The sequence below is a fragment of the Corvus moneduloides genome, chromosome 3 (assembly GCF_009650955.1).
Source record: "Corvus moneduloides isolate bCorMon1 chromosome 3, bCorMon1.pri, whole genome shotgun sequence".
In the NCBI taxonomy this organism is placed as follows: Eukaryota; Metazoa; Chordata; class Aves; order Passeriformes; family Corvidae; genus Corvus; species Corvus moneduloides.
In genome coordinates this window covers 119,523,394-119,595,482 of record NC_045478.1, presented here as the reverse complement: position 1 = coordinate 119,595,482, position 72,089 = coordinate 119,523,394, and the positions used below count along the sequence as shown (strand labels likewise).

At 40.4% G+C, this 72,089-nt stretch overlaps 1 long non-coding RNA gene across 1 annotated transcript; it reads right to left on the bottom strand.

Moving 5' to 3' along the window:
• Window positions 1-18,870: 18,870 nt before the first annotated feature.
• Window positions 18,871-61,935, bottom strand: LOC116441646. The gene is made up of 3 exons (XR_004239202.1): window positions 61,520-61,935; window positions 43,170-47,269; window positions 18,871-24,054 (listed from the first exon to the last, which is right to left on the bottom strand). It is a non-coding gene; the product is annotated as an uncharacterized LOC116441646 (long non-coding RNA).
• Between the last annotated feature and the right edge of the window lie 10,154 nt (window positions 61,936-72,089).

Below are 72,089 nucleotides of genomic sequence, written 5' to 3'. Positions count from 1 at the left end.
ACAGAGGCTTTAAACTGCTCCCTTTTGACTTCTCATACGGGTTTTATTAGTAGTGATCTGGGCAGATTTGAACAAAACCCTGCTGATGCTTTTTATGCATTTTCCTGTGTTTGTAGAATTGGTTTGAGTTATGTTATAGAGTCTGGAGTGTAAAGTTCCCTGGCTTTCGTGGGTTTCTGTGTTATCTTTTAAAATACCTGCATGCTGAGATATCCAGTAATATGTTTTTTCAATAGGAGTTTGGGGAGAAAACTCAGCATTTTGAACACGTGCTGTAAATTCTTAATTTGGCTTGCCCTGGAATTTTCAAGGAGTATTTGTGGGTTCCTGTACGTGTTGTCAGCCTGTTGTTGGGGAGGGGATTCAGTGCATGTGCGATGGCTGTGAACAGGTCCATGAAAAGCAGCCACAGAAACTTCCATGAGCCTTTGTGAGGTGAAGTCTAACATCATCACTGGATATCTGCACAGATGTTAAATGGCTGTCACAAAAAAAAAATCAGAAACGTTCAGGTGTCGAAAATTTTTCGAATTATGTAAATATTCAGATGTTTTATATAAAAATAAGAAGATGCCACCTTGTGGTAAGAAAGATGCTTTAGTGTATCCAGGAACCCTTTGGGTGAGCAGGGTACACATCTGAAAGCTGGCAGGGATTTTAAAATTCTTTTTTTAAGCAATAGTTTAACAAATAAAAATAAATTTTGAGTCGAGAAGTACATGGCTAAACTTCCCCTGCTCCATGTGTTTTCCCCCTCTTCTTGTACTCAGGGTCTTCGCAGGAATGCTGAAGCAAAGGCTGAATATTTCCCAGGTTTCTATTCCTGTGTCTTTTTGAAACTGTTTGCTGTTATCCCAGGAAACTGGGGCTGGGAGGAGGGACCCCCTTTCCCCTGGGTAGAGCTTTGGGGGCTGAGACTGGTTTTGGTGGTTGTTGCTTTGGGGTTAATTGTGTGGCCAGGCTGAGGTAGCAAAGTCTTGTCTCTCTTTTATACTCAGCACTTCGAGCAACTGTGATTTGATTTGTGGCCAAATCTGGAAAAATATAGAAAAATAATGGTTTTAAAAGATGGATAAGTTCTCTAAATTTACCTAACAGTCAGGCAGGGCTAATACCTATGGTATTGTAATGGATAGCTGTTCTTTATAATGGATTATATAAAGTTTGTCTCTGCCTTTGCACTTACTCAAACTCCATTAACAATTAAAAGGCGAATTGTGTAACCTAACAACATCCTGTCCTCACCAGGATGCTCTTCTTTAAATGTTCATTTAGATTAAAAAAAGAAAACTAAACCCACCCCCCCACCCCCACCCCCCCCCCAACCTCATGCTTTCTCTTTATTTTATTATTCTGTATTCTTGGGTGATTTGAATAATCTGCTTTATGATCCACACACTTAGTGAGACCACGGCACAACTGCTGTCATGTGCATGGCAACAAACTGCTGTTGTCTGACTCTTTGGGTCTCTTTATTTTACACATTGATGGTCAGGAAAAATCTACAGGAAAGAGAAGAACTGGAAAATGTTGCACTCCTAAATTTTGTGCTTGTGCACACACAGGCTCCTTAATGGCAGGGGATGTGCAGGCACCTCTGTGCATATTGAGGCTAAATTTATATACTAATACTAATACTAATACTAATAATAATAATAATAGGGTTAGCAATTTTTCCCCAATTTGAAGAAGTATTGTGCTCGTAATTAAAACATACTTTCTCTTAACATAATTTATTTCCTTGCATAATGTAATTTGACAGAGCATTATAAATGTATATCTCTATGCTTCATGACCCCATTATGAGGACAATTTTTCCATAGTAATTCATTTGTGTTGTGTTTCTTCTTGCTTTCTGATTACACAATCAGTATTGAATTGTGCAACCAACATCCTGATTAAAATGAGACAAAAACCTATACAGCTCAGCTCCCTGAAAATCCCCTCTTGTTCCCCTAAAGACAATGGCAAAATTCTTATTTGTTGGAGAAGACAAAGTTATTAAAATGGATTGCAAATGGGAAGAGGAGAAGGTGGAGCTCCAGCTCCCCATGGGAGGAAGGCAGGGTAGGAAGTATCAGCCACAGACACAATTTGGAGAAGTATTGCAGGAAAAAAGGAAAACCATTAAAAAAGCCGGGATTGACAAGAGGGATTTGGGAGAATGTTTCTCATTTTTTTCCAGATTTTAAGATCACACTAAGGTACTTTTTTTTTTTCACAGCAACAATTTATTTATTTAGAAAATAACTTCAAAATGAAACAAAAAGTGATTTTTAGTTAGGAATGCTATTTCTTCTAAATGCACAAATAATTTTATTTTTAATTTTATTTTTAATTCTGTCCCATCACCAGGCCAAGGAATGTGGTGCTGCTGTGGGCTTTGCCTACCCCATTTACAGCTGCTGTGTTTCCACCCAAAATGTGCTTGGGAAATCATTCGAGCCAACCGGCTCAAAATCATTAGGCTGGACTAATTTTTGTGCTTAAAATTAAACACACATTCTGGAAACTAGTAGGATTAAAGTCTGAATTGTGCATATTTTTCTCTGGGGTTCAATTTCCTTTGTTTCTTTCATGCTCATTTTTTCAACTCTTTGTAAATAGTAGAGTATTTGATTATTGATTGGCTAGCAGTTAGAAAAGCCAAATTTTGATTAATTTCTTGAGAATATGAACAATATGAATGCCAACTGTATAAGCATATTTGCAGTGCTGTGTTGATCTTGGAAATAATCAACTAAAAAATTAGATCTTAGTCCTTGAGACTTGAACATATCCAGAAAAATGGAGAAAGGGAGTTGCAGCTTTTCCCTGTGGACTCTGGCACCCCAATTTATTGATTCGTTTGGTCATTTGAGAATGGGTTTAGATGGAGCATGGGCTGCCCACAAGCAACAACAGCAAATTAGTCATAGGTATTAGAAAATGGGGCCACAAATCTTAGCAGTGGGCCAAGTTCAGCAAAATGATCATTAAGATAAATTATTGATTTAAAAAAAATCATTCGAGCAGAAGTTTGGTCTCATGGTCCATACGTAAATTTGGGAACTGTGAATTCCTAATTTTAATACCCTAGTTTTTTCTCATAGCACACATGGTTTTATATTATCCCCTCTTGCTCCCCATAGAATTAACACTATTTACTCCAGTGCTGCTACTCGAGATGTCATTACTCCAAGTAGTTATAGTTAGAACTGGTTGAGAAATAGGAAACATCTTACGGAACATTTCCGACCAATTCTAATTATTGCCCTTAATGTATCGTTGCAAAATTTGAAACAGGATTTCTTTGGAAGGTGTGACCTCCTCTCTGAAAGTGGGGGAAAATACTTGTTTTTAATCACCTTCATCTCAAGAGCTGTAATTGAGGTTATGAAGTTACAGTGGATTAACAGGTTAGTGATTTTTTTTCAATATGGAGAAAAAAATTAAGCAAGTTTCTTACAAAAACTTTACCAAGTGCTCAACCTTTGAACACAAATGCAAAATCAAATGTTTTAAGTTCGGGCCATAAGCTTCGCATTAGAAATTAATCATGAGATGTTTTGGTGATAAAATCTCTCTCATTTGAAAATGTAATTTATTAACCAGCACAATATCTATTTCAGGGCATTATTCAAGCTGCAATAGAGATTTTCATAATATTAGAATAATGTGCCGATATTAAGCCCTGCGTGAAAGGCGAGCGCTTTTCTCTGGTTCGCAGTCGTCCCTCTGGGATGCAAACCCAGAAGCCCCGGGATGGGGTGCAGCAGAGGGGTCACCGGGAATCTTGGAGGGGCTGGGAGATCCCGGTTCTTGGAGCTGCTCCCATTGGCCACAGTCCCTTCTCCCAGCTCCATAGGCGTTCAGGAGAGGTGGACACTGATGGCTGAAATGCTTCCCAAAGCCTCTCCCATGGGCACAGCAAGGGCTGTGCTTCCTGCAGGGATCTCCCTGGCGGTGAAGGGTGTTGGGGAGGCTTGGAGTCCCATCTCCTGCGCTTCCATCTCATTCCTGCCTCTCCTCCCTCCTGTCCAGCTCCGCACTGCAGAATACACGGCGCGTGTTTGAGCCAAAGGGACCGGAACAGATGGAAGGCTCGGGATTGTACTCTGTTGTCTCTTCCTGTGCTTGGTGAAGGAATAGTCAGGAAAATGATAGCAAAGTATTAATTCCAGGGAAAAAAAAGATCCTTGCAATTCTTCTTACATTTGCATAATTTTCTTTACGTTGTAAAAATAATTTAATGTGACTGCAACGTCTGGTTGTGGGAAGCCTCGTGGAAAGGCAAGCAGTACCTGACAGCACTTGAACTGTGCTATTTTGCCTGTGCTGTAATTATTTTCATTTATGAAATTCTAAATTCGAAATTCTGTTTTAAATATTGAATATTTCTGGTGAAATGACAGCTTGTGCTAGCTTTAGGATATGCCTGCTTGGTAATTATTCATGAGAAGAACAGCTGAAAACAAACTCGTTATACACCTTGGCAAGTCACTGTGATTTGAATTCTGTGAAATTTCCCTATGGCCATGTGACTTTATTCTAAAGTACTCTAACAGTGCAGATGTCCAGAATGCCGTAGTTGTTACAAATGTTATTTCTGTAGTCAAAGTTTGGAATCATCAGTGCTTCAGGAGAAGTGGAGGAAAAGAAAAAAAAAAAAAAGAAGAAGAAAAAAGAGAAGAGGAGAAAAGACTGATGATAGAGGGTGTGTTTTGAGTGTTTGTCACATACTTCATTATGTGCAGCTCTCATACATTACCAGATATATATCATAGGGGATACATCTCAGTGCATGTTCAGGGCATATAATGGAATTTACAATGCCTGCAAGAACACCCCACTGAAATGCACTAAGTGTTTTAAATATCTTGTTTAAGCCATGATACAATAAGCATCATCACTGACATTTTTGGAAGTTTAAAAGTAAGATAATTTCTGTGTAACATTGGATGAAGAATCGAAATGCTTCAGATTTAGCTAAAAATAAAACATTTCTCTACTTTCGCCTTTTCTTTTTCTTCTCCATATGGCTCCTGAAGCATTCCTTCATTTAAATAGGTTTTAGAGCTCTTTCCTTATAGTTCCTGAAGCATTCATTGCTTTTGAGAAAAAAAACATTTTAGCATGTGCTATTCTTGTTATTCTAATTAGAAAAAAACAGCTGGTCCTGTGCAGCTCTGACTGGAGTCTTTTTCAACACATTGTTCAGATTTTTTTTCTCTTTTTCTGTCAAGCCACAGGCTACCACCTCTCCTCATCCCACACAAGCCAGCCCCCAAACACCTGCATGTGCAGCTTGAACCCGCACATCTGCCAGCGAACACAAAGAAAATACTTTCTTTGCCACAGGACATGTACATCAGATTATACGTATTAGGAATATCCGTATTCCCAAGGAACTGGAAGTGACACCGGGCTAATGGCCAGTGGCTTCCTTTGCCATCCAGAGGTATTTTTTAGTGCCTTTACCTTGCACTCCTGAGTGTACATATAAACCAACTGAACTGCTTTCATTTTAAAAAGAAAAAAAAAGGGTAATCAGCCTTCAGTTAGAATTTTGATATCTGTAAACGTGTGTGCCTACAAATAATCATTGGAGCTGATCAAAGTCCCACTCGCTGTTGCTATGGAAATGAATCCCCATTTTGTTTACGGATGGGTATGCGCCACATGACAAGGAATGATGTCAGGTGGAAAGCTGAGATAAATTAAATTTGGGGTCTGAAGTTATTAACATATGTTTTGTGTGAGGGTGTGCATGTGTATTAACTAAGAAAGGGAAGATCCAGAAAATTCTGTTCCTTTAAAATGACAGAGAAACAGCGCCTACAACATAAATCATGGCATGATTTCTTCCAGTGGGATGAAAGAGACACAGAGAGGTTGGGGCAAGGATGTTTCTGTGGCATGTCCAAATCCATGGAGCTGTTCTTTAATAGTCCTACTCATTGTTTAATTTCTTTCTCCATTGTTTCCTCCTGGGTGAGTTCCATTTGTTGGTCAGATTGTTCTCACAACTGTCCTGAACTTTGCATCTGTGTGTCTTGCCTGAATGGAAAGTCAGAATTTATTTCTAGCTCTGAGTAAAAAAAGCCATTACGTTTATTTACAAATAAAATGAAATAACTCGTGCATCTGAGGAATAAATTGCATTAATCCTTTTGTGGAGTGTATATGGATTAGTTAAGAGACACATCAGAAATGTGAAATAAAAAGCACTTGTCCCATGGTAACACTGGATACAGCAGAGAAGAGGAACTACTGACAAAGTCAGCCAAAGCTTCGGGGTCCAAGCAGCCCAAAACAATGCCAGTTTTTTCTTTTCCAGAGTTGGACTTGTGGAACATAGAATATTAGACCAGAAATGCAGAATGTTAGACAAGTACCAGAGACAGCAGCAGTTCTGTTGCTCCGCAAAACATCTCGATTTAAAAAATGCCCTGAAGAAGCGCTGGTATTTCCGTACATTGATATGTTGTTATTTAATACAGGATCAACACTGAATTTGTTACTTTGAAGGCCACAGAGCATTTTTCCTGTTTCTTTAGAAACACAATAATCTCTCTAATTCGCCTGCCACGTGGTGCTGTACCACCTAGCAATAGGTGTGTAATTGAGGGCAGAATTTGACCCTTTGATTCTGTAAATCACATATGATCATTACAGAAGGGCTCAGATCTTTAGACGTTGTATGATTGCCAGCTCACCAGCCACCCTTCCTTTGTCACATTATTTTTTTAGAGGCTGACACTCTAATGAAAGCAATACAAAAGGCTGCCAGAGCCCAGCTCAGAATGCCCAATTTGCTTTGACTGCCATTTTCGAGAGCAAAAGTGTGTTCCATTATTTGTATCGATATTAGGGTGAACTTTGAACAGCTGATCTTCTGGACAGGGGCTACACCTTTCCACATTTGTGCACCTTTGTGGTATCATGTAAATAATAATTAAACTGTGGGAAAATGAATGCAGGGCTGAAGCTGGGCTAATTGACTTCTGTTGGCTGTGTGGAGCAGTAGGATTTAAGCATTACTCAGTTTTCGGCCCATACACTTAAGCAATAAGATTTCAGAAGATTCAGTGTGTGTGTCTTTGTGTGTAAAAGCTGAGCAAACCCCATTTTCTTTGGCCCAGGCTTCTAGAATAATCCCTGGTCAATCCATTTGTACTCATTACCAGGTGTCTGCAGCAAGGAAAGAAAGTCTGCTTTTTGGCCCTGTTTTGAAAATCTTGAATTCCTTTTCTCTTCTGTCCTCCTCTGCCGCAAACTTTTTCTGTCCTCTTCATCTGAGCTACTTGGGGAGAATGAGCATTAAAGCAAGCTTGTCAAATGTTAACCTGGCAAAGAAAAGGCTTGGAAATGCATCTTGTTCCCTGGAGAGAGGCTGTATTATTCCGAGGTGCCCTCTGCTGTGTCAAGAGCTAAAGATGCTTCACGAACCACACCTTGGCAGAGATGAGTGAGACCCTCCCTTCGAAAGGCACAGACCTGTTGAGCATCCTTTTCATCATTACAACATTGGAGCGTCTCGGATTAATCATCTCTTCCCACAAGCAGAATCTCCTTTTGTTAAGACCTTAGGGAAGCTAAACTTTTCAAAATACACGCCGGATGGGACTGAAGGGGTTTTTTTCCTTTGCTTTGGAACCCCATTCACAGGAGCAAACCTCCATGTTTAAACTTAAAAAACAGAGGCAGCAAGGGTTTCAATTCAGAGGAAGAAAGATGCGCTGGTCCCGAGATTCTGTGAAGATCGAGCATTCTCCTGAGCACCGGAGAAATTTGTGAAACTCATTATCTCCCAGCCCAGCATTTTCAAGAAATCCCTGACTATATCAAATTTAGCCTTGGCACAAATGGGTGTAACTAATATTAGAACCCTAAAAAGGATCTCATTAATCATCATTAAAAAACAATGCTTAGATATTCTTAGAGGTGGGATTTGGTATTTTTTTGTGGAGTCAATTGAGGCTTAATTTTCTGTGTGGGTATTACATGCACAGATCTTGAGCCCCAAGGGATTTCTTCTGAGACATGACAGTGAGAACATATTGTTGCATGTGAAAAATACTTCTGCCAGTGGTGCTCAACAGAAAGAGAATTTTCTTGCTTCAGAACATGCTAAAAAAATTAAAATTAACAATCCCCCCTAAAGCCTCACCGCTTTATTACTTTTCAGTGTGTTACAACAGAATCTGAAATTTAGGGTTTGAAAATGAACTCATTTTTAGGCAGGCAGGTGTGTTGAGCCTATAAAGAAGTTGGACGCACAGAGTAAATTCAGATACACAGTACAAAGTTAGGCTTCCATGTGATTTACTGGGTTCATTTGCTTCCTTTTCTACTTTTATTCTGGATCTTTCTATTGTTATCCTTCCAAAAGGAATACAGTGCAGCAGATTCATCAGAGGCCATTATTTACTGATTCTGTATATTGTTTTCATAACGGTTGAACTCAGCAAATCATGAACTGATTACTGAGTTTTAGCAAGTGGCTAATGAATCATTGATGCTGGCTCAGGGAGACAGAGATTCCTCTTGTTTCTGCTATTCTGCAGGTTTCCAACAGATTTCACAACTTCTTCCATTCATTCCTTTTATTTCATCCTTATCTTTTTCTCTTGGAGTGTTACCTTCAAAAAACCCAAAGCCAGTGACCACTTCAATTGTGTCAGGTGTTTTTCATGGTACCTTAGTGATGTCTACTGACTAAAAGCACATTTAAGAAAGAGCCAACATTATTTGCAAATTTCATGAGGTCTCAGGCGAATGAGAAACTATCAATAAACTTTCAGTCACTATAAATCAGCTACGAGATGGCACTAAAATAATATGCAATTTCAAATGAATGATTTTAATAAGTTAGCAAAACAGAATTGTTGATTAATACAGCATAACATATTCCATGTGTATTACGGAAATGTAATGAATTATTATCAAAGATGCTATTTTATAGCTGCAATGTAGCAGTGTGAAAACTTTAATAGAGGCCTGCAAAAATGCTCTTTTCCTTCTCATTTTTATCTTTCAGCTTTTTGAAATGCCTGTCCCTACAGAATTGTTACAAGATAATAGAACTCAAAGATTTATTTCTGATAAAAGGTTTAAATTGCAACAGCAAAATATAATAGCCCAATAACAAAACAGAATAGATATTAAAATAAAGAGGAAAGAAATAGGCGTAGACTTTTTGCTTACCTGTCTATCCTTGGGAATGGATCCATCATGTTGCAACTTTATAGTAGCTCCCTATAACCTGTATGTTGGAATTCAGGAGGGGAAGAGACTCACAGGAATTATTAGAATCATAAAATGGTTTGGGCTGGGAGGGACCTTAAAGATCATCCAGTTCCACTCCTGCCATGGCAGGGACGCCTTCCACTATCCCAGGTTGCTCCAAGCCCTGTCCAACCTGGCCTTGGACACTTCCAGGGATGGGGCAGCCACAGCTTCTCTGGGCACCCTGTGCCAGGGCCTCCCCACCCTCCCAGCCAGGAATTCCTTCCCAATATCCCATCCACCTCTGCCTCCGGCAGTTTGGATCCATTGCCACTTGTCCTGTCACTGTCCGCCCGTATAAAAAGTCCCTCTCCCTCCCTTTTGTATGCTCCCTTCAGGCACTGGAAGGGGCTCTAAGGTCTCTCTGGAGCCTTCCCTTCTCCCAGCCTGGCTGCAGAGCAGAGGGGCTTCAGCCCTTGGAGCATCTTCATGGCCTCCTCTGGACTCTCTCCAACAGCTCCACAGCTTTCCTGTGTCCAGAGCCGGACACAGGACTCCAGGTGGGGTCTCGGGAGGGCAGGGAAGAAGGGGGGAGGTCACTGGTTGCATCATGGTGTGTCTGTTTGAACTCCACAGAAACAGATCTTCCTGAAAGTAATTTCTCTGTGGATTAAGTCTTATTTGTCCCTTTCACCTTTCCCTAGAAGAAAATTACCTTTGTCATAATCTGCCCAATTTAGTTTGTTTTCATTTCTACTCAACTGATATTGAGAATAGTAGAATTTTTTTCCTTGTGGAGAAGGTGAATAGTGTTTGTGAAATAAGAGATTCCAGTATTATACATTAAAGATCCCCCACAAGTTTTTAGGGCTTGTGTAGAGCGGCCTGATGTAAAATCAGAGTCCTGGTGTCTTGTGTGCCACTCCTACACTGGGGAAACAGTGGTCTGGATATTTGGTTAGGGCAATATCCCAGTTTTTACCTTGAGAAAAGATGTAGGTTTGGATATTTCTTTTGTCCTTTTTCCTGCTTTTCTAGGTAGAGATGGGCAGTTTCAGCATGGGAGGTTGACTCTTATCAGAGAAAATCTGTAGAAAAGATGAGAAATGGGGGTGGGAGGAGTGAACCAGAACTACTCTTATGTATAAATTTTCAGGCTGGAATATCTATAGTTTTGATAATACTTTATTTCCAGTCTTGCTCATAAAACCAGTTCATCATCAAAACCAAGCTAATTGAGTTGAAAAAGTCCATTTTCTATAGTTGCTGTAGAAACTTTCCAAGCAGCTCTTGCAGTTCCCCAGGAAACTCGTGGGTTTGTGGTTCTTCAGCACCAATGGCCGTTTTCATCTTAATGTAAAATGAGGATTGCCAGGGGCTGATGCAAAGAAATCTTCTGCCTTTTGCAAATCTCTCCTCTGGAAAGAGAGTCCTGGTCCCATTTCAAACCCCAATGAACAACCCCCTGATTTTCTGAAGTCTGAAATGATCCCGCTTTCCTGGTGCAGGAATCGCAGGTACCCATAGCTGGCCTGAACTCTTTCCTCTCGTCTGTTTTTTCTCTTCGTATTTCACAGAGAATTTCTGCCATGTACGGAATTGAACTACAGCTAATAAGGTCTGATTGGAATTTTCATGAGCAGCATCTTTGTCAGATTTGCTCAAAAAACTGAGAAGATACTTCAGATATTTTATATATTCTCTTTCAAAGATTAATGAGAAACCCTCTTTAAAATTAGGAAGTAAATATTTTTCAGTGTTAAAGTCATTGTCTTTTGCAGTATGATACATCATTAAAATTAGTTACATCCCTGATGTACACACATTTTCTAGGACAAAGACTGTGGAAACTTTTGGGAACTTTCTTTCAAGAGCTGAGGCAGATGAAATACCTGGATATTTTTTCAGGTGTACTAAACCCTGCTGAGGAGTTAAGTTGAAGTGTTTGATCAATTGTATTTAAAAGAAGATTTTTTAAAAAAAATTTTATTTCTTTTAGAATAATGAGATTTAAAAAAGACATCTGTGAACTGGAATCCCACATTTTGTACTCTCTGTTCCAGGCTCATCCAGGCCAAAGCTTGAGCGTGTGCTGGATTTGATAAACAAGGCGGACAATTTACAGATCTGGTGCTTGTTACCTTCTCCCTCTTTTTTACAGAGCTGCTTGTGTGAAGCCTTTTGGCTGCAGGAGGTTGGGATAATGCAAATAAACCTCCCAGCCTTCCATGCCAATATTCCCTCCTTCCTGCTCCTGTCCAGCCTGGGCTGTGTACCCAGAGGTGAGCTATTAATATTGCCTTTTTACAGCTAAATTATCCGACTCCAGAATTGTTCACAGATTCTATTAAAGACCCCTATGGAGGATTGCTTCTACAAATAGGCATTTTAATTCATCCGGGTACACTAAGGTGTTACCTTCCTTTCATTAATAAAATGGAAACTCATAAAGAAAACCAGATTATCCTGAATTTATGATCAAGTAATTTTGTTTCTCTTAGCTCTGGTAATAATTGTGGAACATTATTTCCTTGCTTCTTTTCCTTTCTCCTTCACCTACCTAGACAATCTTAATTTCTCATGTTTATTTATCTTTTTTTTCTGTTTTAATTTGACAGGAAAAGCTATCTAGGACCCCAGGAGGCAAACACTGAGAGTTAGGAATTGGTCCTTCCCATCTCCACTTTAATGAAATAATAAGTAATTGGTTCATATTTACCCATGCTTTAGAAATTCTAGGTTATTCTTTGTGTCCTTTCTTAAAAATTCTTAAAAGTGTTGTTTCTGACTTTGGTTTTAACACATATTTTGCTTGGGGTTTTTTTTTTCATTTGTCATCTGCACTGTAAGATGATTCATCTCTCTCATCGTGACTCTGAATATTCAACTTTGTACCTGCATTTTCCTGTTTCCCCCCTTGAAACAAAGCCATCAGCTCCAGGTGAATGAAATTTCCTTACGCTTGGGGTCCTCAGCAGGGATGAATCCCCACAGTTTTCCTGACTGCAGCCTCTCTCTGTGCCACTTGCCCTCAATGGCAGGGCTTTCCCTTTATTGACACCTGCCTTTTTGGGGGGAAAACTCCTGAATCCAGTTCTTCCGAAGGGGGATCGTGGTATGGATCATGTTCTGCCTGATCACTTCCCTGCTGCAGGGCCCTTCTGAAGCACCTCTGCAGAGACCACTTGAGCTGAGTGACTACTTCATGAACTTCAAATGAAGTGTGCAGGGCTAAATTATCCCTGGAGATGCTTTGGCTCAACCTCCAGTAGCAGGCTGTGCTTCTGGATGTCTTAGGGAGCAACCGCAGGAAACACCCAGTGCATTTCCAGGAACATGAACAAGGGCAATGCCATCACTCCCCAGCTGCATTTCAAAGTAGCTAGGATACCACCAAAATTTAAAGCATCTTTGTTTCTTGTACCTTTTCATTCAGAGGTTGTTAATCTCTTCTAACAAAGCGTAAATGAGATTTGAAGTTTAATTTTGAAGCCCACACACACATTAAAAGTGAAATGTATTAGTCAGATTTTAATCATGCTCTATTAAAACTGGCAACAAAAGTGGAAGAGACAGATCTCCATTCCTGTCACAGAAAGAAAATCTTCCTCAAACTACCCTTTTTTTCCCAGTCCCTGGCAGTTCTGCCATGTGCAGAGCGTGACCTAAAGGCCACCTGCTCTAGAGCAAGTGGTGGTCAATGCCTGTTTTGGTACAACAGTGTAAAAACTGTTTTGCTGCTTGTCATCCAGTTTTATCCCCATGAACTGTTACTGCCTTAAAAATGAATTTTCTTTATTTCAAAAATTGTTTTCTTTAATGAGTGGCATTCATTATTTTTATAATCTAGTAGCCGAAAAGTAGTTTATGAAGATGGCCTAATCTCTCTTAATGTCTCTGTTGGTATCATGGACATTGCACTTCTCTTTCTAAATGAAATCTTTCTTGCTTACACATTCTTAACCTGCTCAAGCATTGAAAGCCAATAAAGTACACATTTTCTTAATTTAGAGCTGCTGAAGTTGCTGAACAGAAATATTTTCAATTTGATATTACTTTCATGATACAGGAAGCAATAGCACGGAACCCCAGACAAAGCATTCCTGAAACATGGACTGAATTGTTTATTTCTTTTTCTCCTCCTTTATTAAGAATGTAAAAGAGTTAGGGATGATATTCCAACAGGTCAAATCCTGGAGAAAGAAATAAAATTAATTAAATTTTTGCATTTCATCTATATTATCTCAAGAACAGGAATAGAAAACTCTTAATTTTAGACAGCCTCTCCCTGACTCTTCCAAATGGAGTCAAGGTGAAAGTTCTGACTTAATAGCGAATTAGGGCCAAACAGGAATAGGCCAGTTGACAGGAACAGGATCCTCCATCCTCACGTGGTAAGGAGGAAGGTGAGTCTCACCCACTTTTCCTTCAGCATGAAGTAACCCCACTGCAGGTTTTGTTTATCAAGGAAAGCAGGGTAAAAAGATAACACACTTCTCAAAAAGAAAATAAAAATGTAAGGCTTGACTCAAGTTCCTCTCCCAGAATGGGCTTGGTTTATCCTAGCTCCATCTTTTGCTGTTAATAATTTACTGTGAGTATATCATGTACAGTGATATCTACAGAAGTGATCTCAAATAGAGTAAATTTGGCTTGGCATGTTTAATAAAAGCTAAAATATTGCTGGCAGTGGAAAAACACAGGACTAGAGACTTTCAGATAGTTTTGAAATTTTTTTTGTTCTTTATTATTGCTTTCAGACTGCATTAAGTTCTGAAAATAGTCTAAAAAAATAATTGTGCAAAATGCCAGGTGAATATTCCATGAATTTTCCTAATGTGATACAAAACAGGGAGCCGCAGGTAAAGCAGCTCTCCTGCCTCAGTCTGCGCACTGCAGAAAGTGCAACTTCCTGCAGAATGACTTCACCTGCACAGAGCGCAGAATTTCTGCTGCGTGTACCATGGACTTCATGGCAGAAAAGCAAAAATAATTTCCCTAATGACTGGTTGAAAACCCTGAGATCTGCAGAGCATCCCCTTTTCATCTCTGCAAGAGCATCCGCCATCTCTCCCTGCCTGTTTGTGCCACTGCAGCGTGTGACAAAGGCTCCTGCACCGGGCAGTGCTGAAACAAAAAGCACATGTCAAAACTCAGGCAGGGAGCTTTGAAAGGTCTCCTGAGGAAGGATTGTTCGGTTTTGTAACACAACCTTGCCCTGAAAATGTCTCTTTAAAGCGTGTCCAAAGGACTTATAACACTTTTTGCAGCCCAAGGGCCCTCACATTTATTCTCAAATGCATTGAAGTGCATGGAAGCTTTTGAATTGCAGGTATGATGGTGTGCAGCCACCAAAATCCCACATGTTAAAATCTATCCAACACAGTTTGATTATCACAACTCCCTCACTGTCATGTCTCCCGTTGGGCTTTCCCTGCCCTCCTTTCCCTTTTCCCTTTGCCGTTTCATCTGTGTGTGCCCACTGAGGGCTTTGCAATGCTGAACTAGGCCACAAAGGTGACAGCTCTGGTTTGGGGCAAATAATTTCTGTGCTGTGTCATGGGCAGGGCAGTGCTTGTCCAAGGGGGCAGGAAGAAGGGCTGTCCCTGTGTGCCAGCCCCATTCAGTGATGGGGACCCAGTGCAGGTCACTGCACTGAGCTTTGGGGGACATTGGGAGAGCCTGTGCCAGGTCCTATCGATGCCGCTGCAAAAGCTGCCTTTAATTTACTTTTGTTAATGAGCAGGTCCCTGCCTGTGTTTAGAAAGTGTGTAGCAGGTAACTGCCTCTAAAGGAGCATCTCTGCTTGTCTACAATATTGTTTAATACATCTTTGTAAGAGCAGTGCTTCAGAAGTTTCTTCTTCCTTTGTTGTTAGAAGGCCAGGTTTAAAAGGTGCATCCACAGTGTTACATCTTCTCCATGGGTTGTTTATCGTCTCTTTTTATGCCTGAATCTAAACCAATAGTTGTTATTTCCAGGGCGTGTGCAAGACAAGAAATAGCTGTGTATGCTCTCATCATGTTTCTCTGAATCACAAGTTAATTACTTCAAAGTTTAAGTTTATCCTAGAAATTATTGCTCTTCTATTCTCAGAAATACATTATCATAGTTTATCACCAGCGTTGTCATTGACAATCTCCCTGTTCTGACTGTGATACTGATGGTCTTAAACACGTGTCAGATTCTTTGTGTGTGGGGTGGCTGAGAGCAAAGCTGATTTCTACAACATTTTACTGTATTATCCATGTTTAACCTCATTAGTTTATAGATTGCTGTGGAATACTTTGTGTGTGGAAGGAGCAGAGCAGCACCAATTAAATTCTCTGTGCTGCCTACACAAGTCATCAGTCCCTCTTGGTGCTTCTGGAAAGTATCTGTAAATGTTATTTTCAATAAACATTTAGCTGGTTCATTATTAAATCTTTCTATAAATTTCATCCTCTGTAAGATGATAAAAAATCTTTAGAATTCATCAGCATGTCTTAATACTTGTGCTTGGCTAATGTTTTACATTTATAGGAGTTTTAAAAGGCAGGTGCAATGTGACATATCACAAGAAGCAAATTAAACTCTTGTAAAGCACAGCTGGAATGCTAAAAATGTGTATTTGTAATTTAAATATGTGACACCATCACACTGTAAAATCAGTTCATAATTAGAAAACATCTGTTTTTTTCCAATATGGTGTCTAATAGTATATTTAAATAATTTAGAATGCAATAAGGGGGGAAAAAAAAGTCAAGCTCTAGTAAGTGATTCAGGCCTTTTTTTTTTTTTTTCTTTTCTTTTGTTTAAATGTCCTCTTCCAGGTCTTTAAGTAACCCATCATTTTGAAGCTAATTCTTGGTTCACATTATAATCACCATTGATGAAATACATATGCCAAACATATGTGCTGTTATGACCTTATTGTCAGTCAAGAAACAGGTTTTGTGGGTGCTATTGTTGAGAAGGATTTACACACTGTCATGTTGCTGGTTTTTTTCTTTTTTGATTATTGGAGAACCGTGAGTCAAATAAAAGTTGATTATTTTAACAGGGAAATTTACATGAATACATATATTTATATATAGTAAACACAATGATGTCTGAAGAGTTTATGATATCTGGAAACATACTTAAAGTAGAATAAATACTGACTTAAAATGTAGTGGGATCAATTCGAGTTTAACTAATAAAGTTTGAACAAAACCACAACTTCTCAAATGAAGTTAACATGGTAGATTAGCCACACATCTGTCAGCGGTGCTCACGTAGGAGGGTATTTATATGGGTGTGATGAAATTCCTAATGGATGTTTTTATCCTGCCTGAAGTGTGCAAGAAGACCATTCCCCCAGTTTATTGGCAGTAAACTCTGTAACCTTTCTCCTGCCATTGCCTAAGCATCTATTGAAGAGAAATAGAGGCCGTACATTCCTGAAGAGGTTTTGGGCTCTTTTTTCCATGGCCATACATGGATAACTGCTTGAAAGTCTTCCCACATCCAGGATAATGCCCCACAAGCACACTGGGCACAGCAGTGCTGCTCAGAGGGATTTTTCAGCTCAGTAGCTGGGCAGTGGTGTTGGTCAATACCATGAGGTCCATCTATCACCTCCCCTCTGGGATGTGAGTGTTCTGGAGGAAAAAAATATGCTCAGTTTATGTGCTTTCTCTTTTAAACGAAAATAATTTTTGCCCTGGAAATGAGGAAAAAAATCTAAAAGTAACTTTTTGAGGGCTCGAGTACATAAAGTTAATGTGCTGCAGTTTACATGCAGCTCTGTCTTGATCGTCTTTTATCAACCTTTGCTGCTGCAGCCCACCACCGGCTTTTCATCAGTTTATGCATTGTGTGCCAGGGCAAATAATGACAGAATATCTAGCTAAAGAAGGGGTACTTAATCAGCAATCAAGATTCAATTTGTTTTAATTTTAGCAGGTGTTTGTGAGGTACATTGATGGGAGAGATAATATGTACTGCTTTCATTAGCTCTCTTGTTTTTGTGCTTGAACATTTAAGAGCCAGATGTTCGGAGGTGAGCTGATCAGAATATTAAGTCTCCAGAGGTTGGTTTCCATAGTGTTTTACATTCCTTTCTTTATCTCCCTCAGTTCACCCTGAGCTATGAGGTGCAAGTGCTCACAATGACAGACTGCATCTCTGCTTCCTATTCAACTAAAGCTTTAAATTAGTCTAAATATTTTTTCTTTTTTTTAAAACAACACAAAACCTAAAAAAGTTAAACCCACAGAAAACAACTTTATTCTAATAATCTGCAATTAATTCCTGGTCCTTGGGTCAGACTAATTCCTCACTCAGAACTAGTTTAGTTGGTAAAGCTCTTATGGAAATTATTTGTTTAGGAAGCTGTGTATTGCCAGGAGATTTTACCTCAGTAAATAACATGGAACTACCTTCACTCAGTAAGCCACTGATTCCACCATCATCACCTTAAATTCAAAATATAATCTAAATAATTCTGGGGAAAAAAGCAGCAGCTTTGATATCAGAATGCCCCCATGAGAGGGGCCTCCAAAATGGCCCTTGAGAGTGGCTGCAGTTGAGATGTTCTTTAACAGAAGACGCACAGGCTACGTTTGAAAATCACAGGGGTTGAATGACATGAGGTCACTGAAAGAATGAGTTGGAGTGGACAATAGGATTGCAAAAGAAAGGCAGCTTAACCTTTTGGGCCACGTTTTCAGCCCGAGAGGTAACACCCAGCAGCCCTGGCTTGGTGGCTGCTGCAGTAATAAGTCAGTGTTCTCATCTATAACAAACTCTCCCAGTGTTGTGATTATGGTTTCTTTTAGTAAGGAAAAAAACCCCAGAAATGAAGAGTGAACCAGCACTGCCATTGGCAAATGCTGTAATGTTTCCCCTCACTATTAATTGTTCTCTGTTTACTTTGATGCTCAAAGATTGCCCTGTTTTACAAGCATATTTTCTTAATTTGTGTCACCTTGTACTGTAAGTGTGTCAGAGGGGAAACATTTGCAAGTGATTAGATATGGACCTTTGTGTCACCAAATGTATGAGGTACATACCCTTATAGGATATAATTGTGATCTTTTAATATGCGGCCATTGACCCGGACTTGTTATTATCTATTATAGTTTATAATAATGTATCTCTTTATGATTAAATGATGATGCCTGGCAGAACACTATGATTAGCATTTCAGTTATTTATAGATTATGTCAGAGCAGTAATAAACATAAAATGCTGTTAATGTGTGGCTAATGAAATCTGGACATGAACAAGTTTATGAATTGATATAATTCATTTGAGTGTTCTAACTGAGCTGCTGGTTCTCGTCATAATTCAAAAGCTTAGCAGGGTTCACCGATTAGGAGGTAGACTAATTTGCTACAAAAAGTCAATGGGTTTTCATCGTCTTGGGCTATCATACACAGCATGGCTGATTGCATAAGGACTATACAAAGTAATTCTCATAAATATATTTATTAAGCTTAATATGTTTTGTGAGGTTAGGATGGAATCAGCCAGTGCACAACATATGTGGAACAAAATCACAGTGTGTTAGATACTAAAAAGATATGTTCAGTAAAATCATTCAGGAGCGGATCGATGAGGGAGTTATTTGAATTTTAAAAAGTGAGCAATTCAATATCAAATATAAATGAGAGCCATAAAGAATGATACAGATGATTGACTGAGTTTGCTCGACGTTTATTTTACTTTGGCATCATAATTTCATTTCATGCTACAAATACCATTTTAAACTTAGGTTACGTAGCGCTGAACTAGGCGGGTGTATTCATGGAGCTTATGGCAGCACTGCGTCCTTGTGCCTGGAAAAGCTCAGGAACCTCTCCGAGCAGAGTGTGTGTTCTCCTCTTCAACAGCGGGGTCTAGGGACTGCTGAACATCCTTTCCTGGCACTGCCCTTTGGTTCCTACATGTGCCAAGTCCTGGTCATCAGAAAAGATGTCCCCAACCTTTACGGGATTTTTTCAATTTTAAACAGTACATGACTAGGGTATTGGATGTGATTTCCTCTTTGGGTTCTTTATTTTTCCATCAGTCTGTCAATTTGTTGGTTTCTTCCTCCCTTTCCCTGTGACAGCATCCTTTGCTTACTCCCATTCTTTCCTTCCTTGTACCAGATCCACCATTGGTTTAACCAGGGTTGAATTCCTGAGCAGAATCCTTTGTGCTACCCAGAAATGCTAATCTTTGGAAGTACTAGACTAATGTATATCCTCTGTCTAATTCTGTCTTTTCCAGTATCTTTATCGCCTCCAAAATGCATTATTTTAGAACCTTTTGTTTGAACATTATGCATAAACTGACTGGGCTCCTTTATGAAGAAAGGAAATCTGCTATGGGCTTACATAGAACCTCAAATACATTAGAAAAACACTTAGGTAAGATAAATAGCTGAACCCTTCATTTATTTTAAATACTGACAAAAAGTATTAATAGATCTTAAAATATTACAAAGAAACAAAACCAAAGAATCAGAAATTATTTACTTCTCGTGCTGCTTATTTAAGAAACTAACAGGATTAGTCATGAGATTATGGCCCTGGGACAATCTCATTAATAGTAACATTAATCACAAAATTCTCAAGTTTTTCTTCTTCCCTTTAGAAAGCCCCAACTCTGTACTTATTACCAGGAGAGAGGAAAGTGCTGCTGGAGGACATGGCTGTACAGTTGTATAATAGTTTCTTGTATAACAAGAGTCCAAACAGAACCCTTGATATTCTCCCCTCACATTTGTTTCTTGACCCAACACGTGATCCACATGATCCCTGCACTTTTAATCTCCACTACCAGGATTTGCTCTGTTCCTTCCCCGTATCATTCACTACATGCATTCCTCCCTTGCCTTACATAAATCTTTGTGTAATCATATGTAATCTTTATGTAATCATAAACCACACACCCCACTCGCTCCTCCCCTCCCTCCAAGCAGTTGCTTTCAAGTTCTTGGAGAGATTTAGAAACAGATTCATACATTTTTCTAAAGATGTTTTAAAAGACAAGATTAAGGATGTAACTTCCATAAGACTTGGGTGAAGAGACAAAAAGCTTTGTAGAGGTAGTGAGTTGAAAACCATCGGAAACATTTCTAGGTCAGAGAAGTCCTTCTTAGCAAAGCATCCTTCATGCAAGGTCTACAAAGGGAACCTCTATCACATCTGTTTGCTATCTGCAATATCATGTCTTGTATTCTGTTTATTTTAAATTTCTGCTTACTTAATTAAAAATGTGGCTGATATTTTTTCCTGCGTCACAAATGAGAACGCCAGCATTTCATTTATAAACTGATACCTGGCTCAGCTTCTGCTCTTGATATTTTCAAGAGGCCAGTGATTAAAAATCCTATGTGGAATATGCTCTGTTATTGCCCTCTCTAGGCATTGTTGCATAAAACCTTAAAGGTTCTGGTGCTAAATCCCCACGGCAGCGTTTTGATACATGCCAGATGTTCACTCATGGGAGAGATAAATGTTTAATAATTTTTGCTATTGTTACTGTTTTTACAACGTGTTATACTGCCGTGGCTTGCTAAGGCTAAAGCTCTGTTTTGCTGAAGGAACAAGCATATAATAAGTCAGATGTTTACATTTCCATCAGCTTGGTTTTGCATAACAACATGGGAGATTTCACCTGGAGCACAAGTAGCCCAACTCTCTCTGAGCTGACAAAAGGGTTAAAGTGCAATCCGAAATCCCATTCCAGGGAAGAAAGGCTGCTAAAACCTCCAGTTGGTTTTAAAAGTCTCAACCTTCATTTGGCTCCAAGTAACAACTTAAAACCTATTTACACAGGCTTGACCTGCTGTGTTTCCTTACCTGAGATGAGAAGCATTAATCCCATTTGCCTGTGGCATTTGCTCCCTGGATCTCTGCTGTAATGGAGCAATATTCATCTTCTAAAATTAGAGAAGTGCCAAAATGTTTAAAATTAATATTATATACTGGAGTGGAATGGATCCCTGTCAAAACACTGGTAATGTCACAAGATTACTCTGTTTTTTGGAGCTAGTGGGAGCTAACAGTAATGGGATTAATTTTCCCTCCAAAATGGTGTCACAGCGTGAGGGAACAGACTGCAGCCGGTCTGGACAAAGTCTGGATTTTCCAGTATCTCCTGTGCAGCTGTGAGGGGCTCCATTCACCAGTCTGTGACAACAGAAATCCGCTCCTTCTTTGGCACCCCAAGAGTCTGTCACTGAGTGGTGCCTGCAACAGTGGAGGGTGTGTTTTTCCTTGTGTGTCCCACAACAGGTAGGAGGAGGGGAAGAGCAAAGGAAAATTTGTGAGTCTCAATGCTGAGACATGAGTGTGGCCTAGTTAGACTGTGCATGATCACTGCTCATCTCAGAGAACAGTCATTGAGAAATGACCTTCCTTTACCAGCCAGGAACATCCACAAAAGAACAACTTTCTAAAATAAATAAATAAAATAAAAAAATCCTCCTTTGCCTTTCTGCTTGTCCTGAAGGGCAAACAAGGTAACAGAGAACTGAGAAGCCATCTAATTTAAGAAGGATGTTTGCTGAGCTCTTTCTCTCATGCACATGCACTCTTTCACTTATTCACCTTTCCCACTGCATTATCTTAATGAAATGAAGTAACCCCCCTCCATCTTTCCAGTTCACCCTGTCTAGAACTTGTAATTGCTTATTGCAGATTCCCTACGCTCTAGATCTCCACTGTTAAGGCACTGCAGACCTGACTCTGCCGGCCTGAGTGAGGATGGCAGAATTGGATCCACATCAAAATCAGAAAAGAGTGTAGGAATATAAATCTGTGTCACATTTTTCTCCAGCTCAGGCTGATAAAAGTCGTCTTACTCTGTGAAAGGTCATTATCCTCAAGGAAATAAAAAAACGTAAATCAGGAATACAGGTCAGGCTGCTTTCAGCATTCAAATCTTGTTTTTAAAATGAAGCAAAAGATTGGTGATGTGTAAATTTGTAAATTTGGAGTCCTTGTCGTACAGTCCTTATGAATATGAAGAAATCTGCAGGTTTGAAGACTTAAACAATGTTTTTTAGGAGCAGTGATGCTGCAGTGCAGCTGTGTCTGTTAGAACAGGCTGCACCCCAGTCCCCACTGCGAGCTCACCAGTTCAGTGTGGGTTTCCATGTTGCATATGTGATGGTTGAGCGGATCAATCATAATAAAAACTGTGCTGTCGCTTGCAAGCTGGTGAAGTTCTGATGAAATGCACAGAGGTGGTGCATCAGCTCTTACCTGTCTTCAGAAAATAAAACACCTTAGCTTTTCGTGGATGGCATGAAACACCCAGGGCTAAATTCCTCATTCAGCATCCTAACAAACTTCACCTTCTGTGTAGAGACCCAGGATGAGGGAAGTATTGAATTTCAGGTATTTCTATTAATTGAGGTTAGCTGGATAATTTTCTGGTATGTTTTGCTTTACTTTCTTATCTCTTCCTCTGTGCTGAGTGTTAGCATTGTCCTTGGCATGATGCTTTACCTTGGAAAACATTTTTAATGCCTTGTAGGATTTGGCTGACTATTGTTTCCAAAATGTTCAGCTTAATTGTAACGTGGCAGGAAAAAAAATGTCTTGGACAACACAGAAGAATTTATACAAACAAAAAGTTTTCTTTCATTTATCTCAGTATAAAATACTACAAATATAAAAGCCAATTAATAGTGATGTAATTACAAGCTAGGTCTAATTTTCCATAGATCCTATTAATTGGATCAGCAATGGGAGGCAGCACATGTAGATCATGACATGTTTTATGCTGTGCTGCCAGGCAAGCTGACCGAAAAAGGTATTTTTCAGAACATTTCCTCCCATCCCTGACCAAATCTCAACAGTAGGTAGTACAGTAATTCTAATGATATTCAGTGTATTTTTTAAATTCCCTATGTGGAAGCATGGTCAAACAGGCTTTGAAAATTATCTTTCTAATTATTGATGCCTGAACAAGTTAGAGAATAAAGGTAGTAGTAATGAAAATAATAGTAACATTGATAAATTATGGCTCTTGTTCTCCTGATATTTAAGTCAGGAGATTTTACCGTCACATCTGGCAAGGAATGCAAACAAAATCCAGGGACTCTTAAAGCGAGGCTCAGCCCAGGCTGCTGAGAGCTGTATATTAAATATGCTGTGCTTTTCCTTTTTAGCCTTCCATGTGCAGTAGATACATCATTACTACCTTCCTTCTCTAAATTTACAGTGTTATGTACATAAAAAATATAGAAAACAATGTCTTAGCCAAACAGTGGTAATACCACAAGCTGAAACAACTGCAGGGAATGGTGGAACTGAGTTCTTAACTTCCAGCTTTGGCTGGAGGGAGCAGAGCAATGTCATGACCTTGGCAAAGTGGAATTGTGAGTTTCTTATCTTTTCTGAGGTAGTAGCTGGTCTTGAGGTTGCATCCAGGATCCTCCTGTGCCTCCCATGGAGGGGCTTTCTGGTAGAGAAATAGAGGAGCTGCAGGGTGACTGGCAGAGCCAGGGAAAAAGAGGCGACCAACTGTGGAAGCAGCTTGGCTTTGGATGGTTATCTCCAGAGAGGTTTTAAATGTAACACTGCTGAACTTAGCTCTGCCCTTCCATTTCATATTTCTGTGTTGGCTGAACTCCGAAGTCATTATGCATTCAAATGCAAGGATTACAGGGCTATTTAGAACCCCAAATAATGAGCAATGATGGTGAGTTCAAGAATCTGCTGGCTCCATCTTCAGATTGATGATCCGCTCAGAATTATGTATAAATGTGGTACCTCTCCTTCCCATTTATTCCAGCTCCTGAAATCCTTTTTCTCTGCACTTGCACAGTGGTCGTGAGGTTGAGTCCCTTGCAGTAGCAAAGAATGATGTCATGGACATCTGAAAGAGAGAGGGAGAGGAATGAAATGTAGTGGGAGTTACATGATGGAAAGTAGTAGGAAGGTGAGGCTGGCGTGGCTTGTGTTTTATGACACAGAATACTGTCATAGCAGAAGTAGCATAAAGGCTTAAAAAAAAAGGTGAGCACAGGCAAGCCAATAATTGCTATTCTTATCCAGGATTTCTCCTTCCATTAGAGTGTTTGGATGCAGTGGAGCTATAGAAATGAATTCCGAATGTTTGGCCTGTAACTGTTAGCATTTGCACCTAGCACGGTGAGCCCTAATGTAGGACCTGCTTTTGTTATATTAAATATCTGCTGGACATATTTTTTTGGAATCCTCTGAAGATGGGAGCCTGTAGGATCTGTTCCCTTTGCTGTGCTGGCTGTACCCAACAAGCTGCCAAACACCCAGGAGCTGATATAAACCAGGGGCAGGAAATGGCCAGGGGAAATTAGTTCATACTTCTAAAGAATGGTATAATAATTGCTCCTTCTCTAATTCTTTTCTCCTATTTCTTGTAGTTGTGGGGAGACAGGATTTTATAGGTATTAAATATGTTATAGGACAATTACCTCTGTTTCAACCAAGCCTGAATTGGTAATTGTGCTGTAATGTATTAGACCATACAGAGTCCTGAACTAGCTTTTCCTTCCTATATTGAGAACTTTATAATGATGTTAATTAATAAATAATAACTTTTGATAGAGAGAGAGAATAACAGCAAGGTTGCAGTCAGTAGGTACCATGGGGCTATTTCAGCTGGGAGATGCCTATATTTGGAACATTAAATTCATTTTAAGGTAACATTTGTTGTGGTTTTTTATAACTTACATATTTCTTCTGCATGTATCCAAATAAATACGCGTGTGTAATAAAAAGCTGTGCATTTACACACCCCTGGTGCACAGGAGCAGAAGGAAAAGGGAGGAGAGGTACAATAAATTCCTTGTGCCAGACCCATATAAATGGGTTGTGGTCTTAACACAGCTTCTCCTGATTACTGGTAAAAAACTAATTAGGTTTTGTCATTTATTCACTTGGAGTTTTGTCTCATTGAAACCTTGCTACTCTATTTAACCTACTTCTAGTCTGCAAATATCTGCTGCCATGTTATGTTATGGTTTTTTTGCTTAAATTAACTCCTGAATAATACAGCATTGCACATACAGGAGAATGAAAAGTTTTCACATTTTTAATACAAGACTGATTTTATTATATTACTAGAGGAATAAGTTAGATTGCTCTCGCAATCTCAATAAATCACACATGAAGTCTTCTTTTTTCTAAATTAAATTTTTATTTAAATAAAAGTGTTATGTTTGTATTTGAACTGACAGCTAAATCTGATAATTAGAGTGCATGAAGTTGGCTTTGATTGGCATTGTAATTGGATTGTCATTGGGCTGAAAACCTATTATCTTTGGATCATGCCCCATGAAATCTGTTGAAGAAACTTTGCTGCCAGTCATTAAAGCCACCATCTTGGCTTACAAATTAGGTTTGAAAGGCTTTTTACCACTGGGAATGTAATTTAAACCACTGCAATTGCACTCCCATTAATTAAAATTATATTAAAATTATGGTTCATTTTCTAAATATTTTTTTCATATTTTATTAGACATACTTATTACTAAATGCTTAACAAATTACATAGCAGAGCTAGTAAAATTATATTTTAAGATAATCCATCATTTCAGCACATGCTACTCAGCATTAGTGGAATTAGTCAGTGTGTTGATCATTAAAGGATACACTATTTATGTTTTTCATTACTGGTTCTCATTAAAAATAAAATATAATTATAAACCACTTTAAAAAAATAAAGCAAAATTCCACTGAAGATTCTAATTAATGCTGGTAGAAAACTTAGAACCTGCTTTAAAGTGAACTTAGTTCATTGCCCTATTGTTCTCTATATATGTATTTTCTCTATAAGTCACATTGGTTACATTAAGCTATAGAGAGGCGTGAATAAAACAGATTTTTTTAGTGTGTAAATGCTGGTTATGCTGTGATCAGAGTTGATAAAATAAAGAATAAAGGGTTGGAATCTGTGCAGGTTTGCCACAAGAGTTCTGCAATGATTTTATTCATAGAGCAACATTTCTAAATATATTCCAGTAAAATGGCAGCAGAGGTGAAGTAAGAGGAGAATCCACATTCCAAGAGCCAAGTACCAAAATACCCAATTAGTGCCCAAGGGCTAAATATGTTTTATTTTAGTATGAAGTGGAACTTCTGGAGTCTATGTTTCCAAAGATTTTCTTTCGAATCACTCTGGTGACCACTACATCTCAGCCAGTACCACTGTTGGAGTAACAAAGGAGCCTTCCTTTATCCTGGCTTTGGGATGTTCCGCTGTTCCCCGAGGTGCTGGAGGGACCATGGATCTCCAGCCTGCCTTTGCAGGAATCCTGCACCACTACTTGCAGTTGTCTAGGTGGATTTTTCTTTTGTTCCTACCTGAGCTACTTCATCCAAAGAAGTTCCTCCTTGCTCAGCAAGTCAAGGCCTAGAAATTCACTTCTTTTAAGGTTATGATTCCCCACTTGATAAACCACAGTGGGATTCCATCTGAAATCCCTGGAGTGCTTTAGACTCCCCATGCTACCTTTTTAGTCAGTGAAACCACTGAACTCCTTTAAAAGTGCCATTTTCAAATGAAGCTCATATATTTAGACTTGACTTCAGCTGTTCCCATGTGAGAATTTGCTTATTCTGTGCTGCTTAAACATTGTTCTATGTATTAAGAAAGTCTACATTTTTCTTCCTAAGAGGATCTTCGTTATTTTGATTTATGTGGATCCAAAATGAGCTTTTGTCTTACAAAATAAGCATCAGGGCTGTAAGAAACTTGGAATATATCAAGTTTTAAATTTCTCAAATTGGGTTTAGAATATTTCTCCCTGGCTTTCACATCCTTGAGGATTGGAATGATGTTCTGTAAAATAAATAGTAACTTCAGAGTCATTAAATAGTTGTTCACCCAACCTCCCTGAGCTTTGACTGCCCTCTGTCATTAGGTCTTCCTACTTCACATGGCCATGTGCACACCAGTAATGCAGCTCTGCATTCAAGTGATATTTAAAAACCAGGAAACTTCTTTAGTTTGGGGTTTAACATCAAAATATCAGTGTTTGCTTGGACTACAGTGTGCTTCCATTGGTGGGAATCTGAGAAAAATGAAGCAATGTGGTTTCAGAAAGAGGATGAAACAGTTAAATATATTTAGTTTTTCAGAGTAATTATTTGGGGATAGAAGTCTGTTAAATACTGGTAGGTTGTTCCAGTAGTTAATCAATTAATAAAGGAGAGCTGGCAGAATCCAAATGATTGGCAGATATTCCTGGAATGAAGAGGATAAAATGTAAAAATGGCAGGTTTCTGAACAAAAAGGAGGAAAAGCCTTAGAAAGTGGTTTACCACTGCAGGTTTGAATGACAGCGAGTCTGGCATTTCTTCTGAATTAAAAGTGCCTTTTTTCACTGTTGTTTAAGATGGTCCAAAGTCGTGCTGATTCCGAGCGCTGCTGAACCAAATTCTGCTTCCTTGAGGAACTGGGAAGAGATCAAACCACTGGGAGGGATTTAAACACAGGCAAATCCACTGAAGTCTCTGACGCTTTCATCTGCTCAGCCAGTAGCTGGGCTGGGCCCTGTGAATCTCAAAATAAAGCAAATATGTTATTTCTTTACTTTTTTCAAGCTCAGCCTATGACTTCTTACATCACAACTCATTATCCCAACCCACTTTCCAGCAAGATATTAACTTATCGCTTCAGGTTTAGTTTTTCTACTCTGTGTCTTGAAGAAATCTGATCTCTCTAATCCACTGCCATAAACTATTAGTCTGGAATCAGTTTGGTGGCAGCTGGAAGAAAAATAAAAATGGTTAACTCACAAAAGAGGAAGGTTCAGCTGTTCAGTTCACCTTAAAAAACCCAACCCAAGTCCAGCCCTGCTCTTCTCCCCATGTTTCGGTCATAGAATATAAGTGACGTAAGTGACTCTCCCTGTGGAGAACTGGCTGCATGTGGCCAGAGAAAGGCACTGGATTTTGGGGATGGAGGTCACTTTCCGGCTCTGCCAGAGCTTTTTGGGAGGGCAGCAGTTAAAAATGGCATAGTATTACTGCTTTCATCCACCAGAAGGGTTCATCCTCCATTTCTCATGAGGAAACTTGTTTAATGTCCAATACTAGCGCTATTCCTGCTAGGAACTTCCAGATGCAGCAGCCCAATAAACAAAAAATAATAATAATCAAACTGAAGCACTGATTGAGTTAAAGGTACATTTTGTTACCTCCTCTCCTGCTACTATTTTTTTTCCATTCAGTGTTACTTAGATTCTCTACATTAAGTTAATATTTACTCTCCTTGCCACAGAAGAGCAGCAGAGTAAATAGGATTTCATAGAAGGAAGCTGGTGGAGTTAAACAAATAAAAAAGTGGCCAGTCCTAACCTTTCGTGCGTGAGCCTCAGCATCCCCCAAAGGCCCAGAGCCCCTTTCCCAAGCGTGCTCCGGTGATCCCGCCCGTGCTCCTTGCACAGAGCCGGGGCAGAGCCTTCCCTGCTGCACACAATGAGCCACATCCTCCGCTCTGCAAATTGGTCAGAGCTTCCCCAAGCCCATGGGAGGAAGAGCTATTTAAGCAAGCTGCACATCTACCCCCTGAATTGCTTCAGCATGGCTGAACTCCCCGAGCAGGGCTGTGGGAAATGCACGGAGCTGGAGGAAATCGTGTGGATTTGTAGCACGGCAGCCTGGATCTTCAGGACAAAATGGTGGGTCAAAGCCACCCTTGTTTCTGCCCTGGAAATGGGAGAATTATGCAACGTGACTTTGACCTAGAAATCAATACCTGCTGCTTAACTACAGAAACAAATGGCAGCTCTGATGGCCAATAACAAACTGATGGTTGTTTCTTTGTTCTGTCTCTCCTTCTGTTAAACCGACTGCTAAAGGGCAGGAAAACATGACAGACTTGTCAGCCATAAAGAACTTTTTGGTCTCCTTTGTAGGAGCTCATCTTTTCATGGCCTTGTGCCAGAGCGAGTAGGTGCCTTCCACGCTAAATACAAAGAAAGTGATGTTGGAAAAGGATAGCTGCTCCAAGCCAGGAGAATCTAATGAACTTCTGATAAAAGTCAGGCCAAAAGGGAATAATGAGTTGCATCATGTGTTTATCGTCCACTTGCAGCCATTTTTAATGAAAGCATGGGAAATTAGCCCTCCTCAGATGCTTTTTTTCCTCAGACACATTTGACACATAAATAGTGTTATCCGTAATTAAATATGCTCTGGCAGACCTCAGATTGCCACAACTCTGCTCAGAGCTGGCAGCGCTGCACTGGGGAATGCTTGCAGTATCCCAGAGCAGGGAAGGGTCACGTGCCCAGTGCCTGAACAGGCCAGGTGTGGGTTAGGTGCTTTCTGGAGAAGAAATGGCACAGGGGGTTATCAGTGCTTGGGATCACAGAATCATTTCAGCTGGAAAGCCCACAGATCAAGGAGTCCAGTGTTAAGCACTGCTAAGTCCAGCACTAAGCCATGTCCCTAAGTGCCACATCTACACATTTTCTAAATCCCTCCAGGAATGGTGACTCCACCACTCCCCTTGGCAGCCTGTTCACATGTTTGACAACCTTTCCTGCTGGATCCCATCAAAATCTGTGTTTTCTTGTGCAAGTTCATGGTCCTAAATCAGGTGATTATTTGGGAAATACACGCAGAAGCTCTTTTCCAGATTTGCACAGAAGTAGCACATCCCACATGTGTGCCACGTGTTAATTTGTTTACTCAGAGGTCAGGAGGAAAATAGGGGACAGAAGAATTTTACAACCCAATTAAAACTTATTATCAAGGAGCAGCAATAAACTTTTGTGGAACAAATGAGCCCAGGGTTCTGGCTGTACCTCAGCATCCTGAGTTGTTCAGTGCTTAAAGATCAATGCGGCTTCCTGCTAGACAGCTGGAAATGTGAAAATCTAAAGGAGGTTGCACCATGATTTTCACCTAAGGCACGGAGATGATGACTTTAATAAACAACTGAGCTGCAGGTCACATCTTCCCACTTTTCTCTTCCCAGCCCAATTAAAACAACAGCCTTTAATTCCCATTTAGGTTTCCTCTATCTTTCTGTCTGTCTTTATGTACTCCTGCTGCCGGTTATGCAGAATAGCAATGAACAGGACTTGCCAAAATATTTTATGTTCTATTTCTCTAGTTTAAAAGTTGTGTGTTTTTCAGAGAGCATCTAGAAGTAAAAGTCTCCTAAAATTGGCAGAAATATTTTTCCTAATGAGGTTCACAAGAGAAGCCCCAACCCTTTGTCTGTTAAAAGATGCAAGAAGGGAAGACAGTCCTCAGCAATCTCAAGATCTACGGAGTTAAGCACAGGACTGGGAGCCAGAAGATCTTGAATTACGTCCCAGTGTCTGCCGCACACAGGATTAGTAATACTTTGCACTTACATTAGCACTTTGCCACTAAATAAAGTTTGCAAGTGACATTACAAATGGGGAAGGAGCGGCTTGGAGAAATGAAGTGACAAATCCAAATTGGCACAGCTAGTTAGTGTCAGAATCAGGATTACAGTAATTCTTGACAAGCCGTTTAACCTTCATGAGGTTCAATTTTTACACCTTTAAAATGAAGGAGATGATTTCCGCCGAAAGCAAACTGTGCAAATGATACCCACTGGCACAATTAAGTAAATACATTGTTCAAAAATTACTACTCCTCTGCTACAGCTTGGAGGTTAAGCAGAGTATCTGCATAAACTCGTGTTGCTCCAGGGAAGAACATCTCTTAGGGCTTCTTAGGAAGCAATGGTGGTGAACCAACTCCTCCAGGGAGATTGCTTAGAATTCCCAGGAAAAGGAACCCATTTTCAGTCACCTCCACTGGCAACACTTGAATTAGATGACTTGGAAGGGGGAAGGGCGTTATAGTAAATTAGGAATTGGGCTGGACATCAGCAAACCAGAACTGAGCTGGTGGCACACGGCAGGAAGTTTATCCTGAGTATTACAGCACAGGAATTACAGGATGCTTTTGGTCATTGAGTTCTCAGCTTGTCAGCAAATCAGGAGTTTTGGCTAACAGGTAAATAAATAACTGGCCAACTCCAGTTCCTTGCTTTAGTAATCAGTTCCTAGAATAGAGATACCAATCAAAGCCTCTGATTTGCATGATCTTTTATCCTTGCTTTTTTAAATAACAAATTTACCTTCATAAATTTGAATCCCATCTTTCCACCTCACAACTGAACATCTTTGGCGTGTTAAGTGCGAGAAAGATTATGCTCAAAATAATTTTTTTTGTACCACAAAAATGCTGTACAAAATGCTTCCTTTTATTGAGGCTGATGCTGCCTTTGCTAGTTTCAATCTACAGTGGTACTTTTTTCTTATCACCAAACGTGCTGTGATCTTGTTTAGGAAGTTAATAGCAAACAACAAGAAGCAGGTAACTGAAAATAAATAGATGCTGTTTGTATTTTTGTAAACATAAAGATGACCTGCAGTCCAAAAAAGCATTTAGACATTCATTTCAACACAGGCAAACCTGTATTTATCCTTGTTCATCAAAGCACTTTACCACATGCTTAAAAGCAAACATCCTCCCAGTACCTAATGCCTTCAGAGGAAATATGTACCCACAGTGCCTGCCTACCCCTCATTTTATATCAGTGAGGTTTTTGGGTGATCAGGACTTGGACTGGATCAATATTTTGAAAAAGCTGTTCATCAGATTTTTCTGGTTTTTCTTTCCGGCTTCCTTGACACAGTTAAGTTACAGTTTGATACAGAATGATAAAAAAAGAAAATCATTGGTATTATTCAGAAGTTGCATCTTGATGCATATATCCTGAAATACAGTAAATCTTAGTCTTGATTACAAATTCCAAGTGTTTTTGCTGGTGGAGAGTTTCGTATTGTTACAAAATGCATCGATGTGCAGCAGGATGTTTGTTATATTTTTCAGGATGGATTGCTAACTTACAGGAAAAAAAAGAAGATTGTGTCTGTCATGTCTGGGAGAATTATATTTTTGTTTTATTAACCTGGCTTACTTTGAGGGAATGTTTCTTTTCTTCTCTGTGTTTTCCCAGCTCTGAAATCCATGTTTTGCTGTCCCTAGCCTGGCGGGGTTGTGTTAGTGCTGCTCACAGAGCAGCTCTGAGGAGAGCTCTGTGAGCAGGGTGAAATCCTCATGTTCTGTGCACGGGAGAGGCTCCAACTCCGACTGTCTCCCTCTTCCATTGGAGATGGGATCAGCGTGGATGTGTCACAACAAACACCTGGAGCTCAGAGCAGACAAGTGCCCTCCTCTGTTTTCGTGGCAGTCACTCTGGGTTGAGGTAGTGCCGCACAGATGAGCCCTTCCCTCTGATCAGAAGCTTTGTTTTGTTGGAAGGATTTGGAAAAAATTAGAAATGCTAATTAAAGGAACGGGGTGATGGCACTGAATTGTCACTTCATGTAACATTGGCTTTGTACAGATGATCAGCTCAAAGTATGGTTAAAATGCTTCCAGGGTGGTGTTATGTGTGGAAAGCTGTTAAAATACTATTGAGATTTAGCATAATGGTGAAGAGATTGCACAGCACCCAAAAAGCTGATGGTTTGCTTCATGCTTAACTAGATTCCCTAGCACCAGCACCAAACCAAAAAAGTGTTTTGTTGTTGTTGATGTGACCAGATAGGTTTCATCCCAACCCCACTGTTGCCAGTGTGAGATAATCAGCACTGGTCTCCTAAAAACAAGGATCAGGAGTGACTGATGTGCACCTCCCAAATTCTGGTTGCAAAGAGAGCACCCAAAGGTGGCCAAGAGCTTTGCTGTCCTCCTGCTACATGAATCAAACAGAAAGTGCCACCAGCAAACTCCAAACGTGTGTTCCAACATAAGGGGTTGTGCCTGAAGGGAATTCAGTCCCATTTCCCTCACGAGAAGAAACCTCAGGTGTAACTAGAGAACAAGGCCCTTAATCTGCCAGATTTTATCAGCTGAATGGCATCAATTTAAATTTGTTCCTGATTCTGGTTTCTAGGCAGAGCTCTGTCATCAGCCTGAATTTTGGTAAGTGGGAGAAGATGTGTTTGAAGTTGCCCACTGCAGCTTCCTGGAGGTTTCCCAGCCCCAATTCCTGTATTTGTATCCATGCACAATATTTCAGCTCATGTACAGCTCTAGTCATCACCTCGATTTTAATCAGGGCACGCAGCAATGAACTGACATAACTCTGTATTTTCTTTCCTTGGAACTGTGCTCAGGTGCAACACCCAGGAGTTCAGGGAGACCAAGGAAAGTACTTTGGCAGGGTTTTTACACAGAACATTGTGTAGGTTTTGGAAGGGGGCGTACAGTTGTCTTTTGGCAACATCTGAGCCTTTAGAGGAGTATCAGACCAGTCATGCTTTCTATTTTTTTTTTTAAATGCCTTTGAAAAAACCTCAGTGAGCCTGAGACTTCCTCCCTCACTGCTGACAGAGCCAGTGGTTACGGGGCACTGCACGCAGCACACAGAGCAAAGGTGAACCCCACCACAACATCTGGTCTTACTTTCCCCCCCTCCACTTTATGAACTGAATATCTTTTGGGTAACTCTGTTTCTAATACCCTGGGTTCAGATTGATTTACACAGGCCACTGTAACTGAAGTATATCTTGAAATCTGAGACTACCCAAGATGTGCTGGCACAGCAGAGTTTGTTTATCAGCACTGGATTTGGGGGAAAAGAGAAATAAAAATCCTGTGTTGCACTTTGGCATGCATTGCTGGATCATAAACAATTTAAAAACTTATTTTAAAAATAATTTCACCTCCTTTTATAGCCACAGTGAGAAACTCTAGAAAACAGTTTGCAGGTCTGGTAACAATCCACAAACATATCCTGGTGAAAATTAGTCCAGTGCTGTGGAAGGAAACACTTGAATATTTTAGTTCTGTCTGATCATGTATCTTGTACTTTATTTTTCAAATAGGATCCAAACATATTGTAGGAAATTTTCCTCATGAGCATGGTAGGGAATTGTGCTGTGCAGAGCTGGGGTGCAAAGCAGCTGCTCTAAATCCTTCCTCTGCATTTGGCTCTGTGTGATTTTAGGTCCCAAAAGTAGCGATGACTTCAGTCCAATGGATACAACCAGTCCCCTTTGGAATCTCCTGTTGGGAATTAGTGACATTCTTCTTTTAGGAAAAGCAGCCTTTTATGGAGACAGTCCTGGGGAGCCCCTGGATGTTTTGAGGGATGGCACCCTGCTCCCAGCGCCATGAGGGAGTGTGCTCACTCCCACTGCCCAGGCTGTCTTGGGAGATTTACAGCCTCATACGCCTGGGAGATGCTGCTAATAACTTTTTGCCGGCCTCATGTAACACAGGGCACGCACCGAATAAGCATATTTGCTTAAAAACACAAGTTTCAACTTGAGAAAAAAAAGCTGTTTAAAAAGGCCAGATGACCCACTTGCCAGGAAAGCCCCCAAATTGAGGGGTATTTCACTTGCAAATTGCCATTCTCCTGTACTTGTGGAATAATGCTGCTAGTGACAATTTCAAATCTTTCTCCTGGTGTACATTTTGAACATCATGGTATCCTCTTGTTTCCCATTTTTTACTGTTCAGACCCTCCATAGAATATTATTGTCGCTGCAGACCTTTTATCCAAGGACTGTTGATCACAGCACAAGAACTGTCATCCTATTTGCATTCTGTGGATGCATCATTATTCACAACATTTGATGTCCATAAAACACATTAAAACTATTTCCTTGAGCAAAAATAATCAGCTCTCTGCTGTACATATCATTTGTATACTCAAATTGTAAAATGTAAATTGATATATAAGAAAATGGCCCATTAACTTTTTCATTAATGACAATAATACATTTTGTGCATCAGCAGTAGGAGGACCCTACATTCATTCTAAGGAACCTGAAGGATAAATGGAGACTTCTTTGTATTTCATAAAAATGAAGGCTGTCATCAAGCCCATTTTAGAGGCGGGGGGGCAGAGAGGGATTATTTTCTATGGCCTTATTTGTTTTTTAAACTGTTCTCATACTTGGAAGCATTCTTAAAGTTAAAATACTCTGATGAACCTGATCCTCCTGCCTTTGAGGCAGAATTTGCAATGAAAGCCACCTGGCATTTTGCCTAAACAAGGGTGAGGAGTTACCTGGGTGTATGTTAAATATTCTTTGTTAAAAGCACTATATGTGCACTGAATGTATAAATTGGGCACAGCTCCCACCCAGCTGGTAATTAATCGCCTTGAAGCATTCATGGCATTTTTTTCAATCCCATCCCAATTGTCACTTCCACTATTTCATTTTTAAGCCGGGTGGATTCTGTGGGTGCCATAACGGGTGCTGTGTTCCCCGTTGCTGGATAACTTTTGAAAGAGTAGATCTATTCATGCAAAAAAATAAAATAAAGTATAAATGACAAGTATTGCTGGGTTTTGTGAAATTTAATAGACAGCTGGATTACTGTTTCTTTAGGATTTATGCTGAGTTACCTGGAACTTACTGTGTTTTTAATGTATGTAATTTAATCATCCTGTGTCTTTTAAGATAATAGCAAGTGATTTTACTGTAATTCACATGAATTAAGACATCCTAATATGTATACTGGCTGTCAAATCGCTGTATATTTACCATTTGATTAAAGCATAGATTAATAATTTTTCTATAACTGATACATCATGCACTAACAGATAAAGAGCATCTGATATTAAGTAAGTGAGAAATAAAATCTGCTTTCAGTAAATTGCTTAGAAAAATTACACAGTACATTTAAATTACCATTTGCTTAGCAACATGCCCTTGTAGACATTCCAGTGGGGCTATAAAATGATCGATTTACTTTAATTTTCTACTGAATCCTGAAAAAATGGCTATCAGTAACCTATCCCTTCATCATGGCATGCTGATTCACTCTGTGTATTAAATTTACTGGCAAGGAGCAAGACGTTAACAAAAAGTAACAGATAATGTGAACATTTCATGCATAATCTGTAATATGAGATATGTATTAATAGGGAAATTATGATGCATTCAATTATTCTGAAATGCCTTCCAGAGATGTTTTGATTTGGCTGCGCTCTGATAGTAGCAGCACAGCAGGGAGCATCTCAAGTGATGAATAACCTAATCTCCTAATCTCAAAATGGGCACTATTCACAGCTAGCCCGGGAGAGGCTGGTGGGAGCCACCACACTGCACCGACACTGCTCCCTCACACAACAAAAACAGCCGCAAAAATCCCCTGCTTCTCACAAGGCTCCTCTCCCCAGTTCAGAATTTTTGGGGGGGCACAGCAGTTCTACGAGTTCAGGTACTGATATGGAAAAGAAACCTTTGCTCCCCTCTCAAATAAACTTGGGACACAAAAGGCTATAAAAATAATTGTGTGAGCAGTTGTTCTGTTAGCATTGAAGGTTGCTTTGTGACATTATACAAAGGAGCTCTTTCTGACTTTACCCAGTTTAATATATACCTGAAATGATCTTTACTATGGATACATTTTTTTTTTCCCCCTGGAAAAAACCTCATGAGAACAAGAAACTCCTTATTTTGTCTCATGAGCCCGATGGACCCGAGTGCTTGCTTGTGTGTAATTAAGCAGCCGTGTTTACTACTTCTCCTGGTGAACAATAGTCTGGTTTCCTGAGGAGGTCAGGCAGGATTTATTTTATTGTCTACACACTTGGAGCAGGCAAGGTGCCTGTCATTCCTCAGCCCAGCTTGGGCACTTTTTCCCTGCTCCACATCCCCTGCTTTACTCCCATTTCCTCACCTTGGCATCTCTGTAACTGAAACTAAGCAAAAAAGCCCAGGAATTCGAGCCACGGCAGCACAGCAAACAATCCTGGGCACATAGGCTATGCAAATCCACCGAATTTTTTTACACTTAATTACTTGATTGCAGTGGGCTCACTTTTTGATTAATGCAATTTGGCAAAAGGTAATATTACACCAGTGTATTAGAATTTTTAGTAATTATTCAATGTTAATATGACAGTGTTCTTGAAGAAAAATGAGAAGGAAACAGTATCTCTGTTTTGTCTTCAATTCACAGCCCTGCTCAGGAGGAGAGACGCACAAATACTTGTGTAAATAAACGTGGTTTATCTTTGGGAGAAATCTTACTAAAAATTCCTGATTGGTCTTCTCCCCACTTCCTGTCCTTAATGCCATACTTTTAAAATTATTGGCATTACAAGGGTGCAGAAATGATTTTACACTCTTTTTTTATGCTGCAGTTTATTTGATTTACAAAGTGATTTGTTCTAACAAGTACCTTTGCAGTTTAATCATAATGCCACATTGTGTGTGCTGTTTTCCAAGACCTGCGCTGTTCCTAATGCCTTTGGCAGCCCAGCTCCTGAGTTTTCTGTCTAATAGAAAGCAGGGAAGTGTGAGGCTCCTTAGATTTCCTTTGCTTAAGCAATTTGATTTCCTCCGTGTTGTGCTCCATGTGAGCATCGTGTTAACGCAGAGCAGGACGTGGTGCTTTTACCTCACCTGCTGTTACACACCCTTTACTCCAGGTTGTAGCCACTAATCAGGGTTAGCAAGCAGGGAAGGAGTGGGGCCCCGTTTTATGAAACTTTCAGATGAGGGATGTTGGGTTTATTTCAGTCTTTAGTACCCGAGAATGTACAATTGCTCTGAAGATAAATAAAAGATTCAGCTGGATGCCACTGGAGAGCAGAGCAGCATGTCTTTGGCATTGCTGGAGTCTTATCTGATTTGGATTTGTATACCTCATGGGGAATGGCAAAATATTGGAACAGACGGCTTGATATTTCCGAAGAATATAGTGGGCTTTATTAGCACCAGTTTCATTCCCTGACTGACGGCTTTTTCAAATTTTTTATCTTATTAATCTGTGCTACTGTATGTAAATGTTATTCCTCTCTGCATAAGGGAGGCAACCAGCGATTTGTAATAAATGCTTATGAGTGCCTGAGGCTGCACTTAAACTTTAAAACATCTATTATTAAGTTGCAAAAAAACACTGTAATGGCCAATAGTGACCTCATAGGAATTTTAAACTGTGGTCTGCTCTTCTGCATTAAAAACAAAAAAATTGCCTGAAGTTAGAATTATGAGCAATGCTATTTTAACAGCTGCATTTTGATTATTAAAGTGTGTTTTACAACTGAATTACAATGCTTTTATGGACTCTAGGTATAGATTTAAAAAGGTCATTAAACATAGTCGGTTTTGTCACAGTAGGTGTCATTGTATACAATGGACACTATACAATCTATTTTATGTCGTAGTACTTAGGATTTAAAATAACACGGGGAAGCATTTTAGTTTGCTTAAGCATGTAGATTACTGTAGAGCTTTTCAGGTATTTTGACAGTTTGCGGTCCAAAATGACTACTTTCATTATTATTTTATTAATTTGACAAGAAGCCCTACAGATTTTCTGTGTATGAACGTTCCATTTGTCTCAGAAATAATTAAAAATGCCAGCCTAGAGCAACAAGACAACAGAAACACTTCTGGCAAATCAATGCTGAGAAATGCATCGTTTGTACGGGAGCCAAGTGTTTAGTCCTGAGCCATTTTTACATTTTCTCAGCCTGATAGGACGTGGGCTCATTGACAGCCAGTATTGACCTGCAGCGTGGGCTGGGCAAACCCAGCACCTATAAATTGATTTATCCGGGGTGTCGTGTGCTGGGTGCTGCATGCAATGTTTACATCTTGCACAGCACAGCTGCAGCAGGCAGGAGGAAACCCCTCTGCAAAGGCAAACTTAAATTCTGCTGCCCTTCGCCTCCTCTGTCAGACTTGGAAATACTTAAATCTTTAATTTGCCTTTCATTAATTTGTCATGGTGTTATCCTGGTGAAGAACCCAAGTACAAACAAGCTGGGTTTGGGGTGGCTGTGTGTTAATGAGTGCAAAGGGAACCACGATAAGTGCAGAAAGCTCCAAATATTTGACAAAATGTCACAAAGGATTGTATTTGCATGTAGTAGCATGGGTAGGACATAATGATTAGTGTGTAGTGCCGTGCTGGCAGTACCTACTCCAGCTTATCCTGATAACATGTCGGCTGCACAGCTTTGAATATTGTATATGTTCTTTGAACATATCTAGGACTAGCGGAGCTGTCACTCCACTGAAAAATGTGCCTGCACGAATGACAATGCTGCTTTAATTTTTTTTTTTTAAAGAGGACGACTTCTAAATAATTATTATCATGCTAATAACATTTGTATTCTTTTGTGTATAATTAAGATCTGCCTGTCTAAGCATGAAATAGGGTTGAAATCTTGAATAAGTATGCTATCCTTAACCTATTTAGTAAATCAATTTTAATTTAGTATTCTTTAGGTTAAGTCATAACAATAGAATTGCTGTATACAGAAAAATCCACAATTTATGGCTGTAAACCTTCTCAGAAATGTTTAATAATGAGCAAAGCTTCTGTGAAATTAAAAAAATCTACCCCTCCAAATGTAAGTGCTGAATTTAAAAAAATGATTCAGCGATTACTAAAGTCATGTGTTTTTTTAAATTACCATTAACTCTTTATTACTTAACATGAAATTGTACATGTGATTTTATCTATAAGCCCCTGTAGGATTGTAATGCTTTTTCCAAAGACTTGTCTTTTGAGCCCTACCCATTTTTTTGAAACATAAGGAAGACAATTACCAGAGTAGGTTGAATTCCTAGTCTGCAGTTATATTATCGTATTTGTATTTCTTATTTAAATAGGGAGCAAAGCAATTGGAAGGTTTTTGGGGGGAAAAAAGTGTCTTTTCAAAGATTTTCAGTCCTGAGAGGAGTCAGAAATGCCTAACGAGGGACCAGATCCTGCTCGGAGAGGGGAAAGTGGGAGAGACAGGAGAGAAAAATATCCTTAGCTGCTATATGGAACTGTTTGATGTCTTTGTTATTCTAAGTTTGCATCTCAGGGCTGTGCAGATTCCTGAAATCCTGCTTCCCAACATTACTGTGGGATCTGTATGGGCTGTGCTGCTTGTGGCCTCTTCCCTGGCTGTAGGAGAGGTAACAGAGATTTCCCCAGGTCTGTGTGTGGTGTTTCCAGACCTGATTTGTTCAGATCACAGTCCTGGTCCTCCAACAGAGTTTGAAATGCAGGGACAGTAAACAGCCCCTGTGCTCCCAGTTTCCCAGTGCCATGTACAGAATCCATGGGCCTGAGCACTAGATGAGGTTCTGGAGCTTTTTCCAGGTACCAGAGTTTTATTGGATATTATTTATGGGGGATTTTTCTACTTCAGTTGGCCTTTAAAATACTTTCTTCCTGTGGCATCTCTGTGTAACAGTTGCATGAAAACAACCCAGCGCTCATTAAAGACTCATTGACTGATCCTTACCCATTTTAAATTGGAAGCTGCAGTGATTTACAGTGGTTGAGGGTTGGATTCATGATGCCTTGAGAAAACATGGGAGGAGCACAGATTGTAAGTGTGGTTTTATTAGGGGGAATATTCATTGGGGACAGTCTGTCATCACTGCTCTCTCATTGCTGCCATCACCAGTCATTTCTGTGGTGCTAAAATCTACTTTACGATATTCGGGAGTCTTGGATAGATGACCAGTTAAGCAGAAACACTGCAAGTGAGGAATGTAATTTGAACACCTCACTCCTTTATGCTCCTTTATGAACCCTAGACACAGCTATTATCTCATAATGGCACATTTTCTTTTAAAAGGCCCCTAACAAATGTACAAAATGAGTATTTTCTAACCTGCATAGTTTGCCCACCATTTGCCTCGGTGTTTTTGTCAAAGGACATCTTAGAAAAAGGCTGTGTTAATGTGGGCATGGGATGGCTTTGCTGGTTATGTCAAATGGCCTGTCTGCTTCATTTGATCCCAGCCAGGGTGCCAGAATCTGAAGGAATTACAGGTGGAATGCTGTATGCTTGTAACTCACTGAAAATTAGATACAGAATGTGCTTCCAAACACGGGTTCCATTTCTGAACACAAGAAAAATGGGCAATTGGGGCAAAATTTTCTTTAAGGTGAAGCGGTGAATTCTTCATATGCCAAAGAGAACATGGGACACAACTGGTGTTCCCACTGGGAAGGAATTGTCAGAGAACATGGCTCTGATGTGAATTAGGGAGAAAGGGAGAATGACACCTTGTAAGGGAAACAGCATCTGGGGGAAACATTACAATCTTTAATTCAACAAACAATTCCTGCATGGGACTTTCAAAGGTTAGGTCACTTCAGCAAAGGTGAACTCAGCCCATGGCTCTGGGAGGCCCAAGAGGCTCTGGTCACAGTAATTTTGTATTTTCTTCCCTCTGTATTTTGTGAAGTGAATGATTGTTTTTAAAGTTTGGCAACCCTGCTGGTAAAAAAATGTGAGCTGCTTTTACATGTGATCAGAGATCAAACCACCAGGAGTACATCCTAATAAGAGAAAAATTTGTGGGTCCCCATACAATTTGCTTTATTCATCTGTTCATATAATACCAGAAAACTTTCAGGATGATGCCCAGACTTCAACAGTGTTTGTGGTGCTCATCCCTGCCTCTGCCCTCTGTAATACACTGCTGTTTATTTTGATTTATTCAATATTTAAAAGCACGCTCTCATTTTCTGAACACCTTTGTATAACAATAAAAGAAGCAAGTATGCAACAAGCAAGCACCAGCAAATGAATAACACTCTTTCAAAGTAATCATAGCAATAATAACCCAGGCTCCTTGGCCTTCAGCTGCCCACTTCTTGAATTGCTTAATTAAAATAGATGGTCCTGGGCAGATCCTCCGGAGGTTAATAAAGTGGGTCTTTGAATCAGAAAGGATAAAATTCCAAAATTGAGGATTGTCTGTGTGGAATACAAAGCTAAAGCAATTCCTTTTGTTTATATGAAAGGGATTCCAAGTGTAGCAGTTTTGCTGATCTTTGTTGATATGACAATAAGAAGAGAGGAGATTTCCGAACCAGCCAGGTCTTATGCCACTTAGGATCTAATCATGTCCCCTGATTTGCAGGGAGAAATAGCTGGTGGGATCATCTCAGCAGCATTATCCAGCTGGCCTGGTAGTGAAGAGTTCTGATGTTTTAAAAATAATAATGAAAAGTTTTAAATTTTGAGCCTTTTCTCTTTTTATAGAAAAATAATTTCAATCACTCCCCACGTTTGCTTTTGGGAAAAAAAAAACCCCACAACAATCTGGATTCATTTACCTTATTTCAAACAAAAAACTGAACACTTTTTAGATAGATTAACTTCCCTTTTGGGTGATTATTCTCAGGTGCAGATGGTGAATGTGTTTGGCCCCAGGAGCAAGGCAAACCCTGGGAAGCAGCTGATGATGCTGTGGGGGTACAAACAGCCCAAACGCAGTTCGGTGTCAGCCGCCTCCAACTGCCCTGGTGTCATCAAAGTCAGTGGAGCTACACTGATTTATACCCAAGGCGCTGCACATCCCTGACAGACATCCTGACTGCTTGTCCACATTTAGTTATTATTTATTTATTTATTTCTGGGCACTTGCAGCCACTTTGCTGTCTTCTACAGCTGATCTACCATGCAGGGAAATTTGAGGCCAGCTTCCCAATTTGAGATTTGGTAAATGTGGCTCTTATTTTTAAACTGTTTAGAAATATTTAGTTATAAATAACTTCTAGAAAGAAGCCCAATGTTGTGCAGCTTGGAAAGAATCCACGGAATCTAGAAGGTAATTCTTCTGTACTAGTGAGGTAGTTGCAGGTTGGTGCATGGTGAGTTTTTGATTGCTCTGTCTTGAGCAATTATTTGTTCTTTGGAAATCTTAGCTTCCTTAGGGAGAGGGCAATTTCCTGTTTAACCCAACAGTTGTGTATTTTTGTGCATTATACAAAGTATTTTAATTAGAGAAGCTGCTCCGGAACTCCCAGCTTTCGCAGGGCAGACCTGTGGCCTTGCTTTTCCTGGTAATCTAAAGGCACATCCAAGTTCCCATCTTATCAAACTGGTTGGCAGCTTAAGGCAGCTGGGAAAGAGACACCAGCAGTGACTGTATCAGTGGCAGTCGGGATTACCCAGACAAGTCAGAAACACAGTGGCATCCCTTGTCCCTCGACACTTGCAGCTTTACCCACCTTCTCAATCAAACAGGGAGTGAGTGGCATCCTCCATCTGAGATGTTTAAGAGCTGACTAATCAGAGGTGAAAAGGCAGGCCCAGGCTGGGAAAGCCGATGAGCATCTTTCCTTTCCTGTTGGCCTCTGGCTTCAGGATTTCCAGCAGCTGTCTCCTTTAGAAACACCACTGAAGTGCCTGATGGACCTTGCCATGGGCAGACTCAGGTGCAGACCAGGGCCAGCCCTCGTGTGCTCTGAGAAGGGAACAGAATCAGGAGTGGCAGAGCTTTCTACAGCTCTTTGGAGTCAAGGAAGAGGTTCGAATAAAAGGGAAGGAAAAAATGGCTCATAGCAAAAGAAACACTGGGTCCCAGAGGCTGGAAGATGAGGGCTTTAAGCTTTGGTTACCTCACTGGGAAACCCTGCCTTCAAATTTTCCACCAAAAGGCCTTGATAGGGACATAATTTACACCTGAATTTACAATTTTTTATCCTGTAAAACAAAGACACAGGTAAGAGGAAGAACATTTTTTGTTGCTCAGCAATGAAGATTACTTGACAGGAGAATGATCCAATGGGTTTGTGTTTGCGGAAAGCCACCAGCAGTGTCAGGACCTCAAAAAGAATTCTAGCGAGGATTGAGTCCCCTTAATTTTAAGTATCGAATTCAGATACGTAAATTAGGAATATAGGTCTATTCATTAATAAATATTTAGTGGACAGAGAGAGAGGCTCCTCCAGAGGACAGTTCAGATTCACCTACGTTAAACACCCACTCAGAATTGCCAAGGGGAAGTCAGATGTCTAAAATTGGAGATCACTGTCCCGGTGATGGACAAGGCTCTGAACTGTATACAGGGTGGACAGCCAAATAGAAAGGGCAAATGCAAAGGGTGCTTTTATCCTTGAATATGAATCTGAATTTTTAAGCTACATATTTAACTGAAGAGAGCATGTCTGGGGTACGGGGAGTCACACCCCTGCATTCAGTCCTTTCATTTACAGGAATCTTGGCTTCTGGAACATTTAGACATTTGGCCACCTCTGTCCTATTGTAAATTGCCAACTGGGAGTGGCATCTGCCCTTCCATACATTGAGTCCTAGCCTGACCCAGGAATTGTTGGGAGAGCTGCAGTTGACCCTGGTCCAAGCTGCTGGTAACTTGTGTGCAGGTAGTGCTGTCTCAGTGTTCAGGAACACTCCTGGCACTACTGAATTTACCATCACAGCTGGAGTCAAAGCAGGAGTATTCCTGGCTCCATAACAGAGTGGTCAGCATGGCTCCCACCAGCACTACCTGAGCACAGGCACCGCCTGAGGTGTCGGGAGGGCTCTGCTCCCATCTTTCCAGTTCTCCTGGGACAATTTCCCCCCGTTTGCTATCACGGTGCTGATCTCCTTAGCAGTGGGGTGAGTTCCCAACATGTGCCTTCTCCAGCGCCGGAATGTGGAATGAGCACAATGAAGCGGCTGATCCGCGGATCCCGCGCCGCCTGTCACTTCCTAGAAACCACTGGCAAGGAAACATGCACTGGAGACATTTCCTTGTTGCTGGTGAGCATGGTCTCATCTGGTGCTGCTCTCCAGCTGGATCTTCAACATGTCAAACTAGTCAAATACTGTTCTTTAAATGAGAGAAAAATGTTTCATGCCCAGAAATGAATGCAAACAGTAAATCCATGTCCCTGTGCTCCTCTCTCCCCAATTCCTAACTGCTGAATATATTCATGAAGCTCTGAGCACATCTTTGTCTACTGAGTGGCTGTGTGCTGCTGTTGAAACATAGCTGTTGTACAATATTTTAACCTGCACTTAGAGGTGCAAAATGCAGTACCTGAAATGGCTTTGGAATAAAGGAAAGGTTGGGGAAAAGCTGCCGAGAGTAACAGCCCTCCCAGGGAAATCAGTTTGTTTTACAAAGTGCTGTGGATGTATCAGGCTGAAGTGTGTGTCCTCTTCTCTCCATCTTTACGGGGCAATGGATTCTGGGGAAGTGGAAAGTTCTTTTTATACTCCTTTCAGGATTCATGTTTGGACAGGGTGTTTGTAAGAATGGGTGCTGTGAATGGGCTGTTAAAATTTAAACTTTTTCTGTTCCCTTGATAGTGCTTTGAGCGGCCCATCCCAATGTATTTCTCCCAACAAGCCCAAAAGGGACTCTGGGAAAGCTGCTGCTTCATTCAGGGGATGCTTCTGTCAGTGTGTGCAACTGATCAGGTGCACCTTGGTGGGTATCATTAATCCCAAAGTGGCAGGGTGAGGTCAAAGCCACAAGCAAACCTCCAGATTAGCCATTAGAAGGAATCATCCTACAAGGACAAAAACTGGGGAATAAAACTGAAGGTTTCATTGAAATCCAGATTGTAAGAGATTAATAAAACCATAAAGGAGTAACAAAAGGAAAAAACAGAAGAGAAGCAGCTAATGCTTGACACACTCTTCCTTACCATCTTCCTCACCCTTGCAAACCTCTTGCTGGAGGACAACCCCATTCTCTCTTATGCTATAAATGACACTGCTCAGTCTTTCCTTCTTTCTGGAAAAGTGTCTCCATTCTTAAGGAGACTGTGATTGTAACAGCACAATGGGACTGTGCTTGCAGTTGCCAAGCTGGACAAAGAGAACCTGGAGGGTTTCACACCAGCTGTTTCCACCGCTGCAAGACTGACAAATTCTGTTCCCCATTCACATTATTAGGGGTAATGACAAAGTGACTAGATGTTCTCCTTCCAAAATTAAAGCTCTTTTAACCAAGATAAAAGCATTTGGGAGATAATACAGAAGTAAATATAGAGAATACAAATTTTGTGTGCCAGATCTGTAGCTATGTTCAGTGTGGGAACTTGTTAAGCCCTAATTTCTGTATATTTCTGTGGTGAGCCTGTGTTGTGGCTTATCTCTCAAGACAGCTGATCTCCCCTTTTCTCCTCTGACAGCTTTTAACTATATGATATTCTTTAGATCTGCAATATCTCACCCTGTGTCTTCACTGGAGACTGAATATAGGATCCTTGAAGTCAAGAGCTTCTCTGCTGTGTTTCAAGTGTGTCCTGGGACACTGTGTATGACTTTCCAGCACATGTCACTATCCTCATAATAATGGGAGGATAATAGGAGTTATACTGCATGTCTGAATAACTAGGTTAGATATCTGTTTTCTTTGATTGTTGCCTGGCATCTCTCTGTCTGTCACATCTACATTTTCCCTTTGTTGTGGGAGGCGATTTCCCCTTCGATAGATTTGACTTGTGCATTAACATTTCTTAGTGGAGAACTGCAGCTTTCAGCACACTTATTCTCTCATTGTCTGCACCTGTTTGTTTCCAGTGTAAAATTTCAGACAACCTCCCACTCTTTCTGTCATCCTCCTTTCAAATCAGAATGCCATGAATGATCTGAAGGGCATGGGGAAAAAAAAGAGCCTTTTGTTACTTAATAATTTCTTTTTAAGTCTCTTTCCTTCTTTTTAACTTTGATATTTGTGTAAAGATATTTTGAGGTCTCATATCCTATTTTTGTTCTTTGAATATGATATTATCTTTTGCCTTTGATAATCGTTGTCATTCTGATTTTCTTTAATTGTCTCCAGACAAAGTATCTGGAGAAAGGCAAGCGTTGTGGTAGGGAACTTCGTGTTTTCAGCAGGAACAGTATGGTGAGGAAGTCAGGAGAGTGGGAAGCTGTAAGGATGAATGTTAATAATGTCTTAATTATTTTATAATAAAACTATTCGCTGGATTTGCAAAATGTATTTGAGAGGAACACTCTTGCTAAGAGGACTTGAAACCTAAATAAGTAAGACAAGCAGAAGGCAGGCATCACCCAAGCAAAATATAAAGACTGTATGTCATGCTAAGTGCTTTTAAAAGAATCTCCAAACTGTTTCCCTTCCCTATGGCCAAGAGAGCATATTGCAAACAATATGTTGTGGTATTACTTCCCTTCTTTGCTTATGTGCAATCAGATGAAGGAGGGAGAAGGCAGAAGTAAGTTCTTTTCCCATTGCCTTGCTGTCGGCTCCGTCCATCCCGCTGCCCCACTCTCCCATGTGAAGGAGAAGCTGTCGGGTGTCCAGGCCAGTGCTGGTGGCAGCTCCATCCCAGCATTCCATCTGAACCTAGCAATTAGAGGGAAATGGACATCAGTGGAAAAACAGCCCTTCCAAGCCAGGTCTAACATTTAAACTCCAGGGGACATGCAGGTGATGCAGCACCATCCATAGAACAGCAGTTCAGCCCAGTGAGAACAAGTCTAGGGGGAATCTGGATTTCCTAACCGAGGGATGCAGGGAACTGCAGCGTCTCTGTAGGCACTGAAAATCTCTTTGTTGTCTTAAGAAGAAAGTAAAATGCCAAGCTGCAGTTGTGCTGGCCAGTGTATTTAAATACACTGAAAGGCATTGATATCTCCGAGGAGTCTCTAAGGTGTATTTGATCTATTACTTTGCATGCGCTATGAAATAATAAATAACCCAACAGATACCACACTGCATGACAAATTTGAAAGTGTTTTCACTTAATCTCTGCCTTGATGAGACACTAATCTGTCTTTTAAAACATTTTCAAAGGTGTCCTCACAGACCTATCAGAATTAATGGTGTATTCCATTGCACTCTGGATTGTTGAAAACACAATAGCGCATTATCACCTGGTGCTATAGATACTATCACCTCGTTCCATGGACACTTAGCAGGTAAATACAGTGGGCAGCAGGCGGTGGGATAAATATATCCCTCACTGCACAGAAATCATGCCTCAGAAGTCAGTGGAATGAGACAAGAAGTGTGCTTGATGCCACGGCGCAGTAGTACATCCCTTGGAAAAGTAAAGCATAGCTACGTGCTCCACAACGAGGTGTAAATAACACTCAGGAAGGCAACGGCTGTGTGGTGTTCCGAAAATGTAAAGTCACTGCTTGTTCATGGGACACTCTCCAAGGTGGTATTTATCGCCTCAGTCATCAGCAGCTGTTACATGAGACAGGGAAGAACTAAACCCTGTTATAATCAGTTTTTGAAGGTACAAAATACAAAGGTGTAGTGTAAAACTGCTCAGATTCTGTGGCCAATTCTTCTGTACAGTCCTACCCCCTTTGTGAACCCTCAACAAGTGTTAAGCACCTCTGAACATTAGGATTTGAATGCCATTCTCAAAGTAAGTTCTGGTAGAGTTTTGGTTAAAATGTTTCACAATAACCGGTCATTTCAGAGTTGTTGGGTGCTTCCCTGCTCTTGGATTAATCCTGCATCAAACCCCACCTTTTATTCCCCATTTGATCAAATCCCCATTCGATTCTCAGCATTTAGGCAGCTGGTTTCCATTGCTAATATAATCGAGAGGTATCAAACGCAAATGAAATACTCGTGTTGATTCAGCTTTAACCAAATTCCCGTTGTTCTCCTCGCATGGATTTTTTCCAAACATTCTCTTCTGGTCAGGCTCTTCAAGCAAATTTCCCAGCGTAAAGCCTTACGAGCATCTTTGGGGGGGAGTTTCAGCTGACAGTCTGCTTACATAAGCAAAAGCCAAAATTTTGCAAATCATCTTTGAATGTATCCTACTTACGCTTTACTTTTTCAATGGCCGGAAAAAAGGGAAGTTTCTATAAATGTTCCCAGTGACGCTGCCCAAAGTGTACCTTATGTACTGTACAGCAGCTCTCCACAGAAGCCGCAATTTGAATTTGAAAAGAATTTGAAAATTATGTTGACAATTTGCATTCCCCAAAAGCACTTCAGCTGTCTTTCTACATTTTCTTGGCTTTCTAGGGGTTCTAGAAGGAAATTTCCTTCTCCCACCTCAAATCTTTTCGCTGAGTGCTCAGACGTATTTAGGTATTTAGTCCTCCAACCCAATCCAATTTATGAACTGCACGGTGCCTTCTTTCATCATTTACCAGTAAAAGTAATGACACAGGGTGGAGGTTAGAGCTGCAACAGGAATGAGACAAAAAGGGGCACAAGGCATTATTCTCTTCCACTAAGTAGCTCTGCAGATTCTATTATGAGTATTTAGGATATTGGGGAGCTTTAGGTTTAAGTTCTGCTGCATAATCAGTTGGGGTTGGTTCAGCAGCTGAATCCCTTCAAAATATCACAGTGATAATTTTCACTTTTCAGCTTTTTTCCCCCAAATCTTTTGGAACCAGTGCCTTAAGAGCAAATAAGGGCTATGCCTAAAGATGGGAAAACCAAGCCCATTCCCGAATCTGGCCCCAATTTAGTCTGAGTTTTCCCCCATTCCAGATACCAACCGTAATCCAGTCTGGGTTTTCCCCGATTCGGATTCCAGCTATGATCCAGTCTGGATTTTCCCCCATTCCTGCTTCTGTCCTAAATCCAGTCAGGGTTTGCCTCCACTCTGGATCCCAAGTCTGATCCAATTTGAGTTTTGCCCCTTCCAGATCCTGGTTGTGACCCAGTCTGGGTTCCCCCCCCCCATTCCAGATCAGGCTTTACTCCAGACCAGGTTTTTCCCATTCTGGATCCCGGCCCAGACCCAATCTGGGTTTTCCCCTATCCGGATCCCAGCCCATATCCAGACCTTTTGAGTCTGGATAAGTACTTTCCAGTACCTTAAAAGCAAACAAGGGCTGTGCCTAAAGACAGGACCCAAGCATTTTCAGTGGTGTCTAGAAACGTTTGGTTGGTGTTTCCCTGGGGGCAGCTCATTCTATTCCTGTGTTTCAGCCGTGCTGGTGAAAGAACTTTACTTTCTCCAGCTAATTATGTGGAGATGTGTTTCATCCTGGAGCAGGAGCGGGAGGTGCTGAGCTGCAGGTGTGACAGTACCACCACTGGGGTTGTCACTGATGTAGAGCAGGTGGTGATTACAGCTCTGGCAGGTGACATTTCGGCTCCTGGGCTCCGGATAAGCACTGAGTGTTCTTCCCCTTCCCCTTCCCTTCCCCTTCCCTTCCTCCTCTCCTTTCTAGAGTGTTGAAATGTGGAACATCCACAACCCATAGGAGAAGGAGAAGGTGGCTCTGTGTTTAGTGCACATGGAAAGCTCTTCCAGCATCATCATGGAAGGGTTTGTGCTCAGGTACAGCTGTGACAAAAGTCCAGCTCTTTTCAGCCTGTTGCGTGTCCATTCCTCCTTCAGAAGGGATGAGAAGAATCATTACTACGTCCCTTAGGTTTTTTGTTCCTACCTTGAGCTGAAGCCAACTTCCCCCAGGCTTAATTCAACATTTAGTAGTGTTGGAAACACCAAAGAGAGGAAGAGAGACGGGGAAAATGTAGCTGCTTTTTGTGCCTGAAGTGATACAGATCCTTCTGTGTAAGAAGAGGTGCTACCTGCTTTCTCTGGTTTTGTTTTTATGTTGTACTGCTGATAATAACAAGAAAAGAAGATTATGGGAGCCTGAAAATGATAGAATGTTTTTGCTGTTGATTCTTGCTTCTGACACTGCTCCTTCACATCATACTTTTCCCATTAGAAGTAGGAAATTAGCCCAATTTTGGGTTTGTTTTTTAATTTTAAATGAGAATTGTAAATGCAAGGTATTGCTGCTGTCCTTAGAATACATCCCTCATTTTCCTCACTTTGTGCCAAAATGGAAGAGCAATATCTTAGAAAAGCTGTCCCTGACTTATCCTGTCTCGTCTGTTCTTTACTAAATGAGGGAAGAAAAAGACAATTTATTTAAACAAAAGATAAGTTGGATGTATAATAATAAGGAAACATGAAAAAAACCCTAAAGCTGTTAGTGTTCTTTGTTTTCATAGGCAATCATTTGATTTAAAGTAATTTTAGGCAAATATTTTTATTCTTGTTCATTGTTGTTTTTGTAAGCTGTAATTCAAGTGTTATGAAATCTAATTATACAAGAAAGATTCGTCTAAATTCAAAGCAAAATCCCAAACATAATAATAAAATTGCTATACATCCCCAGCTCAGTTCCTGTGAATATTAGTTCTCTGTTCAAAGGCTCTCCATAGGATTCAATTTTGACCTAGAAGAAGGTGGCAAAATGTATCATCTCGTAGTGATAAAACAATATGAGTACAAATGGACTCAATCCAGTTCTGATGCAAGTTGTAAACAATTAAAAGTACATGAGCTACAATGCCCAGAGCTGATAGCTGAGGACATTACTGCACACTTGGGGTAACGCTGGGAACCAGGAAAACAATTGTTTCACAATAGGACATAAAAGCAACAGAAAATATTTGTCTCGGCAGAGCAGCGCAGCCTTGCAGGGCCGTGGCGTGGGGAGGATTTTTCAGCGGGCTGGCACGAGCCTGAGTGATGCATAATGGCAGCAGGGAATGGATTTCTGCATAGCTGAGTAGGTGACGTCATGAAAGAAGGACTATTTATCACCATAATTTAACACAAGATGCAACACAATGGCTTGATGGATGCACTTTATGGTTTTCAGCCAATCATAATAATGGATCTATTGACTAAAGTTTTAGATGCCCTTTATATACCCTTCGTGGATAGAAAAAGAGCAGTGAAAACAGAGAATGAAGAGGCTGGGAATAAGTCAGAAAATACTTGCCAGGAATGTTTTCAAAATTCAGGCCTCCTGTGTAACAGCCTTTTGACCTAAAGCTTCCCCAGTTGTGTTTCTAAATCCCTAAAAGCTAATGAGGCTCAACAAGAATATTTCAATTGAATATTGGACTAATTGTAACTCACTGAAGAAACAGTTCTGAAATGTTTGGGCTTTGTTTTGGCAGTTTTGACTGAGATTCTCCTTACTGAGATGTCTTGTAACTTTGGCAGGTGGGTGTAGAAGTCAGTTTGGGCACTGAGGTAGGAGCAGGGAAGGAGAGAAATTTTCCTTTATGCCTTTAATGTGAAACTGTTGACACACAAGAATAAAAACCCTACAGAGCAGACATCCAGCCCTGGCTTCTCCCTTCTCCCAAGAATGCTTTGGCCCCTCAGAACTGCCTCCTTGGTGTCCTCTGGTAACTTTTTTCCAGGTCACCTTGTTACTTTGTTGTCACCGGTCTGCCAAATAGGAGCAAAGGCAGGGGTTGTCCCTTCTCAGCTTGATGGTTCCAGCAGTTCCCTGGGAGCTGGGAGATGAAAGATTAAATTCATTTAGGATGAGGAGGGCTTAGCAGGTTCCCAAAGGGAGTGGGAAATCTAACTAGCAGAGGGTGTCTCCTTAGGGAGCTGCTTTGATTTGGGAGAGAAGAAGGAAACTAAACAGATCCTCCTTGGACCGAAAGCTGAATTTCTCCATGCTGGAAAGCTCCTGGATTTTACCTCTCAACACAGGCATGTTTGTATCCCTTGCAGGCAAAACACAAGATAAATGGCTGAGGTTGAGTGTTTTGCCCAGCATGGATAGGGAGCGTGGGCAGAGCTTTCCAGCAAAGATAGGAACAGCTTTTGGGATTTCATGTAAAGTTTCTAGATAACTCTGGGAATTGATTTAAGATGTTAAGTGCCAGCCCATCGGATGTATTCCTAGGGCATGAAAATCCACCTGATTCTCATCCCCAGATGCTGTGCTTCCATAGAGGGATGATCAAAGAAACAAAAAGGCAACAGCTCCACAGCTGCTTCCAAGCTGGATGGATGGAAGGGGTTTTCTGAATATTATTGTGGTTTTTACTGGGTTCTCTGACCTAACTGTAAGAATTTAATTGAGCTTCTTGATGTTGGCATGTTGAATCTTTCCTTCTTGGTTTTTTGTGATTGGACTCCATGAAAACACCTGAAATACCTGAAACTGTGGGTTCTAAATAATTGATTTATGTTTTCTTGCTTTTTCTAAATTAGGAATAAAACTTTTTAGCCATTACACTTTGGAGGTACACAACAGTCAAAAAGAGAAGTGTGTGCTTGTGAATGAGAAAGTGAAAACTGACTTCATAATGACTGGGGCCAATGAACCTTAATAGGTTCTTCTCTCTTCTGGAGTGAGAACTGGGAAAGAACCCAGGAGTTTTGGTCTCTCCATTTGGAGAACCTAGAAAACAAGCTGAGAAGAAGAAATACCCACAGGGAGAAATGTAGGGTTTTCCACATGACACAACAGCACAAACCACTTGTTCAGCTGAACCTTAAAAATCTCTCCACTAAGCTGATGGAACACTGGGAAGACTGGACTTCCTATTTAATTTTATATAAACTAGCCTAAAAAATGACTTCAAACTGACTAGGATTTAATTTTCAGTGCTAACCTTCAATTAATTTGTAACTTTCTTGGCACCCAGTTTGCTGGAAATGGCTGTAATTATGTTGTTTTCTGAACGGTGCATTCATTCAGGCCATATTCTATAAGACTATTTATACAGCTGGGGAAAAAATAATGGTATTTAGGGGGATGGGGGAAATGCTAATAGAAAACTTACTGAAAAAATCTGAATTATTGATTTTGAAAAAGTATCTTATTAACTTGCACTTGATATTTTAAATGGAATGCTTAGTTCTTAAGAGAATTTGGGATAATTTTGTTGCCTTTAACAAGAAATGCATGGTCAGCTTCCCCATGGCTGCCTTTAATGCATGTTTGAGGCTGGCACAATTATATACTGCAAAACCCCACGTTGCTCTGCTGTGTGGGGTTTTACAATGACAGTGTTTTTTCGTAATTGATCGGCATAGCAGGGTCCAATTGCTGTTAGAGGGGAATTATTCCAAAATCTGAGAGCATGAGAACATACAGAGCAAATTTGTTACCTTCTTTTTTAGAAAAAAATACAAAAAAATCCCTTTTAAAAGACTTTTTAAATGCACAATAAACTGTGTTGGCCTGTGTTGTGAAATGCTGCATGTTGTCAGATAAACAGATTTACTCCGGGTTTTTCCTCCTCTATTTTTCTTAGTTTAGAAGCTACTGAGGTTTTTGAGCATTCCTTTTAGTGTGCTTGGCATTAAAGGCGTTTGCATGTGAGTGCCTCCTCCTGCCTTTAAACCAGAGCATGCTCCCTGCTGGAATTTATCCCTCTTGTTTGAGTCTTTCCTAGTTGAAGGTGCAGCTTATGGCAATTTAGTTGGATTCCCAATCACATCTTTGACATGGGTTTAAGGGCAGGAATATTTGCACATAGCCTTAACAACCACAGTTTAGAACCAGGACTAATAAGAAAGCAAAACCATCATTAGGTATTGAATTTTTAACTAAATTTTCCAAAAAGAGCTTTTTTTTTTATTAGCTGTGTGTCAATCCTGACATGCCAGGTGATGGACAGGAATGAATCCAGGTGGATATTGGCACCGATTGTTTCTTATTTCATATTTGGTTTACTGTAGCATCACTCGATCAATCCCAAGTTATTAACGTGTCTGTGAGTAAGTTGATGTCCTAGAGAGCACGTTTGCCTCTTCTTAATCCTTTAAATATTTTATTTTGACTTTCCCAAGTAGCTATTTAAGTGGTGGAAAGGGAGAAGAAAATCCTCCACGGGAAGAGTGAACAAATTCTTCTCTTTCCGTGAGACTCGTACCTGTAGATTTATGGCAGAAGTATTGCTTCCCTTGAACGTGAAGTTTTTTACTCTTAATCTGGAGTTTTGTGGGTTCCCATATTTTTGTGGAAGGATAGAACTGGAATACAGTGGGCTTGCCACATACTGATGTTCACACTGCTCCTTAAAATTACACTTTGACTTATTCATGCCATTTGTCCTCAGAAAGGAGTTTCATTGTTTCTAAAACTGCAGCAGTTGAAATGAAAAAAGCCTGAAAGATTATATGGGTCTGAAATATACCTTTATATGTGGGGGACATAATTACCTCTGGAAGAAACAGGAACATTTCAGGATGGCTCCTGCTACACCAGTACAAAAATACCGAAGTGGTAAATTTATTATCTGTTTTCTCGATTGAGGAAAGTTGGTTTGGAACAGAAACTGCAGCCCTTGAATAAATATTTGTCATCCAGGAGAGTCAGTGAGGGGCTAACAATGCTTTTTGTGCCGTGGATCGCAGATTCCCACTTTTCCTTTCCCCGTGTGCAGACTCTTTGCCGCATTACACGGGTGGAAGGGGGAGGCCGTGGGCCATTGCGCACCGATTTCTCTCGGTCCCACAATTACAGAGACACCTGTGCTAAATAACATCCTGCTGCTCTACTTGGAAAATTACAGGGCTGGTCCCACTCTAAGAAGGCCAGGTGTCCATACCTGAGCTCCCTCCCAGCTTCTGCCCGCTCCTAAGAGATGCTGAAGCCCCCACAGCTCCACATCCATGAAATTCCTCGACTGGTGTCACACCAGCTCCTTCAAATACTTCCCTTCTCCATGGCAAGTGTATTTTTGACTGAGAAGTGCTCTCCTTTTTCTGCTCAGGTCTCAGGTTTGACCACTTGCCTTTGCAGCGTGTCTACTTTAGCACTGCTCAACTCTCTGCTGGTTGTTTCAGGCTGCTACTCAAATTACACTTATTCCAGTTATTATTTCCATCATTTAGTATGAATTTTACAGTGATGTTGTTTTTATGCTTCCTTACCCTGCCACATGTGTTAACTATACAGAAACTGTTCTTCTTGTGGAAGAAATTATATACCAAAACTACCCAGTAAAAAGCTTGTTTTATGGTACTTATAAAATTAATGCCAAAAATGTATGGTAAAGCTTGATTTTTTGACATTAATGGCTGGTTATTTAACATGTTGTGCTCTTGTACTGCCTGGAAAACAGCACTTAGATGTTCAGGTGTGATGTCAAATTCCCACCCAAGGATTCAAAAGTTTAAGAGGTTGTTAAGTGAAGAGTCAGGGTACAAAAAACACAGTTAAATAACACCTGAAATGAATGGGAAGTGGAACAAATAGTCGGAATTTTAATTTTTTTATTCTTTTCTAATGAGCCAGATCCAGTCTGTAGTGTACTGTTAGGTGATCCTTGTGCATAGATGGGATATGTTGCTTTTTGTTATGTTAAGGAGCATTTTTTTTGCATTTTCCTCCCTCCCTGTGACTGTGCAACAACACAGAGCTCACATGCCAATAATCTTGATCCATACTAGCAAGTGAAATGCCTTTAGATGGAGGGGGCAGTCTGACAGAAATCAAGGAGGAGAAATCCAGAGGCCTTATAGACATAAATTAACTGGGTTGTGAAAACAAAAATGTTTCAATAAATGCGTTTCAAGAAAAAGTATTTTGGAAGCCTCTAAGACAAGGTGAAAATGAAATAAATAGAATTTACTGTTTTATAAATTGGTAGCTCCAGGAACACATCATCATCTCACGCAATTTGTGATGAGATATTTAGCATGGATCCTGGTTAAGAAAGCCTCAGCTCCCTGTAATTGTAGCTATTGGTGTCCCTCAGGTACAGGGCTCTGGTTGCTCTGAGAGCCTTAAGAATGTGAAGTTTGGAAAATCACAGCCTCCAGAAGAAATGCAATGATTTTTTAAATATATCCCACTTAAGCAGTTATCATTTTAAGGGCGTTATCAATACTGTTTATCATATTCCTGACCCTTTAGCTCCTCAGTCCAAAGGCACTGGCTCACCTCGGAGAGAGAGAGAGATGCAGAACTTATAATGAATGTATTAGAAAAATTTCTAGGAGGCCTTGACATAGCTTGCAGAGATATATATGAGAGTGTCTCCCTGGAAATAGAGGGAAAGGGTTTTTATGGAGGTCAGAAACCCTATGTCTGGCTTTGCTGGGTGATACAGTATTCACTTTTACTTCTGTCATTGTTCCAGGACTAAATACTTCTTGTCTTAAACCTCACACTGGTTAATTACAGAATAAAAAAAAGCAAGGAACTGTTTGAGGCAGTTGATTTATGTGAAGCTGGAAAAAAACCCAAGTGAACCAGATTAGAGGACAAGTGCAGGTATCAAAGTAGCTTTATAAATGCAATTTAATATGGGAAGCTCATCTCTACGTAGCAGGTCTGCATTATCCATGTGTACACAAGTAGAGGGTTTGTCCTGTGGGTACAGCACATCAATCCTCTCAGTTCAGCCAGGATCAAGGACTGCTCTCCACTTCCCACACCAAGCAGTGCAAAGTGACTGATGTCCCCCCGATCGAGGGGTTCGTGCTGCCGCGCGTTCACGGCCACGTCATGTAACACCTGACCCTGTGTGGTTCCTGGTGTGGCTGAGCCAGTGTTCCGGGGTGAAACACCATGGAATCATGTACTCCGAGCCACTGAAGCAGAATTTTTATAGCCTGACCCCGAGGACAGCTCTGATATGTTTTAGGGAATAAAATGAGGCCGTGTGGGCGGATGCTGCGAAGCCTTCTGAGATGGCTTCAAAAGGCAAAGCAAGTCTTGGATCACCTGCCCTGTGGGATGGCAGTGTCCTGCTCTGAACTCTAACCCAAACCTGTGAGGTTTTGACTGAAGGGAGCACTCCTAAAAAAGAACCCAGGTGGAAAACCCTGAGGGTGACACTCAGTCGTGGAATTAATGTATTTAGCACTTGAAAAGTCTTTTCAGGAAAATACCTCTGCTGTGGGTGGCCCTTTTCATGCAGAAAATGTTTTAACCCTTCTAGTTTTTTGTGATTTTATTTTTTGGTGCTGATACTGTCTTTCTCTCATTCCCAGAGAATCAATGGAAGTGTCTTTTTCTTTTCTCTGCAATGATGTGCATTTTAAACAAAAGAAAACATAAATAAAGGCCAGATTGTCATCAGTTTAAAGTATTGCATAAGTGGTTAAATTTAATCACAAAGAGACAACCAGCTAATGGTTTTAGTGGAATTCATAAAATCCCATAAAACACAAAAGTTAAATTTTGTCATATAATGTGAATCAGTTATAGGAAGCAGCACAGCTTCCTTTTTCCCCCTGAATAAATTCTAAACAGTCCTTAGAAAATGAATTACCAGTCTGCAAATCAGGATGACATATTTTTCAGCTATAAAGCTAAAACTACTTTCAGACCACTTAGCTTCCAAAAAAAAAAAAAAAAAAAAAAAGATGAAAACAAAAAGACAGCAACTTTGTTTTTGCTGTGTTGCTGTCAATAGTCTTGGTGCTTGGCTGTGGCTCCATTTTAACAGCCTGACCTTGTTTAGCTCAGCCTGAGCCCAGTAGAAAGCCCTCTCTTCCAATTTCCCCACCCCATCCCAGAAAGCCCCTACCCTGCATGAGTGTCTCCAGCTGGAGATGTGCCAATAGAAGTAATTACGTGATGAAACTATTTAACTTTGACTAAAATACTCTCCCCAGGTTCTTTCCAACCGTGTGTCTTATATCTTGTTGAGGCAATTTTATATCGTGCCTTTAAAGTACAGTAATGGCCACTTGCATTGACAGAATCCTCGTAAAAGAGGAAGCTCGAGACCTTGCTCATGAAGTGCTATTGATTTTCCGAGTCCCTGCTCGAGTTGCCAAAGATACAACACTGTTGTTAGGGAGAGAAGACACTTTGGCCTTCAATATCACAGGAGGGTTCCTGTGTAAGCACAGGCGTCAATGGGTTTCAGTGATAAATAATGCATTTGGGTGATAACTGCCCATATTATTTTGTCAGTTTTATATGACTCAGCACTTGCTCTTGCCAGGAATTTCTTTAATGTCCCCTCTGGCTGCTGAAGTTTGAGCTCGTTCTAAGTGCTGTTTATATTTTAAAGGTCCATTTGCATTGTGGTGAAAAGCTGAAGTTTCTGTTTATCTTAGGCAATGGCGGGTTTTGAGCAGTGGGAAAACTACAGACACTCCACATCACTCACTGTGGTATTTCCACAGGTAGGGCACTGGGAATGAGAGTTAAATACCCTGCTCTGTGTTTTTCCAGTGTTCCTTGATGGAGGAATCTCTGCCCACACCCCTGGTCTCACTTGTGTTCTTAGCAATACATCAGAACTACCAGTACTGTGCTCAGCCCAAGATGCCTTTGCAGAGCTTGGTCCCAACACTGCAAATCCCACTGGATCTCTAAAAGGAGAAACTTTTCCTTGTAGGAATTACAATTAAATCTCAACAGATTGTGCTTTTGTGACGATCACATTATTGTAGCCAATAGATAATTATTATTTATCAGTAGGGAGAAAAAAGGGCTGGGTAGGAAAATTACAGCTCTGATAATTAGTTTTTGATGACATTAACCAATTAATATAATTTTATGTTTTCCAATTTGAAGTTTAGGCAAGGTTGCCTTTATTTTCATTTCTATTCCAGTGTTTGAGTCAGTTCAGTCTTTCAGAGAGGGTTGGTATTGGGTGCTCTGGAGGGTGTCACCATCACCAGGCAGCTGGGGAGATGATGCTAAAAAGAAATTCCACATCATTTCCCTCCACCTTTCCCAAATACTTCCTTGTTCTGAATGACGTTTCTATTTCATTTGCTGTCTCCTGGATCCTTCTAAAAAGGAAGGAAGCAGCAGTTTCCTTCATGCTTTGATGCTGCCTCCAGCCACTCAGTTTTACAAACCTCCACTACATCCCACAGCAATCAGCCTGTTCCCAGGGCCACAGCCCATGGAAATCAGCTGGATTTGTCTTCTTAATTGTGATTTTAGTGTTGCTTCCCCTCATCTCAAAAGATTTCTTGTTCTTGTTTACCATGTTTAAGGAGCATAAGGCAGCAGCGCTCTTTATTGGCATGTTCATTTGCCATTTGCCAACCATCTTTAAAGCAAAACTGTAACCAGATTTACTTTTGACAGCAAGGAATATTTTGGCCCATTTTACTGCCTGCAGAATGCCTGGAAAGTTTTAAATTAATGGCAACAAGTGAAGAGAAAAGAAAATCAAAGAGCCATTTATTCCCTCAGAAAGAGACCTATTTTTCCTCACATTTCTGTATTTTCTGGCTTTGGCTAAGAAAACATTTTCAAATGTTACAAGCACTAAGAATTTCCCTTTCATTTTACAGTGTGCATGTGAATACTATTAACTGGACATTTCTATGTATGCTAAAACCTTGAGTTTCAGTAACTAAACTTGCAGTTCAATCTTGAGTCATATTACGCTATATTATCCTTTTAACTTTATTGTGATTGATTTGTGTCAACTTCAACTATACTCACTAGGAAGTCAATAAATAAAGATCAATGGTTTTTTATTTCTCCTGGTTCTTTACTAGAAAGAATAGATTGGTTAAGTAACAGAAGTAATAGTGATGACATGGTTTCCCTCAGCATTTTCTACTCTGAAACAGGTGAAATATTTTTCAAAATTCCATTGCAACAACCATACTTGTGTTTTCTTGTTATTTGCTTTTTCTCTGTAGTTGATGTTTTGAACTCCCCAAACTTACAGAAACACAAAATACAGATGTCCTCCCTGCATAAAACTTTGCACTGCTTTGCACTGCAGGATGAATCTATAGTACCAAGTCCATTTATCTACTTATTTCCTATATGGGATATCTGTTGATTCAGTTGAATGGGAATTGTGCCTCTGGACAACAGGGATGCACCCTAACAAGCAGGTATATTTCTGATCTCCTGATCTTCTCCTGCTGGCTGGATTTAGAGCTGGGGGTCTTTCCTCTGGAGCAGAACAAAATGATGCTATGAACTGACACCCTGTGAAATGTCAATATTGGTTTGGTTGCCTCTTGAGTGACCAGAGAAACCTGGGATTGTGCCTTAACGGGTTTGTGTTATAAGAGCTTCTTCAATAGGAAAAAAATATACAAGGAATGCCAAAAGTAACATCTGGAGCTGCCCAGAAGCTGAGTACCTTGTGGACGATTTAGGATCCCAGCCCTCATGCTGTGGGCAGGTCTGGCTGGCTCTGTGCTAACACTGCTGACAGCAGTGTGAGATCTCTGCATCTCAGCAGAAAAGCACAGTGAACCTCAGATCCATCCTGCAGTTCTGAGAGGAAAAGCTTCTCCTCTTAGAGTTATGTACAGTAACCTACTGATGCAGAATTCACTAGGAAGTAGGTCGAAGTGTCAGACCAGTTATTATCAGCAACCTGTTTCTCATAAAAACAGAGGGAAGAAAAAGCCATCTTGTTCCCGAGATTTATAGCAACTTGACTCCATGTGACAAGTGATGGAAAGCTTCCCTGCCACGCATATTACACTTTGGGTGCTGACCCCTCAGTATATATCTCCATTTAAGTCCTTCAGAACTGTGCTGAAGGGAAGCAGAGTGGCCAGATGCTGTAAGCTTCTTTTTTACGAAAATCTTTCATCTGGACATTTATCTCAAAGTGCATTCATAAGATTACTTGAGAGCCTATCCTTGGACAGGAATCCAAGCGCTGGGAAGGATCAAAAGTCAAGTCTCTGCTAAGAACAGCCAGTACATTCCCAAGGCATGGAATTAGGTGTCCTGAGGAGCGGGGTCGGTTCATTCAGAATTGTAAATTCTGACATCTAAACTAAGCAGCTTTTAGAAATAACTTGTATCTGTTTGCCAATGACTTTATGATCCATGTTTATATAGGTTATAAATCCTTTCCAGGAATTATATAGAGGCGCCTTGCTTTGCTTCCCTAAGCTGTTTGGTTTTGCTGTTACTTTACCTGCTGGTTTTTGTGCCCAGAAATCTGCTGGAGTCCCACGTCCCCGGAATAGGTTCACCTCCTCAGGCGTGTGTGCTCCAAAGCCCGGAGCTCGGAGCTGACACACGTCTGGCCATGGCGTTACAGCCCAGGGGCATCTGTGTCACTCTGAGAGCAGTTTCCAGCCTTGGAACAGTTTGTGTGGGGCACAAACAAAGCCTTCCTGGCGGGAATTGTGCTGGCAGAGGCCCTACTGTCAGCGCGGAGCAGCTCCCGCCCGCGGAAGCGGCTTGGGTCGATCCCTGCCCTCACGGCTCGGGCGGATCCCTGCCCTCACGGCTCGGGCCGATCCCTGCCCTCACGGCTCGGGCGGATCCCTGCCCTCACGGCTCGGGCGGATCCCTGCCCTCACGGCTTGGGTCGATCCCTGCCCTCACGGCTCGGGCGGATCCCTGCCCTCACGGCTCGGGTCGATCCCTGCCCTCACGGCTCGGGCGGATCCCTGCCCTCACGGCTCGGGTCGATGCCTCCCCTCACGGCTCCGGAGCTGCTTCTCCTCACGTATCATCCATCACTCGCTCCCAGTACACCTTCCTCACAGTTTCTGATGCAAAGGTAACCCCAGCCCAAATTAGGTCTGTGATTTTCCTCTGCTCCCTTATTGTGCATAATCTTTCCCTTCTTCTTTTCCCCCACTCGAAGCCTCCTGGGAGGTTTCTCCTGGGCCTGCTGCATTAAAACTTTGATTCTGCACAAGTCGAACTTCTGGACTTGATGTTGGCACCACGGAGACTCTCGATCTGAGCATCTCTGAGTTTGAAAAGATGCCCTCCTGTGCCTGCCTGGCACACAGGGAGCCCTCTCCAGCATATGCCATCTCAGCCTCAGGTGCTGGCAGTCTGAATCCTCATCTCCACTTTGTGGGCTCATGGTTAATCTATAAGGTTTGTGAAAACTTTCTGAGGTTTATTAAAAAGCTCTCGAATTAATTCAGCCTTTGTGTGGTCAGCCTGTGAGGCTGGGGGGCACCTGAACCAAGGAGCAAATTAAGAAAATTCTTAATCGAGGCATAAAAATGCAAGAGCCAAATCTTAGAGCAACAAAATTACTGCTTTTAAAACCTTAATCTATTTTACTTCTATTATTGAAGCAAAACTGTAAAGACACAATATAGATTAATTCTATGATTTTAATGGCCACAATTTTATTATAAGTTTTTATATTTTAATAGATAAGGAAGTTATTTAAATTCTGTGGGCTTGCTCTTGTAGCCTTCATTCAGGTAGGTCTCCTTTTGCCAGTCTCTCTGTTGAGTAAAAACTACAGAACTGAGCTTTTTAGCTTTTGTTGGGACAAATACGTATTCCTCATTTTTACTTCTGCTCTGATGGGTTTTAGAAGAAAAAACTTGAGCCACTCAGCCAAGTGATTTGAGAATGAAGATTACAGCAGTGTTTTGGGTAATGTATTAAACTAATTTCAATTCGGACAGTCTTCCCTTGGAATGGTTTGGGAGTGGAATAGTTCTGGGTAATTCTCTAGCCTGCAATTTATACATTTTATCCTGTTTTCAATATATGAGGTTCTTGCATTCCTGTTGTTCTTTGGTTTAATTGTGGCCACCAAACTGGTCATCAGTTCTGCTTCGTTACCCAGAGAGCTCAGTCTGGTGAGATTACTGGGAGTCACAAGTGTCCTGTTTGGTAGTTTATGAGCAGTTATTTTAATTTTAAATACTTTGTACCTGATGCTTGGAAAAGGTGGAATAAAGCAAAAAAAAAAAAAGAAAAGAAAAGAAAAGAAATTTGCAGGATTCCTAGGGGGAGCAAATTTTCTTATTTTTTGAGCTATGTACACTTCCTTTATTTCTCATGTGGTGCCCATTCCCTACCTAAAACTCACAAGTCCATCTCCTGACAGGAACTCCTTATGTCATTTGCTCATCAAGTTAACACTTTTAAGAAAATTGAAATGCACATTCAAATATATTAAACAAAATTTTAAATTGGTTTTAAGTCTTTATTTTTGTTTTCCTCTTTTGAAACAGAAAGGTTGATGCTGCTATTTGCCATTTCAGGCAAAAACTTTGGCAAAAATCCTGGTTTCTTGTCCTCAAAAAGGACCACTTTTTTATTTATTTATAATTTGGAACCTGTCATTTATTTTCACTATCCATCACATAGATCAGCAACAGGAGGAGTTTTAAAATGGTAAAGGCATCATTGCCTGTGGCAAATTCTTACTGATTTTAATTTTCTTATAACTTAATGAACTCTTTTCATTATCATACAATAAATAAAATGTCTCCAAAGTTTCCTGAGCATTTTTTACTCCCTGTATTTTCAGTATCTTCACTGCTGCACAGGTGCAGAACTCTAACTTCTGAATTTCACATGTTCTGTAATGTGTGTTGATAACAATGGAAACCATATTCCCTTCTACTTTTGCCTGTTATTACATTTTTTGTTATGCTTATAGATTGGCAAGAGAAGGGTTCTCTTTGCATCCCTTTGCCCCAAGTTTTGCCTATTTCCTTCTTAAGATTATTTTAATATTTGTCTTTTTGTTTTCTATCTAAAGACTGGGTAGTGAGGGAGTTTTTTCCAAAGCAGGAGAGAATTACTGGATTTATATCTTTCCCAGAGTCAACGAAAAATTTCCTGTAAGAAAAAAATTAGTTGTCTAGGGGAAAAAAATCTTGCTAAGCAAAATCCTGCCCCTCTCTTTCCTCCACTAGGCATGCTGTATTAAACTGCATGTGGAATGCTTTTTCAACTAATTTCTGTTATTTTTCATCCTATAGAGAGACTTATATCTTCCAGCGTTCACCCCGAGTTTATAGGAATGCTGAGTTGTCATGCAGGAGTTTTACCTCACACTGGGGAGATATTAGTTGATAACATCTACCTTGTTTAGATTTATTGCTTTAGCATATTTCATGCTAAAAATATTTTTTTACCATCTGCTAAGATTAGCACTGGAGTGGTAATAAATTTCCTTGCCCTGTTACTGTGGTGTAGTTTGGAACCATCTTACACCGCGCTCGGCCTAATTGAAAATGGGATAAGATAAATGATGCACTTTGAATCCCTCTCTCAGATGTACCATTGTTCATTACTTCAACAAGGGATGAGCACATCTGATTGTAATTTCAATTGTTAACTAAAACAAAAGTTTCCACGGTGAAAATATGGTACCAACTGCTGTAATTGTCTCAGGGTTACTTGTGAAAATCTCAATATTGTTTTAGTCATAAATGTAGGATTGTTTTGCATTTACACACTTGTTTATCTTCCAGCCCTAATGGGAAAGGAGTGAAGTCAAAAAACATGTTTAGGAATTCGGGCACTGCGTGGAATACCAGAGCTGAGCTTAAAATATCCTTGCTTAAAGCAACATCTGCATATTAAAATAAGGAATATTTCAATAGTGATTACTATTGCAAAAAAATCCACCCAATCAAACAGCAGTTTGAGCCACCACTTTATTAATTGTGATTGGATTAGGTGGTGTTTATAATAGAATAGTACAGTTTAGTCTTGTTTCCAGACTCCCACAGGATATGCCCAGCGCTGATGTTTCTGACATTTACCTTGCAAATTCTTCAAACAGGAGCATCTTTGTAAAAGTGGGGCCTTTTTCCCTTATTTTTTCCTATTAATATAAAATCTAAACAGTAAAGTACTAAAGAAATCTACATGAGCTGAAGGTCCTGACTGCTGATCCCAGGCAAATAGGGGGGGAAGAAACAAGAGTATCTCCAAGCCATTCTATCTGCCTGCTCTTTCTGCCAATTTAATTTGTGGTCTCACAATTTCATTTTTTAAAGCTTATAAATATTTCTGCTTTCTGTTCCATGGGCAGTTCACATACCTTCCTTTATGGTATCTGAAAATGCAGTCTGTAAATTATATTCTTTGCTTCAGAATTTGATGTAAGTTTGGGATAAATAAGTATATTAGAACATAAAATATTTACAATAGGAAATACTATTGGTGATGCAAGGGAAATTAGTGGAAATGTGAGAGAAATTACATAATGCTGGATCTTTTTCTTTAGATACAAGTGTGATTTTTGTGTTGGCAACTTAAGGCCCCACCCTATTTAATTAATTCTTTAAACTAATTCCACTGACTTGCTTGAATAAGTAAGGTCAGCAAATCTCTATCCATAAGTAAACCGCAAATCTGTCTTTTTCTTTCCAAGTATTAGAATAACTTTGGGGCTGCTCAGAAGTGGGAATGTCTCTGGGAATATCCTTATTTGGCATATGGTTACGGGACAAGGAGGAATGGTTTCAAACGGAGGGTAGGTTTAGATGGATATTGGGAAAAAATTCTTCCCTGTGACTGTGGTGAGACACTGGAACAAGTTGTCCAGAGAACAGAACTGTGACTGCCCCATCCCTGGAAGTGTCCAAGGCCGGGTTGGACAGGACTTGGAGCAACCTGGGATAGTGGAAGGTGCTCCTGACTATGGCAGGGGGTGGGACAAAATGGGATTTAAGGTCACATCCAAACCAAACCATTCTATGGTTCTACTTGCAAAGGCTTTTTCATCCTTTGAGTGAAATCTTTAAGAAAAACGTAGCTCTGGTATTTTCATCTCTTACTTCATAATATATTCTTTGATGCCCAAGTTCTGACTGTGCTTATCCTTACTCAGGGAAAGCCCCCTTGGCTTCAGCCAGCATTTCGCCCATCTCCAGCCTCTCAGCCCTGGCTGGTGTTTCCTTAGCTGAGTTTTTTGAAGCCCTGAAACCCAGGGTGTGTGGTGGAAACACAAACGAGAGGAATGCGAGTGGCTGTGCTCTAACACCACTGTATCCCATGGCCCGTTCCTAGTGTCTGGTACTGAAATTGGTATTGTATCTAAAACAATTGCTGTTGTTAACAGGTTAAGCTGCTGGGATGTTAAAATAAAGGCTGCCCAGCTTTAGTGCATTTTGTTGTAATCATCTCCCAGATGCCTTGTCGGAAATCAATTCAAGTTCAAAACTGGCTGGAATTGGGAGGTCAAGGCTTCTGCAGACTAAATATTTAATCTTCTGCTCGTGTCTGGAGCTTTTAAAGCTGTGTGTTGGGGGCTCTTTTCTCGTATCCCATCTGGACAAAGATGATTGGCTTTGCCATTTTGCCCAGGTTAGGACACGGTTAAAATCAATTATAATCAATTATTAAGAGTCTTCCGTGGCTGCAAAGCTTAAAAGGGGATTTTAAAAGTTGCTCGGTTCTGAAACAAGAATATCTTAGGTACCAGTGTAGATGTCATTATTCTGGGATGTCAGATGTAAATCTTATCTGCACTGGTAATAAATACACAGAATTCCTTCATCATCTTCTTGTCCTGCGTGCTTTGAAACAAGCAGCAATACCTAAAAATTAAGCTAGAGGTGTAGGGAGGATCCAGCTGTCATTTCTATGTAGCTAAATGAGAGGGAGCTTTTTATAATTGGGTGAACCAGGTGGTTTTTCTCTCCGGAAATGTATTCCGCTTACTCGGGTCTTCAGAACTCAAATGCTAATTTTCTACTATGTTTTGGGAACTCCGTGCTTTTATCTTAAAATACAATAGTGTTTATGTATTATAATTCACTCTGCCTGATGTGCTTGAATATACAAGATCGTTGCCTCTCCCTGGGAATGAATCAGTCGTTTTGTTTGGAATAACTTTTGATGTTGGTACCATTCTTCCCATGCAAATTACATCCCGCATTCTCCTCGCAGCTTTTGAGTGAATGAGTGAACAAGTCTCTTTGTCCCTCAGCACCATTGTTTTGGTGCTTTTGAACATAATATTTATACTTTCAATTTACATTTAAGAAAATTAGGAAATAAGAATTAGAGCTTGAATTTCAGAGGAAGACAGGGCCTCTTGAAAAATCGAGGAGAGAGGAAGGATGTGCTATGAATGTAAGACCTACATGCAGGAAATGTAGGAACCTGTTCAATTATTAATTAATTGATTAGGAATTCTTAAGAAAACTGTCAGAGTGTTTCTATTCAGCTCAGTAGCCTCAACTACCTATTTTTAATTTGAGGGTAATTTTGCTCCTTTTTCTTTTGGGGACTGAAGTGTTTATAGGAGTGTTTATGTTTTGTTGTAGGGACAGAAGTATAGGACTGTGCATATCATATGCCATCCTATATTGTAATGTACACGACAGCCCGAAACTCAGTTATCTAGGTGGAAGCCACAGAGTTAGAGGTGTTATCTCATCCCTGAATTTAGCCTTGCTTGTCATGTCCCACTCCATGACGAAAGCGAACATCCAAGCTGAGTGTGCAAGACTTTGGCTCTGAGCTGGTCACTGGCCCAGCAGAATTGATTGAGATTTCTAAGGCAGACTGGGATCTTCAAAACATGAATCTTAAAAACTTTCCAGAGCTTCAGACATTTTCTCTGTTCCTTTGCTTTCCCCATGCTCAGAGACAAGTGATGGTTTTTAGGTAGACTTCTTGAAAAACTTGAGCAGAGGATGTTCTTGCACAGCCCCTGTCGTGAGGTCTCCGGAGGGCTCCAATTCCTACAGAACTTCCAGATTGCTGCCAGAAGCACAGTTGACCTGATTCTCCTCTCTGTGTGGTTTGAAAAATGTCATATATTTCAGTTGTCATTGGTGCATGTGTTCCTGAATCTGGAATATTTTAAGGGGAATCAGAATCTGGCACAAAGATCAGCTCTGACAATGAAACTGGATTAGCAATGAAATGCAATACTTCCGATTTTAAACGTGGATTTGAGATTCTTATTGTGGGGAAAGTACCAAATAACCGTAGGATTATAAAAATGCTCAGACATTCAAAAGTTTGTAAATATTTTCATGAACATTAAGAAATATTTCTGTCAAATGCTCATTTTTATGGTGATACTGTAGTTGCCCTCAGCTTCCCAAGGATTTCGTAGTGAACATGAGGTTTGAAAAACATGTGTAGGGACGCTGTCCTGGAAAACAGATACCTAATGAAAACCAAGGAAAGCAGAATAAATTACCATTGATTTGCTTTCTTTATACCTCATCTCCACATGAAATCACCAAGTATTTCACAGGTTTTAAGAAAATTGTAACTTTTCGGTGTATGTAACATTCAGAATCTCTTGTCACCCAAGAACATTTTGTCACCCCCATCCAAGCATTGATATGTTTATTATCAAAATCGACAAGCTTGCTCTTGAGCTATCATGAAAAGCCATTAAGTTAAATATTTCTATGCACACTTATGGCCAGATTTTTAAAAAAAAAATTAGTATTTATTTCACTGGAAGGTGTCTTGGGAAGAAGGCATTGCCATTGCCTGGTGGGAGATCACTGTTCAGCTCAGAGATGGACCTGTAGTGAAAAGACTGGAACTGTGGGCCTTTGCTCCAAGCACTTTTCTCCTTGTGATTCCATAACTGATGGAAAAAATGTGTTAACAAAGCATCCAAGACCAGCAGAGATACTGAATTCACCATTCTCCTGGGGCAGCCCATATTTATGTTTTTAAATGGGTACATGAAAGACTCGGAATTCAAGGTTTATCTTAATACTTTTACACCGACATTCATAAGACTACAAAAAGCACTATAATAGGAGTTTACCTACTAATGATATTTGCAAAAGCCAGTTATTAATAGCTTATGAAGGGAATCAGGCTCCTTTTTTTATCCCAGTAATTTATTTCACATCCAGGATTATATCCCTCCTCAATTTCATTTTCATTTGATAAAACAAGAAGTATAAAATACAATTTGCAGTAAGCCTGGCTGCACAACAACTATGTGTTAAAATGCATCAAAAGGCCCTTCCTTCTCAGGGAACACCCCTAAGCTGACATTTCAGTGGCCTTCTGGACTGGTGGTACTTAGGAAAGGAGAGGCACAAAATGAAATGTTCTTGGCCAGTCTTTGAAAGTCCAATGTTTTTATTGGAGGCAGGAACCCCGTTTCCCTTTCCTTGGGAGGTTCAGGGGAACCTTTCATTTGGCTAATGAGACACATGGCAGTGAATGCCTGAATGGTTTGGGGAGAGATGAAAAGTTCCTATTTATCCTGCACAGGGAAAACACAGATCTGGAGACCCACATGTGGTTCTCATTTCCAGGCGCTTTTATTCCAGTTATTTAGATGGATAGAGGCATCAAGCCAGAGTTTCCCCAACAACAACAAAGGTCTTACACTGTCCAAACACACGGCATTCCTGAACCCACTGGTCATGCCACCGAAAAAGGCTGAAAGATTCAGCATGGTCTGTTTAAACAAAATAGCTGTGTTACTCATTTCAGCCCTGCACATAGGCACCAGTGTTTATATGGCTGGAGTTAAGTTTTAAAGTGAGCAGTAAATGTTGGTAAAGAGCTCAGGCCCTGCACTTCCTCAGAAAAGGAAGGATGTTTGCCATGCTTGGGACCGAGAAAGTGAACCCAGTTCCTTATTCAGAGCATTTTGGTTGCCATGGTTGGGGAATCAACATTTTCTCTTGCAGTTTTGCCTTTTCTTTTTTCCTCTTGCACTTCATTGATCATTACTGATTTTGGTTATTCCACACTCGTTACCAAGGCCAGCCAAGCTCGATGCTTTCGATGCTCGATGACCCAAACCAGAGCATCGGGAGAAGTTCATGAACTCTCCAAGGAGGGAGCCCCTTTCGGGAAGCCTGGAACCGCAGCTCTGTTTGTGCTGTGTTTTGCCATGAATCCAGGTAGTTTTTTTCAGAGAACAACTGGATGAAATGAAATGCCAGCATTTGTGATTCATGTGGATTTTGCAGACTGTTCCAAAGGAGCTGCTGCAAAGCCTTTGTAATCACAGATAACATTCCTTGGCCTTTCGTTCCGGCACTTGGAGATTTACTCCTGATTCAGCCCTGCCTGAGCATCCACAGTCAGAGGAGCTCTTGCAGGTGGGAGTTTCCCCTCATGTTCTGAAGGGAAGCGTTTGAACAGGGCAGTGGACAATGGAAAATGTCAGAGAGAAGCTGCTTGGCTGCAAAGCCCATGATAAACCTTGTAGTTCTCATTTTGGGCAAACTGAGTGCTTTTTTTTAGTTTTCAATACAAAAAATTCTTAGAAACTTGTACCTAAGATCTGTTTTCTTTCCTTTCCACTCCCTCTCATGTGGACTTACTGGTTTATTATTACTGGGTTACTCATGCATTCTGGCCTGTTGGCATTGACTATTTGGGAGAGACAAGAAAGGGCTAAGTCTTGTTTGTTTGGGAAACTAACTCTGACTTTATAGAGATTTGCATAGATTTTGTAAATACATATTAGATTAAGAGGATATATCACCATCCCAGTTGCTTAGATTTTGAGCCTGTGAACCTTAGCACAAAAATACTTCATGAACAATTCCATCTATTTTCTGTAGAAGTGCTATTAATGAATGTTGAGATCCACATCACTCTCCCAACTTTCCCCGTCTGCAGTTCTCCTGTTGCTTCCTTCCCCAAAAGTACTTTTGTGGCACCTAAGTGGTTAAACTAAGAGCAAGATCAAAGATTTCGTTTTGAAGGTATTTTAGTATCTGCAAATGCAGATAGTTGCATGTTAGGTATTAAAAAAGAAAATGAGCACCTAATTACTGTTGATTTCAGAGTTTTGAAACCACAATAGGCCCCAGGAGGCTCCTTTCTCTTAAGCCCCAGTGCAAAGCATTTCCTATTGTTTGGGTGCCTCTCAAGACAAAGCCAATCAGACAGGAAAAACAGCAGAAGGCCTGCGAGGAGCCCAGGCTACCTGAATCTGGCTGATTCAGATCTGCCATGTAAATCTGCTCCCAAGTGACTTCTCTAGGTTCAGTCACACTTTGATCTTTAACTCTCATCTTCTTTGTGATGTAGCTATTTCAATTCCATTAATTAGACCAATAGTAATTCCTCCTCCTGCAGTAAAATAAATAAGCAAAAATAAACCATCACACCTTCTGCTGGATTCACACCTGGCTGTTTAAAATTCTCACCAAATCACACAGGGCAGAAAGTAATTGCATTACATTAAACTGATATCCACTGTCTTTCAACAAATTTCTTTGTTTCCATGTAAAACAGTTTTTATAAATGTATTGAAACCCCATTCCCTCTACTCAAAGCTTTCTCCCAACTCTGTTAATTCTATGTGAACACCTCCCTTCATTGTATCTGTTATATTTTATATCGACAACCTTTTATGAAAGTTTTTCTTTACCTGGTGCCTTGAGACAAACCAAGCCTCAGGTTTCTGTGATGAGCTCACAATGGAAGCTTTGCTGTGTTTAGTGTTTCTGTATTTCGTACATTTGAAGGCATGAAAGGTCTAAGCAAAGAAAGTGCTTTCACTCAAATTTACGGTCATGTTCTTACTGAAACGATAGGTTGTGTTTTCAGCTGCATCAGCGTGGAAGCCTAAAACAATATCGTCTTTAATTACAAGTTCATAAACTGCATTTACATTCTGTTTCTGTGTATCCACAGCTTTGCATGAATGTGGGAGGACAAATTGTCTGGGATGAGAAGAAACAGAGGGATTTGGAATAATGATGTGTTGTGCAGAGAGAGAGCAACAGTGAAAGAGCCACATAACCCATGTAGGCAGCAGAAGTGAGAGTGGGGCATCTCAGGTGCAAGGCAGGCTC